The following is a 72,089-nucleotide window of genomic DNA, read 5'->3' as shown; positions in this document are numbered from 1 at the left end:
TAAATGGTGTCAGGCATAATTTTCTAAAACTTGATTAGAGAGAATGCTGCTGCTCTATTACACAATGTTCCATTAGAGGCAGTAAGTTATCTAAGAAACTACCAGGAAGGCTGAGGAGGAGGAGAACTTGGTAGTCATTTGAAAGATTAAATCTGTCTGATGAATTAAAAGCAGCTCTCGGGCTCCATAGAAAGGTTATATAGTCTGTAACAAACTCTAGTAGTACAGAAGCTTTATCATGATTTGATCAAAGGTATTTTGAAAAACAGCATTAGAAAGTAGTCCTGTTCGTTCCTTTTCTGCTCTGGTATTATTTGGCTGTGGTGTTTGTATCGTGCTACCTGAACAAATAGCTTCAGCTGTGCTGAGGATGGATCCTCCCAAATGGGCAATCGCGTAACTCAGTAGTTATGAAAGTAAGAATTTATTTATTGGGGGTAACAGATTTGTATCAACTATGTGAGCTTAATTATTTTGCAAGAAATAGTGGGCAACCATATGCTAGGAATAGTAAGGATACCCTCAAGCAACTCTGATTACACAAGTCTGTTTTTCCCCAAACTGTTGTTCTGTCGGGTTTTTTTCATCGCGGTAAGAACTGCGTCTCTCATGCTTGTTTTGAGACAAGACTTTCACTTTGGGGCAAAAGAGAACGTCTACGCCCCCTCCCCATCTTCACATATCCTGATGCTTTACTGCTTGCTGTCTATATTCACTTTGCTATTATATGCGTCTAGATGAATATGGAAAGTTTTTCTTGGATTGAGTGCAGCACAGACATTATAATCCTGCAACTATATCCTCGCGTTCTTTTGCTGGGTAAATGTTTGATACCAGAAGTCCACTTTGACTGTACAGCAGGTTCAGGAGGAAAAGAGCATCTTACAGAATACTTTTTACAAACATCTTGAATAAGCAGCCAAAGGGGCAAGGGAAACCGTGCAAACCACAAAAGTTACTAAGCCACTGGTGTACAGCAAGTGGCTCCTCCTTGCATAGCCCACGTGCAAGCTGTTGGTTGACTAGGAACCCTCGCAGTTGCCTGCAGCTTGCTAGCTGGTCCTTGTTCACATCAACATCCCTTTATTGAACTTGGTAAAACAAGGGTATGGTAATATTTCCACAGGACAGAATCTACTCAGGAAAGTCAGGCAGCACTTGACAGCCTTTTGTCTCTCTTGCTTATGATGATTCAATTATTTTTTTTTTTCATGCGCTATAGAGATTCATCCTTCCATGCTTTAAGGATACAATAAAACAGGTCTTTAATTTATTAATTTTTTTTAAGTTTGTTTATAAGGTGTGAAGAGGTCTTTTATTGAAAAGAACCACAGAGCACCCCACGAAGCCACAGGACCTAGTTTTAGAAGGCCAGACTAAGACTATATCTCATGTGTTACTAGGCTGTAGGTTGTAACAGGCACCAATGACTCAGAACCATGGTAGAAGGGCCAGCAGGCTTTACTGGACTGCTCATGTTGAATGTTAGGACTACTATAGCTGTTACTTACCAGCTTAAACTGCCACCTTTTGTATTTTTAATTAGTGAAGAATGACAATTCCTTTCTTCACCACAGGACAATGAAATATATTTTATAAGGCAAACAGCAGCTGCAGGGTGTGGGCATGGTTATTATAAAATAATCATGCCCGCAGGGATCAGGGAGGCATTTGGTTCTGCCTCGTGCCTCACAAGAACCGTAGGGTGCAATTGCTGTGCGATGGTAACATCCCTGTCATTTTATGTTATTTAACGAATTCCACTACGTTGTCTCCAAGCTCTGCCTTGCGGTTATTGTAAAGAAACTCAAATATCTGCCATACTGACTGCATCAGCAGTTCACCTCCTATTTGAGTTTACTGCTGCCATCAAAATAGCGTGGGACTGTAGTCCGTGATGCAGGAGGGGAAAAGATTATGTAGTTGTGTAATTTAATGTCCAGATCCTGTTAGGAGCGCAGTCCTACCTTTCAAGAGGCACATAAATTGGGTAGATCATAGACTAATTCATTAGCACCTTAACCTGAAGGACTGTCAGTTGTCTGATTCACACAATACCTATCCTACACAGGAAGTGATTACAGTGGTCCTTTCTAGTATTACATTACAATCTCACCTCTTGTATTTCACAGACCATTGTGCTTTACATGGTTAAGAGTAGTCAGCTTAATAATGTGTTTACTTTAACTTGTACTTGAGCAGTATGTCTGTTCAAGAAAGGCTTCCTGTCTTCATTTGAACATATCAAGTAAGACTTTTTTGGCCATGATACTTTGTTCCAATGGTAAATCTTCACCAGTGGTCAAGTTTTTTGACTTTTAGCCAACTAAATATTGGCATCTCCATCTTCTAGCTCTGTAAAGCCTTTTCTTTGCATTTACAAAGCCTTTGCAATGAGTCCACTCTTCAGTCATCTTTTGAAAACTCTGATTAGATGGAGCCTGCTGCTTTTGCTTTTCCCTGTTCCCCCACCTTGAATCACTTTCTTGTTCTTTTCATGTCTTTGGCCTTAGACCTATTATTCTCATCTCAAGTTAGTTATTTCATTTTGATTTTGTAGCATCTGTCAAACACTCTAGGCATTTTCCATAAATTAAATCTGCAAGCTTCAACTGAAAGCTTAGCATAAACAGTGTAGAAAAATCCCATCAAATAATCATCAGGCTCAAAACTGCATATCACTATTTCTTGCCTCAATATATCAGCTAGCATAATGGAGCTTATGTTAATGGCTATTTTCCTCTACATGTGGTAAGAAAAGGAAAAATAATGTGAATAAAAGCTCTTCCTTGTATTGTGCTGATTCTTCTGAAGTTTGGGAGTCTTCCTATTGACTTCAGTCATTTTTATATTAGATAAAATCCTTACAAACCTATTTGAGAGTAAAATTTCAACTATTAGTAGTGAAGTTGGGTTTTCTGTGGAATAAGAAGAGTGAGTGTCCTAGAAGTTGCATTATCTATCTGTCCATAAAGGTGATGAAGTACTGACAATGCAAACTTCATATTACATCACGAATTTACCTTAACCCTATTAAATAACGATTTAGGAAAATACTTATGCTGCCATAATGAATTTAGTGAATTTCCGTGTGTTGGTAGATGAATCAGAACTAGAAAATCTCTCTGAATTAAATAAAGAAGTGCCTAATAAATAGTCTGACCAGTTTGTGTACCTTAGTATTGTTGAGTTATTGCAAATCTGATTTATGGTTTATTGAGGTAGGGTATGATTATCTATAACCTTTAGTATGGTAGTCAACACTACAGGATCTGAACGCTTCTCAGATGTTGGTGACTGTTCTACTCAAAGAAGAAACAGCAGAACACTATCCTGATTTCATAGGACTTGAGGTGATTTACAGAGAAATTACAGCATTGGCAGGAACAGAACTTCTGGGTCATCAAGTCCACTCTGCTGCTATTACAGCAGCAGCAGCATAAAACCCTGTTCGCAGACTTAGATTTCATAGGACTTGAGGTGATTTACAGAGAAATTACAGCATTGGCAGGAACAGAACTTCTGGGTCATCAAGTCCGCTCTGCTGCTATTACAGCAGCAGCAGCAGCAGCATAAAACCCTGTTTGCAGACTTATCAAACTCCATCTTTAAACCCGCTCTTTTGCTGCATTAGAAAACTTCATTTCCCTAGCGACTGAAACATCTAAGTTTCTGCCAATGCTCTTCTGTCCAGTTTACTACTGCTTGTTCTTATACCATCTTTGTACTTAAGCACTGATAGCTCTGCTGTTGACCAGTTTGACTCCTTTGATAAGTTTAAAGATCACAATCATAGCTGTTAATTTTCCAAGAAATAAACAAGCCAAGCTCTCTTCAACTTCCTTGGAAGACAGGAGCTTCCAAGTCATTTCCTAGTCATGCTAAAACCTTTCTGCATACTCTTTGCATGTGGATTAATCTTTGTTGAACATGGATGATGGAGCAAAGCAGAGTAAGTTGTACCTATACTTTATACTTTGCATGATGCAATTTATACTTCCCCACTTCTGCTGGAAATGCTGAGACTAATATATCCCAGACACATTTACCTTTTTCATAAAAACGTAGCATTAAGTGGTTCCCAGTTACTCTGAGACCTATTTAAAATATACAGTGTCTTTCTACTCTTCATGTTCCAGTTCGGAAAACTTCAGCTTATAATGGTAATTAATATCAGTCCTTAAACATGTGAGTTTGTGACTTGTTTATTTTCACATGTGAATAGTATGATATAGCTTGGGATAAGATCTTGAGCTCCATAACTTACATCTTGTACTTGGACCAGAGGACTCATCTTCTACTTGCTGCAATCTATAAATGAGATATTTTGCCTGAGGTCAAGAAAATTTTACATCTGAAATGATAGATAGCTAGAAGGACTCAATTTCTTAAATAGTAAAAGTCATTCTGCATTATCATTCTCTTATTGCAAATTTACATTATGTAAACTTATTAGGGAATGGATTTTGCCCCAAAAGAAATGTTCACTACGTGGAAATGACAACAAACTAAAATAAACCCCGAAGCTAAGTAAGAAAGTAGGTTCTAATTTTCAGAAGATTTATTTTTATGCTGTTTACACTAGCATTTAGTCCAGTTTGACTTGATTCATTAAGTACTTTGTAGTCGCTTCCTCTCACATTTTAATCCATGTTTTACCCATTAAAGTAATGAACTTTCAGTGGTACATAATAATAGATCATAGCTATGATCTGAGACTCATTTGTGGTACAGAGACTGCCATTAAAAAGCAGATCTAAGCATAGAGCTTTTATTTACTTTCCCCAAGCTAAACTAGTCCTTTTCTTTAAAAAAAAAAAGAAGGGAATAAATTGCTGAAGATACTAATTTGCAAAAAAAAAGAGGTTCTTTGGAAAAAATGCATTAAATTATCGTATGTCCTCTTTCAAAAAAAAAAAAGAGAGAGAGAAAATGAGGAGAAAACTGCATTCCAGACTTAATCTCAGGTCTAAAATATGGACATACTGACTACATATTTCTAATATCTGTATCCATAACTCATCGCCTAAATTGAGGTATTTCAGGTCCTATTTGTTCCACTACTGATTTGTTACATTGCCTTGAACAAATCCTCTAACTCTCAAGATCTGTTTACCTATTACTTGTCTTTCTTTAGAGAAGGGCCTCTTTAGAGATCAGGGTAGGAGGGCCTTGATCTGTACTGAATGCTCCATCATGTACTAAAAAATAAAAAATATGTTGTGAGAAAGGAATGAAAACTTTGCTTTCTGAAGGAAAGCAATGCTCCTGAAATATGAGGTGAACAGAGACTTCAGAAGAAAACTGCTGCAAAAGGGTCTGCAGAACTCATGCATTTGTTTTCTTTTAGAGAAAAGAATACGTTTAAATAATTGTTTCCATCTCCAAGGATTGTGTGTTACTGCCGACCTTTCTGGGGAAGTCACCTGTCTCTGAAGCGCAGCTGGAACAGTGGAAAAATATAAGCAAGCAGAATTAACTAAGGACTTGAAATTTTAGTCTGTTTACCATGGTAGATAGATTAAGTTCTTATTAAAAAAGAACAGCTAAAATACGAAGAAAGATCTCAGCTTTCATGCTGTATCTGAGAGTCAGATGGTCCAATTACTACCCTATTGTGAATACTCTCTAGAGGTTGCTGTAGTCCTACTTAATTTTATTCCTTTAACTGCCTTAGGAGTTTCTCTGAACATCGCACCCTGGCTCATGAAGGAGCATAGTACAAAACCCCTTCTCCTCTGCTCTCTTCCCTCCCATGTTTTTGGCCTACATTGTAAGAAACTCCGTGTGGCTTCTTAACTCAAACACAACATCACACCAGCTAAATCTCATGTTTCACTACAAAGGTAAATGGAAGATCCTGTAATTAGGGCATTGAATGAGACTCAGGAGACTTGGTTAAATTGGTGTATGACTTTGGCAAGTCCTTTAGTCTCTCTATGCCTCGCTTTCTAAACTGTAGGATCTAGTATTACCTATCTACTCACTGAGGAATTTGAAGCATAGGTGCAGTACATGGTTATGGCTGAAGAGTAAAATACCATGGTCTAAAGCATTTCACTGATACAGTTTGACATGTACCACTGCACCCTGAACTCTGAAGATGATAAAAATCAAAACTTTCACTCTGTAAATTTTGCTCTCATGTTAATAAAGTGATTTGTTTGCTTGTGGTAAGGCAAATCTTTCTCCCCTCTGCATTTTCCAAGGCAGAACTTCCATTTCCTTGGGCTGGTCTGCCGTAAAAAGCATTGCTATTAATCTGACAAGTTGTTTCCAACTGCTGCGTGCATGTCATTAAAAGGATCTTCCTAACCCACGCGTCAGTCTTCTTGACATCTGTCATACAGCTTAGATCATGTATACCTTTTTCTTCCGTATGAGAAAGAATCATACTGTAAACATTTTTTCATTACTTTTAGATCTCATGTCAGAAAGAGTCATACACTTATTTTTGGCATGTCCAGCTTCCCCCTACTAATGGTAACTACAGATCTACAAACACACTCCCTGATTATCCTTTCTTTGCATCCCTTTCCTGGTTACTGACAAGCTTCAGAAAGACAGATGTAGACTTTGCATGGAATCAGCTGTACATATTGCTAACAGATTGCTGGACAATCCGATAATGAAGCCAGTTAGCTCTTATCACTCTATTTCTATTCTTTGCTCACACTGATAGATGGGACTCTCTTACACTGTCCCTAGCTGGGCTCTTCAAACTGCTGCTGCTATTTATTCTTACTCCTTTTTCTCTTCTGGTCTTTTTCTTGCAAAACCTCTATTTATGTAACTAATTACACTATTCCCTTCTTTTGGTTGTCCTCACCTTTGATGCCATTTCTGTATTGTGAAGAGTTATTTGTGTTTTCTACTTTTACGTGTGCATTTTCATGTTAACAACTAAAATCTGGCATCACGCTTGACTGTAATTCAGATGTCAGTTTGGATTGAAGCCATGCCTTGGAGGATGTGCATTTGAAGTGGCAGGGAGTAAGTGACTGATAATGAAAATAAGCGTTTATTTTGTCAGAACCTCAGCAGATCATTTATTGGAGAGCATATTCTAATGAGTGCCACCCACACCTACCAGATGTGTCACTGGGGATTAGGCCAGATCCCTAACAAGTGTATTGTTTGACACCCAAAGCAACCTGAAGGAGGGAAAGAAGGGGAAAATTGCAGAACTTTAATCAATAAGACAGTGGGCTGCAGATTTGCGAAATGGGTCAGAGACCTATGGCACCTATAGTAAAATGTCAGAGAGTTTGTGATCCGAGTCGTATAAATCAACAGTAGCTCGTTAGCTAGACTGCATCCTCTGCTTCACTTTTTGGCTGCGTTTGTCTTTATATGCGTAATGTAATTGGTAGAATGTCATGATCTGATTGAGAGATGTGGGCTACATGTTGTCATATCCTCTGAAATCCTTGGCCCCCAGGATTACTGCTGACTTGTCATTTCCATATTCCTCAGCAGCATAACGTGTATTTTCCTAAAGCTCCAAATGTGGAGGCAGCCTTGTCTTCAGTTCATATGCGTAGCTGGGCTTTGCAAAGGTTTTCTATCAAAATTATTTTAATATACATAGGCAGACACTAAACAATAAAGTGTTATCTTTTTTCTCGCCTCAACTTACTGATTGGTTTTTAATATTATTTGGGCAAATGTTAGGCCCTTTTAAGGAATTCAGGGTTTCCCCCTCTCTACTTTCTTACTTCCAGAATATGGAATTTCTTCCTGCTGCCATTTTTCATGGTCTCTTCTCCTCACTGCGATAACTCCGAAGTGATATTGTCCTTTAAAATTGCTTTCCCCCTCTGGCAGGGGCTTACTGATCATCTTTTGTAAGTGTGAAAATTCCCCATCCAATGACCAGCTGAACATTCTTGTTCTTCCAAGTGCTGTCCAGCTATGGAAAGGACTTGATCCTAGATGGTTTTTTCTGTCATACATGGTATTATCAAGTTATAGTAATTCTCCACTGTTGGCCTTCTCTCTCTACCTCTCAGAAACAAAGCCTGACTTGGAATTAAAAGACAAAAAATAAAAAAAAAAAACTCTGAATGAATTTAGAATTTAAAAATAAGTAGTATGAGTGCATTCTTGCCAAGTGGAATTTGGAATCCATACATAAAATATTTCTTGTTAAACATGGAACAGAAACAGCAATGAAACTTCACTTAGACCATAATAAAATGTAGGAATGACAATTCTTTAGGGTTTACTAAAAAGTTTTTCTTTTTTTTTTTTCATTATTCTGTTTTTTTACTGTGACTTGTGAATTTCAGGAAATTAATGAGTATAAGGTCATAATTTCCATTATATTCTGTGTTGAATATATGCAAACTTAACTCCACATGAGATTGAGTCAATAGATGGTGTTGTAATTGGTTGCCCAAAAGCTCACTTGTATTCTTAAGTTTTCCAGTGTTTCATAAAAATTAGTAAAGCTTCCAGTGAAATCAGTGAGAAATTCAAGCCAGGATTGAAGCTTTGGAAGCATGTTATGTTTTTTCTTATTTTGTATTTCAGTAATAGTGAGGCATAAGATGCAAATTAAATTAGATGTTTACATCATATTCTGTACACTGGGGCAGTCAAACGTCCTCTGGAATCCTGTCAGAGTTCCCAGTTGTGGGATTCTTCAGCTTGTCATCCATGGCAACAAAAGCATCCTATTCCCTGGGTTTCCTCATATGTACGGCATGCGGCAGCAAGGTGGCGTGTCATGACTTTTCCAGCAATGAGGGAAAGAAAAATAATGTTAAGGATTATGAGGATAATGTTAACCTTGGTGATTATGAAGGATTAATGTCTTTAGGAATCAAAGATGTGAGAGAACGTCTAGAAGAACTGAGTTTAAAAAGTTACAGTATTGCCAGATGTCCTCTAGTGAAAAATGTCAACCACCCCAGACTGATCATCTTGTTTTTACATTGGATCTACCCTCCAACCTCTTAATCAAATTTGCATGTTTAGGTTGGAAACATTTTGGGACAGACTCCGGTCTCTTTACTTGCCTGTGAGGCACCTAATGCACTTCAGGCACCCAGTAAAAACAGTAACACTGAGATTCAATATCCTTCTCTTTACATTTCCAGAAACAAGTGAGCCAGAATTAGAAATCTGAGCCTATTGAAATTTATAGGGTGACGTTTGGATAAGGATTTTTGAACACTGACTAAATAATTCCATGAAGTAACACTCTATTCTGACTGAAATCTCATTTACTCAATATTGTCATTAGTGACACCTGGTAAAAAAAGTAGTAAGTCGATTGTGTTTGAGTTTACATATTTTGATGAAGAATATACAGATATTTTAATTTATACACATATGTTAATTCTTTCCAAGCATAGCATTACTGTCACCTTTTGTCTCCGTCCTTACCAGATGCTGTACGTGCATAATACATTCTATATTTTACATGCAATCGAAAAAAAAAGAAGCAGAGAAAGAAAACCAGAAACATTATTTTGCTGAGGTAAAAATGTATGAACAGAATACTGTCTGCAGTTACAGTTTCTCTGTTTTTGACGAGGTTTTAGGAGAACTAGAGAAGTAGAGGTGTGTGAAAGAATGATCAAAGGTCTGGAAGAGCTTTCAAAAAAAAGATTAAATAGACCAGGATTCTTCAGTTTGGAAAAGAAATCAATGAGGAGGGAGATGACAGAGGTCTATTAAGTCCCAACCAGTGTGGAGAAGTGACTGGAAAATTATCCTTTACTGTCTCTTCTAATACAAGAACTAACTGGCCTCAGTAATGGCAGGGTCAAAACAGCAAAAGACGATGTTTCTTGCTGTAAGGGATATGACAGAGAGGCTTCACCGTAGGGTACTTTGGACGTTAAAAGTTTACATCATTTTAAAAAGTCACGTAGATACATTACTGGAAGAAAACTCTGTTTTGTATTATTTAAACGCAGACATGTTTCCTCTAGCTCAGGAAGTCCCTAAACTGCAGAAATTGCTGAATGCCAAGAGATTCTATCACAGAGATTTCACTGGGTGTTTACCCTGCAAATTGGCCACTATGGCAGGCAGGACAGTGGGCTCAGTGGATGGTATGGTATGTCTCAGAGACTGATGGAGTGACAGAGAGAGGTGGACTCCTGCCCCTCTCACTTAAACTAGTGTAATGCAACGGAGTAAATGAAACCATGAAGAGGTAAAGTCTGTGTGAGAGGAAGCAGGAGCCTTGTCACAGATTAACTCCGCAAAACAGCAGATCTCCACAACGTTGTCCACCTCAGTTAATGATCTCCATCATTACAAGGCGACGTGAAAAGTATAGTAGGGAAACGCTCTGCTTATGAGTGGTATTGGTTTTTATATAGAAGATAAATGTGTGTGTGCCAGTTTATTATAATCTGCCTAAATGAAACTCTGCATTGACCAATAGTTTTATTTTCTGCAGTGATACTCTTCACTGGTGCATATGTAAAAAAATTGGATTAGATGATCCCTGCTTCACATTTATCTTCCTGTGCATTTTATGGTTATAACAGTCAAGGGCAATAGCACCAGAGATTGTGTAATATTTTGAGGGAGTAGGGAGAAAAATAGAAAATATATTAGGATTTGGAGTGGAGCTCCTGCAGAGAGCAATGACTAAGATCCCACAAATATTTCCTGTTGGTCCAGCAGCTGCAGGAATTAGTAAGGTTTTCCCCACCCATTTATTTTAAGCCTTCACGGTGCCATCCCTTCCCCATGAACTGTATTTAAAATGTAAATAAAAAGAAGGCTTTTAGGACATTTAACTATTTCCCTTGGTATTTAAATTATTCAATTATAACTAAAGCTATTAAAATACAGTTAATTAAAATGGTTAGATTGTTTTCCTTTGCACTGATCACAGCATTGCCCTACTTCTCCCTCTAGCTGTTTAATTCCTATTAAAAATGATAATGCTTTGCTTTATTCATAAATGCAGTAACCTTACGTACATTCTTCAAGTGATCTCTTTGGTACAAACTGTGCTGGTTTTCTTCTTTTCTAGCAGTGAAGCGGAAATTCTGCTGTAGTCTTTGGAGGTTTAATCAGCAGTAAGAGGACTCAGAATTTAAACATTAGTATTACCAAGTCGCAAGAAATAGCACAGCTCCTAGTAAAAAGCATTGGTTTTATTTTGATGCGATTTAATGTCATTAGGGACAGTAGGAGAACCCTGGAGGTTAATAAAAGGTAGAACCTAAACAAAGGTTTCATAACTCACAGTATAAAATTACCAGATCTACACTTTTAAATATTTTATCTGAATAGTTTCACAACACTCTTTTTGGAATAGCAATCCAGCTGAAGTGCGGAGGGGTAAGTGCTTTAAAAAATATAAAAGATGCCAAGGCAAGTTCATCTCATCTCATCTCATCTTCATCTTCACAGATAAGAAGGAGACAAATCTAGCCCTCTGGTTTTTAGCATTACAGTTAGAACATTACAACCCTTCATTCTCCCCCAAGGTCACAGAGACCTTTCTTGTAAGGCACTTCTTGTCTCCTTTGGGAGGCAAAGTTAAGTTATAGTGACGTGAGGAGATCTTGGTAGCCTCACACTCTCACCGAGTAACAGGGTTTTCTGAGGTAAAGTCCCAGAGAAGCTCCTTTCAGCTGTTTACATAGCTTTGCATGGATTTGCGTAGTACAAGACAAATGTCTGTGGAGGCACAAAGGATGTTATGTGGCTATCGGAACAATAGGGACATCAAGTCAAGAGGAGTGTGATGGGCCAGGAAGGTCAGACCTTGATGTATCTTTGATCATCAAAGCACTGAGGAGCTATACATATAAGGCCACATCCACAACATTGATTTTTTTCCCTACCTTGTTGGGGAAGGCTCACAGGGAGGTGTGTGGGTATGTTTGTTAAAGAAGGAAGAGCCCTAAGTAATTTAGCATTGTTTCATCTCCACCATGAGTGTCTGCAGAGAGGGAGAGCATACAGCCTGGGAATATAACAGTTTATATGATTTACATTCGTAGGCCATCCGCTGGAGCAGATGGCAGAACTCCTTTGGATTTCAAATTGGCCACTCTTGCTTATTTTCATGTAATACCACTTTCACAAGAAGACACTTTCTCTTCCATGTTTCTCAAGGGCATTGAAGGCTTTAGATATTGCTTCAACCCACAAGCCTAATAAACACCATTTGCCGTACGCAGGGCTGCCTGAAATAACAATGCTGTTGGGGAACTATGCAACAATTCAGTCGGTCTCCTGCTGTGTGACAGAGAACATGTAACGCGTGGGGCAATGGTAATGAGAGAGCTACAGGCTGCTCAGCATATGTATGAATTGGATGGGAGGGCTAAAAGGCTAATTTGAGGCTTCCTGATGTAGCACATTGGTAGGAAAAGAGTGCACATAATATAGTCGGTTTAGTTTCAGCCCTGAACAAACTTAGGACCAGCTCAATTTGTTACAGTTGATGGGAGGGTGATGAAAATTCAGGGGTTGTTGCTGATTATTTTAGTTCTGTTATCTACAGTCAGTATTACCTGATTATGAACCATCATTGACCATGACAGGAGTGTAAGTGGAGAAACGTGGTCAGTAACCTAGAGAACAAGCAGGAGGTTTGACTAGAATTAAAAAACCTCTGGTATTTCAGCCCATGCTAAACTTTTAAGTTTTAACCTAAGAAAGAAATGTTTGTTTCCTACAACCCTAGCTGTTTTTCTGTTGTATGACTTTTTTCCAAACTAAGAGAGCGATCTCAGTGGAATTTAGTAAGGATGGGGGCATTTACTTAGCCTAAATCTGTATCTCTCTCTCTCTCTCTGACTTAGACTTTCGCACAGTGAAACTATTCACCTGCCATTTGTATGAGGGCTTCAGAGACTTTTCCTAGGTACCCTTGCATGCGTCTGAGTCTTTGGGGAGTCTTAAAAAACAATTGTTAGTGGGACTGCTTCCAAGACTTACTCCAAGTGTCCAGGTCCAGTGTTCAAGACTTAGCAACACTGGGATTTTCTACCATGAAATGAAAAACATTCTTGACAAATTTAATGGACATTTTTTTCTTAGTTGAAAATTGAGTTTTCAGTAAAAGATATTAGAGGCTTTTCTGCTCTGTAATGTTACATTATACTAAATAGTTTAACTAGGTACCTCCGGTTCCATTTCCATTTTGTCCTCCTTGTAATTGAAGTTCTCAACCAAGGACTCTAAATTTGTCTAAGGGTTCAATGAGTACTATAAAACAAACCAGTGATTCAGAAATATACTACAGAATATTGCTGTTCACTTATTCATTCAGTGGAGCCTCCTACAGAGGCAACATCTGCTTATTGACTTCTGATGAGGTGTGTGGATGGAAAAGTAGATATTGCTTCTAAAGTGGTTTTTTTATTCATGCAATCCTTTTCTGAGAGACTTCATAAAGGATTTCCTCTCCTTCCTTAGCTAGACCATTACAGTTACAGTTGTTATCAGCGCTCAAGTTTTCTATCCCCTGATTTAGTTAGCATGACTGATTCTGCTGGGCCTGTGCTGGTGGTAATCCTTCATCCTACAAATATGCCTAGCTCTTTCTTGTATTAGGTATTCCATAGCACATCTCCTTTACCAAAAGGAATAGCAGAAGCAATTTAAATACGTTTTTTTCCAGACAAGAAATTATAATTGTTATGCTGAGAACATTGATTGATTCACTTTGTTATCACAGATTCAATATTGTTGTCACAGAACTTTGTTTATGGACTTTTTATATGATTATGATCTCATTTGTCAAGCAGAGGGTTGGGTTGATACCGTTCTCGAGAAATGAGTTTTGCACTGGCATAAATCCATGTATTTAAAATGGTAGATTCCTGTTTTGTACTAAGATTGGGCTCCTCATAGTTCTCTGCTTGTTCTGTTATTATTATTATATGTCTGTTACTAGACGTGGGACAGAGTCCACATGGAATTCAAATAAGGAAATTTTAGTTACTGCTCTATTTTGTGAGCTGTTTAAATGGCATAAGTAAATCAAGTCTACCTTTTCTTGCAAAGCTAAAAAGCCCATAACACTTCATTTGTGAAATGCAACATTAAAGTAAAAAAGACAGAGGCTGACTGATACGACATGAAATAGTAAAAGTATTAGACCAAGCCAAGTTTCAAAATTCATATTGCATTCACACCTTCTGCATTCTTTTAGGTACTCCTACTACAAGCAGCCAGTCCTTTGCTGCTCTATTGCCACACTGTCTCTTCTTATTTGTTCCTGTTATGAATGAGAAAAATTTGCTCCACAAAGAATTCTGGGTGGTAGTGCAGGTTAAATCACTGGCCAATGCAAAAGACCGGCCCGTTCTTTTTGAAGTTATTGTTTCTTGATCGATCTACTATTGACAGAGGGTAAAAGCAAGATAGAGCTTCAAATTCTGTCTTGAAACTGAGTCAATATTAATTATAATCTCATCCACAAATCTTATATTTGGGACGGGTTTAGGAAATACCGTAATTTTGTGTAAGCTATAAAACAATCCTAATTTGTAAAAGATTTTCAAGCATTTCTCATGATATAGGACATAATTCCTAGGATCTTGTCTGTATCAGTACTTTTTTATGGTCCCACGTTCATCAGGTTTTTTTGGATTTTTAGAATACTGATGGGAAGCTATGCAGGTGCAGAATAACTGCTTCCTGGAGATGGCAATATTTTATTGCAGGTGACTGATTCCCTGTTTCATTGGTGTTTTGTGGTAAAAACAATCAAAGTGAATCAATCAAAAAAAGATCTTAGAATCTGGAATGGAGAACAATTTTCCTCCAGTTGAAAGTACACGCAGTAAGAGCTCCAGTGTTAAATTGCATGAAAGGAGAATAAAGATCAGAGAGCCCATTCGAATGTACGCTGCAGCAACTGAGCACACCCTGCAACTCGTCTTATTTAATCCTGGGAAGCATAGGGACTGCACGTCAGTTATAACTGCAGCTTATCCTGACTCTTAGGATGCATTCGCCCCATGTATGCTCTTTGACATCTGTCATACGGTTGCGTAAAAGTTTCCGATGACACGCCTGGCTGCTAATCTTGGATCAGGGTCAATTCCAGCCATCGTTCCATGCAGCGAGAGTAGGGTTGCTGTTCTCTTTGTGCATCACCAAGCCTAGTATCATTCATGTACGCGGTGCCATCGTTCTCTTCTTGAATACTGCTCTGTAATATCTTTTTTTTGTCTCGTGTGGCACACATATTTATTTAACATCTTTTTTTTATCATGTAGCTCTGTGACCTGATTATTTGCATTACAAATCAAATAAAGTATGTGATAAGATGTCCAAAGTGAATGAGCCATTAGAAAGTCTTTACAAGTAAAAAATCATGTCAAAATCTTAAAAACTACCACTCAGTAATCAAATCAAATTTTTCAAAGTTCAGCATGTCATATAAAAGTTTGTGACACACCATTTAGTACTTGTCACATTTCAGGTATTTTCATGAGTCCAGCTGATACTCATTTTTCTCCTAAATCTTATTTTATATAGGAAAACCTGTTCAGAATCTGGTATTATTTGGTTAGTGGTTAGAATTCTGAACTCTGGACAAATACTTATATCATAAGCACAACAGCAGTCTGGACACAGTGCTGTAGGAATACTTCAGTTTTTTCCTTGGCTATTTGTTTGTTTGAATATTAGAAACTTTGACTTTTAAGCGTTCCCTGGTATTCATTTGCAGGAACAAGTGCCTTTGTTGTTCCTACAGTTTTAAAAGAAATATCACAGAAGAGTCACGGAGGGTGAATTCCTAATTCAGAATCATGTTTATTCCAAGTAGCCGATACTAAATGACATGGTTACTTACTCAAGGATGCTTGTGACCCGTATGTCCAGTCAAAATGAACAGTGACTGAGACACCAAAAATTGTTCACGGAAATTATGTAATGAATAATTAATACAGCCTAGAATATGGAAATCCATACAAAAGCAATTCAGTGACAGAGGTAGCAAAGAAAAAAGCTTGACCCACACATCATACCGCATTTCTAGAGAGCCTTGATGATGCCACATTAAGAAAAGCTTGTAGTGTTAACAGTTGTTCACTCTCATTCCAAATCCAAGTTAGAAGGAAGCCTGCAGCAGGTGTAATTTTTCTCCTCCCTTGCTACAAGTCCAGGTCTAACCGCTGGCATTTGACATGAATTCAAACTAGGGACCTGCAAAGTTAAAAGTATGAACATATACACGAGCCGAGCTGAAACAGCCAGCACTCTTTGCAGGGAGTTGTATAAACCTTATATTCGTGTGGACAGTCGGTGACTGTACCATTCAGTTGCTGTGTCATTCTTTGATAAATGGAAGTGTAAAGCTGACCAAAACATCAGGATTTTATTCTACAAGAAACATCGCCATTTTAAAGTTTCAATTTGGATAAAAAAGTAGAAATTTTCAGAAAAATATAATTTGACATTTGATATTTTAATGTTAATTTTCACTTTACAGTACAAATTAAACTGATTATTAAGTAAATGCCAAACTAATTAAAAAAAAAACAACCCAAACAAAAACCCTGGAGTCTAGAAAAAACATAATTGTTTCACTCAGTATGAAATAGCAATTTTCCAACTCTTCTTTCATTGTAATGACAGTAATAATGCATTTTGTGACATTATTACATTGTGAAATGATGTAAAAATAATAACAAGTATAGAGAAGTAAGAATGCATGACCTATTATGTTTTGCCCACAGGAATTAAAAATGAACATCGTCTCACCATACTTTTATGAAAGTGGGGTTCAAAAAAATTCTTAGTGCCGCAGTGAGGAGCAGCTGAAAATGGTTAATGATCAGGTCACTGAGTACTCTGGTATCTCCCCACAAAGAAATTCTAATTTGTAGATCTGACTGGTTTGTGATTGTGGGTTTTTTTTGGCTAAAAATATTTATGCAACGAAGAGGATAGCTTTTCTACACAAAATAGAAATTCTCTGTGGTATTGCTTTAAAAAAAAAAAAGATAAATGAGAAAGTATAATTTTTTATCAACTTGAACCTGACCTGTGTACAACTGTACCTGCATCTACATAGGTATGTCCAAAGAGGATAGCGGGGCACAGGACCGAAACCTCCTTGTAGGCATGCACCAGTCAGAGTTAATATCCCACGGAGCTGTTCCGGGCCAGAGTGAACAGCTATGTCACTCCCAAAAAAGCCTGGAGAGAGAGGGAGGCACACCATGTCCTTATATCTGACAGCCTGTGGTGTCAAACAGTGACATATTACAAGCATATTCTCCAAGGATGTAGCAAGCTGCTGCTAGATGTGCTGTTCTAGTAATGCGGGAGGTGTTCTGAGCCCACACAGCTACCACCGGGCTATCCTACTGAATTGCTACCCCCTAATTTTCTCTCTTCAGTACCACTAAAGGACCATAGGTTAGTCCCCGTGTGACTTTGAAATTTTGTATTATCTTTCCACTCCAATACTGTGCAATAAAAGCTTTCGTTTGACTTCTAGCTGCACTGGGTTTGCTTCTGTATTTGCAAGCTATTTTCAAGTCTCTCTCACTTACTCTTCCTTTTGGGCCAGAATGCAAATCCACGTTGTGTAACTGCTCTGTGACTCATTCTCCCACTTGCAAAATCTCTCTTTGGGTGGGCCCTGCTGGCTCTCGGTTAACTGTCTCTGCTACACTGGCACGTTCTCATGCTCTTCTTTGGGTAGCCCTTGTGTTCACAGGCGTGATTTTTTCCAGTGAACAGGTGTCACATTTAATTATAACAGCCATTTCGGTTTTCGAGGCCTATAGCGCAGACACCATGCAATGTAGTATCTGTGATTGTATCGTGTTTTAGTAAATCTGATTATTTCCCAGCCTCAGTAGCAAAACCAGATCTCTTAATATTTATTTCTTTACTTAAACAATGTTTACTTGTCAAAACTGTAAAATGACAGACACAAAGAAAACAAGACTTGTTATGTTGATTTCGCTAATGGAACGCATCAATCTAGTGTAAGGCTGAGAGAACATGCTCCTTTTATATCAATTACTAACGTTTCGTTGCGTTTGTTTATTTAAATCATGCTATTTTATTTCAAGAGAGCAAATCTGAAGTCTGCTTGTTAGAAACCCAGTAATTATACCGTAATCATATTGCTTGTGATTGGTTAGTGCTTGCCCTCTGCCTCATGATTATCATTATAAGTGGAATGAAAACACTAGAAACCTTGCTTATTTGCCATGCAAGAGGTAGAGTCCTTGAGGAAAGGTGTATAAATCAAGTGGACATTAAAGCCACAGTGTGTTTGAACGTTGCTGCCTGCGACTGATCTGAGTATGCAACAGCTATTCCTTTTTGAAAATACTACTTGTCACAGATTTTTTTTAAACAAAAGCTTTGCAAAAGAAATCCGAGCATAAGAGGCATTAGAGTGCTATGGAGTATTTTGGGAAAAAAGCTGAGCAGTTCTCTATTAACTCTTCGGTGTGCAACGCAAATACGCCGCTCTTGATTATTCAGGACAAGGGCTTATTATCAAGGGGTAGAGAAATAGAAAGCATTTGTGCATTTGTCCTTCATGAATTCAGCTATGGACTCCTTTGAGCCTGTGTCATCCATGGAGTTTCTAAAAGACAGGTTTCATAAATAACTGTATCAGGCCAGCGTCCAGAATTATGTTTAGCAAGAAAATAAAATTTATTTGTGACAAATAGAATAAGTTGCGAGTGAAAGCAGAAAGTGGGGGCCATTCAATTAAGGAACAGAGAATATGTCCCAGTTCTGAATCTCATACAGAATCTATGAAGAGTTTGCAAACAAATGATGTTTAGATGAAGTATTCATTGAATGATCTTAAATAATAATCTCTGAAAATTATGCTTTATCCAGAGACAATGGATAGAAATAGAGACACCATCTTCAATTTAGAGAAATCTGTTCTTCAGATTCCTTGGAAAAGAGCATCAGCTGCACTTGGCACAGCTGGGGAGAGGGTAGAAAATGCGCCTGTCAATCATACATGTAATTTCTGGTATTCAAGCTGTTCCAGGGCCACTTTGGATCCCAAAGTACTTTAGACGAGCATCAGAACTGCTCTAGCTCGTGTCTAGCCATAAGACTTCATTTCAGCCCCCAGGGGTCTTTGTAACTTTTCTGCCACATTACTTTTTCCAGGCCATCTATGCAAACCACAAACTTGCCACATTCTGGAAGACTCTCCAGAAGACCAAATCCACCCATCAACAAAACACAAAGCAATTGGAAAATGACCAAGAAATTTGCATTCTAAAGGAAAAAAAGAGCTAAGGCATTTCCAAGTAACAGGACCATCAGTTCCAGAGAAAGCACTGCCATCTTTTGTAAAACATTCAAATCCTTGAACTAAGGCAGAAAACTAGTGAAGAACGGAGGTTTGAGATCAATATATAGGAGATAACTTTCATGATTAATAAGACATGAAAATCAATTATAAACAATTAAAATATGTTAAAAGCTATGACTCAAGTTAATCAGGGCTGAGCAATGTGATTACTGGGGACAAATGATGGAGAATGAGACAGTACAAATTGACTAGAAAATGCAGTAGTCTCCAAAAAATAGATTTTTTTAATTTTATATGAACAATAATGGCATTTCAAAAAGGAATATGGGCATTCACTATTCATGATGGTATTTGAAGGAAATCAGTAAGTACTAAAATATATTCTTCACAACTGACTAAGTAGAACAAATTTTTAAAGTATGAGAAATCTTTGATATTGTAAACTCTCAGCAATGAGAGGGAGAGATTTGCTCTGAGGAAGTGAAAAGTAGAATAAAGAACTAAGAAGGTGAGATTTTTAAAGGTATAGGAGAACTTTAGGCATCTAACTTAAAATGTGGAAAATATCGGTGATTAGAGAGTATGCAGTATGGGACTTCAGCATTAATAAGGGCAAATGATGTTTTAGTGGACCTATTTGATCTGTTTTCCAGGCACCTGTGCCTGGGCCAATAGAATTAATCACGAAATTTTCCTCCTGCATCGCGCTGAACTCAGCCATCTGTGATTAAAGTTTTACTCTTTCTGTTGGGTTGGAAACTGTCTCTGAAACCTAATGATAGAGAGTAACATGTTCTTACAAATTGCTAACAATTCCTTTATGTTGATCCAAGTATGTAAATAAGGATCGCGGTCAACAAAGGGTTGGTTTACTTCATTACTGTATGTTTTTTCTGCTACAACAGTACTTTATTTTAAATTCTTTGTCTCTCAGTGAGTTTTGACTTCACTAGGGGATTGTATTGAAGAGGCAGTTTCAGTTTCCTCATTCCTCTGATTTTAATGAAGGCCAAAAAGCTAACCTCAATGACTAATACATGCCACTGCCCCTCTCCTCTCTGATGCTATCCTGGCACATTGCATTGTATTCATATTTTTTTCTTTAGTATTAATAAAACCATGGGATTTAGACAGTTAATGTTATAACAGATAGGTTGCTCCACAGCACTGATATTTTTTTTTCCTTTCAGACCCTAAAGGTTTACTGTGGGGATATATGTAGTTAGCATTTGCGCGGTACGAAGTACTGACTTACAAAGGTGATAAACATTAATGGCATGTCAAGACCTTCCCTTCAGTTGGATTTTGCCATTATTCTCATCACCAATGTAGCAGCAAGGTAAAAATCACTAATTGACAGCACTAATACCAATATTAGCAATGGTGAAGTCTGAAAGCCACTTGAAAGTGGGTAGAGGCTGGGGAATGACATTGGAAAACCAGCGTGAATTGGCAGCCACCCCCCCCACGGAACTTTTCTTTTTACAGAATTTTACAAATTCTTTATTTTCCTTTTGTTGTATCATGTAGTAAAAGCTTTTCTCCCGGACCCTCTCAGGGATTAAAGAGTCATCAAAGGGTGTGGTGAGCTTTGTAAATGATGGATAAGATTTCTTGAAATGGCTGCTTAAAGTTACACACGTAGGTCTATATGGGCGAAAATGAAAGCAGGTCGGAATGTAAATATCTAGCCCTTAACCAACTCTTGCTAAAAGTCAGTTGCCATACCTTTTTTGATAACCTTGTCTGCATAAGTATAGTATAAATTTTAGCTATATAGTGTGACTATAAATGCATTACAATTATCCATCTGCATTTTAAAAAGTTATTAGTGGTTTTGAGAAACATTCTCTTTGCGAATACTAAGATGCTCAAACCCGTTTGTCACCTCTTAAAATATGAGCTGCTCTTAATGGCTGACTATGCAGTTACAGTTATTAATATGTCCGTGACCTACACAATTACCATAGCTGCTGTACCGGGAACCTCTCCAGATTAGAGGACTGTTCACATAACACCAAAAAGAAATGGATATAAGGTTTTGAATCTGTTTCACATTTGCCGTTTGAACGACTTATGATTAAGGTGTTTTGTTTTGATTTTTTCCTCCTTATTGAGACCCTAGAATGAATCATTATAACCCTCTATGAGATTTGGGTATTAAGATGTTTGAAATCAGAGTTATTGCTACCATCCTTTAGGTGATCTTCTATTGAAAAGTCCAGTGCCAACACTGGAAATTTTCTTTCCACAGGCATATATTCTAGCAAGAACTAGGGTATCATACTTTGAGATTAACGTTCAACAAGAAGTAAAAATTAATTTCATCAGCAGGTCTCCAGTTTTGCCTGTAATAATTATGCCTGTTTTGACACAACACCACAAAGATTAAACCGTCACTAAATTTTTAACTTAGAGCTGTTTTCTACTTATAATATGAACGTTATCTCTCAAATTTACTACAAATTAGCCTTCAGGGAGCTATAACAGATTACATTTGAATCTACCCCAACTTGAAAAATCAGTTAGGCACATGCTTAAGTTTGTCCCTCTTCAGCAAAGTGTTTCAGCACATCCTTAGGGCTCGGTCAGGACAGTGAGACATTAGTTTTGTGCTAACGGCTAGATGTGAAAGTTATGTTTGTGCCTGCGTACCTTGCAGAATAGAGGTGGACTTCTGAAGTGAATGAAGTAGAATGAAATGCGTCTGTCATTCCCCTGGGTTGAAAACTGCATTTCCAGCTTGTGCAAGTTCCACAAAGGAAAAGGAAGCCACAGAATAGAATCCTATTCTCAGTAACCCATACGAACAAAACAGAAGTCCTCTAGTTTCCTGCTGGAGTACACTACATCTTTGAAATTACATTTCCCTTCAGCCCAGTCTTCTTGCTAATTTCCATGTACAGTTTATGTTCAGTAACTGAAATCAAAAGATATACTTTATATTTAATGCTCTTTGAAGTTGGTATTTAAAACAACAACAAGAAGAATTGAGGCAACATAGGCTCTGTTTTTAAATTTAACGAAATAACTTACAAAAGGACAACTTTGTTTTGACTGGAGAGTTTCTCCGCACGATTTAATCCTTCCAAATACTTTACTTATTTTTCTTGTTTTAAGATAATGTCTTGTTCTTTTTATCTGCTGGGCAAGCTCCTCTTTTTCTTGGGGAAGAATGTCTCATCTCTGTTGCAATGGAGTGGTACAAGAATACATTTGCATTAAAAATACAATTTCTGCTGACATGTTTTTATCTGAAACAAACAAAAAAGCGCAGACCATTGTATGTGCCCTTTTTTCCCATGTTAATTGTAATGACTGACCTACTAAAATCTTCACAGAGCAGAACAGAATTTCATATAACTTGAAATGACAAAAAAATGCAAACTTCAAACTCAGTCACAAACAGACTGAAAAATCCATTCTTCTCTATTCTCAGTGACTTTCATGGATAGTTTTGCTAATTCAAAGCAAGGCAAATGAAAATTTTGAAATGCTTCTTCCATCAGCGTGCCTTGGTTTGGGCACAGGACAGACATCTGAGTAGTTCAGGTTCTGTCCCTGGCTCTTCTACAGACTTGCTAGCCGTGTCATTCTGTCTTACTGTCTGAGTGTCTTTTTTTTTTCCTTGAAGTTAGTTTAAAATAAAACAACCTACCGATTCTAATAGTCTCCTTTTGTACCCTCTCCGGAAGACAGCAGTGTGATATAATTATAGCCTACTTTGTAATACACTCCAAAAAGTACATCGCAATGGCAGTAAGACACTGTCTGGCCAGCCCAGCCCGGGCTAGTTCACCAAAAGATTCAGGAGTGAGAGCCCAAGAGAGTAGCAAACTACTCTGAGAATGAGAGGTATTAACATTATGTCCATTTCTTCGCTCTGCAGTAGTGTCAAGGCTTGGAAAGCCCTTATGAAACTCGTGTCAGTAATTTATGTTAATTATGTTTTAAAGCCAAACTCATTACTAGTAAAATGTCATGCAACTCCTTTTCCTTCGGTGGTTTTTCATTCGTAGGAACAGAGATTATGGCCCACGATGTTCTTGAAACATGCTAAAATGGGAGTTCATGGATATCTAAAAACAGTTTCTTGATCCAAAAATCCAAGATTACTTTTCTGCCCCGGAGACTGCCGATTCATTATTGTCCTAATCAGAGCATGTGTAAGTCAAAACTTGACTTGGATTCAGACATAGCCTTTGTTTCGAACCTGCTGCACCACTAACATCTGTTCCGTTCAGTAGGATTTTTCCATTTGGATCCTGAACAGCTCGGCCATCAGCTGTCTCTGGATCTTCTCCAGACTAATGCTGCCAGTAGCACGCGGTGTCCACCTCTCTGCACCTGTCTGCTCCTGCAGCCCAAAGTGGCAGCGCCTATTAGTGCAGAGCAGGGCACGGGGCACAGGCCCGAACGAGGTTTGCATCGCCCTGCGCTAGCAGGCGTTCACCGGGAGGGAGATGCAGCTCCTCTGAAGCCATTCGTTGCTAACAGTCCCAGCTGGTGATAAATCCCCGTGCAAGCTGTGGTCCAGTTTCTCTCCTGATTTGTATTACGATGTTGATAACCTCCGTACCTTAAAGTATACTAATATGATTATTTTGCCAGTGGTATCTACACAGCCTATTTGGAAAACAGGGAGTAAAACAAGATAAGATAAAGCCATCTTGGGGGGAAAAAACCTACTTGCTTCAGAGCATGGAATTGGAAACCTCTAAAACAGCAGCTAAGTAACTAACTAAGAGCAGGTAGTTTTTAACAAATATTGTAAATAAAGTCTGGTAATTGCTGTCAGTTGGACCAATGACCTAAAAGTTTGCCCAACCTGACTCAGTTTCCCTTGCACTAGTGCACTTGCACTATCATCTTTCCTGAATTATTCACTTGCATGATGATAGTGTTCAAAAGCCCAGCTCATGATTGTACCTGTATTGTGCTGTCTACTGTACGAACACAATGTAGGGAGAAAATCTGGTTTTAGAGTAACCACTAACATCAACATTTTCAATATATAGAATATGGTTGACTTTCTAAAAGTCTTTTACTAAGTGAATCTGTTGCAAATTCTTTAAGCATCAAGTAACTAGTAAATTTGCAGCAACAATTTGATGTTAATTCTTTAGCTTTAGAGTTCCTAATCCTTTTTTGCCATGTGCCCTTTAATTTCCCTTTGCAGCAGCTCATCTCTCATTTTAAAAGTCTCCTTTAAGAGCTAATGTTAAATACATTCATGAACTGATGAACAGTTCTACATAATGCTGCTAATGATTACTTTTATATTATGCTTATTATTCACTTGTCAAAGGCCTGAAATCATAGCCCAGATAAGAATATTAAACATCCAAAGTGTAATGATATATTTTCTCACTTCTTGTTTGTTATAAACTACTGTGCAGTTCTCAGAAGTGGGGAGGAGTATTGGTGCCAACGTGCATTGGAAATACACTGAATAGGTCAGGATACGTTTCTTAGTGTAGATGCACTTTTTCTTTGTAAATAACAAGTTATGTTAGTGCAGAAACATCTGAGGTAAAACAAACCAAAAAATTTCTAAAGCATACAGAGGACATATAGGCCTGAGTCTCTATGACCTTAATGAAAACAGAAAGAATATAAAATAGATGTGAGGGGTTCCAATTCTAATCTAATATCATTTACCTTCGTTTAAAGGATTCATCAAAGCCCACGGCAGCAGTGAGTGGTTTCTACTGTATTTGTTTAGAAACTTGTTTGGGAACAAAACAGAACGTTTTGTGAGGTTTTGAGAATTAGGAAAGAGAAATTCTAAATTTTGCTCTAAGACCCTGAGCGCAAGGTGATTCAAAGTTTGATTAATCTATTTACTAAAAAACAATCTATGCTTTTAATTAATGCCACTGTTCAGACTCTTGGCAGAAATCGTTTGGAGTAGACAGACACTCCTTATAGACATGTCCTTAATTTTAGTCTTTTTCAAGTTACTTCAACGTATCAGGTGTGTTAACTCCTGTTTCCATGTCTTTTCTTTTTAAGCAATAAATGGCAGAATAATCTGGAAAGTGTGTATTACGACTAGCCTATAGTAGCCTCTAGTGGCCTGAGGCAACTGGTTGTGTGCAAAATACAAAGGCTGCTAGCACCCATGGCTTTTCTTTTTTAGCTACACATAGGTTAAAGATGTATTTATATCTGCTGTATTTGAGATAATACTTGGTCTGGGGCCAGTGTAATGCAAGAGATAATAAAGTCACATGTACATTTTCGGCAGAGCAGGAAAACAAGTCGGAATTTGAATTTCTGTTTGTCATGCTTGAGCATTAGCTACAAGGCCTGTCCTGAAGATGTAGTCAGCACAGCAGAATGGATGTTAATTCTGCATGAGAGTCCACGCTTGGTCATGGCTTTCAGGTCAACTGGATTATGTCTAGCTAGAGCCTGAAAGATCCCTGAAACACATTACACATGGAAAGAAAAACAAACTCCTTTTTATCCATTTATTAAAAGTATTTGAAAAATTAACACTAAGAAAATGCTGTCACAAGTGCTAGGCTATTGATCATAACAGCAAAATAAACATTTTCTACAACAATACAAATCAGACCATAAGGAAATCAACAAGCAGGTCTTAATACTAATTTGGAATTCAATATTGGATTAGTACCAGTGAGTCTTATAAACTCTGAAGAGCGACTTACGAGCATGGCTGTTCACAGAGTTAGAAACCCTCAAAAAATCACTGTAACTGGGTCAACCAAATGTAAATTGAGGATGACTGTGTATTTTTCTGCTGAAATCAAACCACTGTCTTATTTTTGAACCACAGAATCAGAGCCAAATAGAAAGCTTCCACTCTTGAATTTATATTGTGATGGCTAACCCTTTCCTTCATTTTCCCCTTGGTAGAGATATTACATTATGGGTCTTAAAAGAACACTCTGATTAGTAGAAATACAATAGTTGGCAGCTTTATATTTTTTAGAAATGTTAAACCCAGAATACGGGACCCATTTTACTGAGTATTTTTATGAGATTGTTTCAAGAATACTTAAACCTTTGTCTGACGTCTTCCTTGTGTAGAAGTTATAGGATCATTCAGACATACATGCATACAACACGCTTTCACACTCTATAACCAAAGGATAAAAGCCTTGTCCATTTCTCAGCTAATAAAAAAACACAAGGCAAAAATAATAAAAGTAAGAAAGATACAAAGCATAACCAGGTGTTGGCCAGCTTTCAAGATCATCATCTCAGAATTCCTGACGACCTAGAATAATATTCAAGAAGCCAGAAAGTACTGGTACAATGCTCTTAGCTAGTGGTCTTCTTTCAACAGAGAGAGACACTGGTCAAAGGCTAGGGAAGAATCTTTCTCAATAAAATGATTACTTTGTTCCAAGGTGATTTGGTCTTGGATTTCTGGAAATTCCATTTTCCTTCATATAGCTTGTTGAATTGAAAAGCAAAGCTTCTCCTTCTTATCCTTAATTCCTGTGATTTAAGAGTATCATTCTCTCTGTCTTATTGCATTTTCATCCAATCCCTTCAAACAAATCAAGTGTGAAACCTGGGATTATGCAACTCTTTCCACTAAGGTCTAAGATACATCATTCGTTATTTTTATTGACATGATAAAGTCAAGCTTTAAACTTTTTTCCTTTAAGTCAAGTCTCTGTAGAGCCACAAGCAAAAGTGAGAGATTCCTTTGGTCATTTACAGTACCCTCATTAAGCACCTGCTTTGACTTGAACTCTAGAGAAGCTTCTCTCCCTCTACCGACTCTATAGGGATCTAGAAAGTCATTTCTCACTTCATCACCTAAGTTAGGAGCCTAAAGTAAAGTGCTATGAATGCTCCCTGTCTGCCACAATTTTATGGAAATGCAACCTCAAGTTGTATTAAAATAACTGACTAAGAAGACCTGACAACAGCCAGCCACTCAGTAGGTGTCCATCGGTAAATTAAAACGATTAGCATTATGTAACCCAGCTGTCATCATTCGTCTTGCAAACAACAACATTAAATAATCCACATTTTAGAACTAAGGCATAAATCAAAGTTTTTGCATTTTGTAAAAATTCATCTTGGTAGCAAAAAGTTACTACCCATCGGAACAAAAAAGAAAAAGTTACCTGAATTCTATGTTCCTATATAACTTGCTTGGTTTTTAATTGTGAATTCCCCAGGTTTTATGTTATAATTTTAAAAGAAAAGCAGGTCTCAAGGGAAAAGGAAAGGGAAAATATACCAGGGTGCACTTTCATGGTTACTTTCAACCAATATAAATTCACACAGATACCGATGGAGTATCCCCACTCTCATTGCACGTGCAATGTCTTTTCTTCTGTCAGCGCTCATCTTACAGAGCTTTGTGGGCAGCCAGATCAGGTATTGATCCTGATGAAAACTATCCCTTTTTCATTTCTTGGTTTAATTTTCATTCTTTCTTTTGGATCCCTGGGCAATCATAAAAAAGCAAGTGTTTCCAGAAGAAAAGCAGCAGGCTTATGCAACTGAAGGACAAGAAGGGACTGTCCCTTTTGACAGAAGCATGGACTCGGGTCAACTTTAATTGAGAATGAAAATATTCCCTTGGTTAAGAGAAGTATAAATAGGATTTAATCGTCTGATGAGTATCACCAATGTCTATGTTTACATGAGGAAACACACCAGTATAGCTACTGCAAAATAAACCATTCTGGAAGAGTTAACTGCGTGGCCTTCCTGTTCCAAAGTAGAAGTCACTGTCATTGCTCCAGAATATTATAAATTTTTAATATAGCACCTCCGTGGGAAATTATTCCAGTACAATTGTGTTAGCCACTTTCCTCAGAAGACAAGAAATAAAAATATTGTTTGGCTCATAAGGAGTACTAAGAACGTACTCAGCATTGATTCCCTTCTTGGACTGTTTGCAAAAATCAGGCTGTTTACATAGTGTAGAGAGAGTGTACAGGCATTTTCCTGCTTAAGACCTGATAACTCGCCTTTGCTCTTTTGTGTTCTGCTGAACTGTAGATGCTCAGTCTAATTGTTTGAGAGGGGAATCAAATGCAGTCCGATACTTAAGAATCCCAGGAACAGGTCTAGTGATGTAGTATTACATCTAAAACCATTAATGCAGCTCCACACCTCAGTAGAGCTGTAGTTCCCAATTCGTAATCCTTCTTAAGACTGGAATAGACTAACCCAAACGCGTGCACACCTCAGTGCTCAGATTTTCAAGTTGCTCTGTTACTCATTAGCATTATGTGCAGTAAAGGGCAAAGCAGTCTGGATAGTATAAAACACACACTTCACCACTGGAACATTGCCCAGTGCTTCAATCAAATTCAGTCAAGCTGTTTTGAGTTAAAAATAGTTCAGCTTGTTTTCTTTTTGTATACTTCTTGGGTCTTCTCAGAACCAAAAATAAAAGCGATGAAAACGCTAGGACGGATCTTTGTCTGATGGCATACAGGAATTTGTAGAAATTAACTTTTTTTGACACAAGAAAGGCTGGAATGTGTGGTCCCTGGATCCCCTTGGAGTTGGGTGTAACTCAGACTTAGCTGCTAGATAGCACGTCTGGTTTAATTGGGAGGAAAACTGTATGTTCGAAATGGTAAAAAATACAGTATTTCCACCTCCTTTGATTTTCTAGCAAGTCTTGAGGCAGCTGCTGTTTTTTCAGAAGTAACTTAGCTTTCATTTGAAAACTTACAAAGATTCTAACTCCTACACTTGGAAGATGGAAGATTGGAAAGCTTGGAAAATGTGATTACCCATCGATAAAAACTAATAGGTCCTTAAGATAATTCAAAAAGAACAACTGAAGAAAAAACCACAATTTTGAGGCCTGGCTCACATCTTTATTATTTTTAATATTTGGGATTGGCAGAAGTAGGAAGACAAGTCTACAAAGAGGATGGGATTAAATATGTCCCAGGTGTCCTCAGCCCCGAACGGTTGACGAGTTTATCTAAATGTATCTCTGATATTCACAAGGAGCGACAGGATGATCCTGTTGTAAAAGCACGACTGTGTCCCATAGCACTGAGAAGCTGGAGCACTGGATTTTATTCTGCTTCTCATCTTTTAAAAATCAAGCCAGGCATTTTCCACAGTGGTGTACAATCTGCAGGTGAAGACAATGATCTCAGGAAAAGTTAGTCCTTTATCTTTGCGTGTCTCAGTTCCATATGCATAAAAGAGAGATAATCATCATCATTTCCATTTCTGGGCTGGTACCGCCTGTCTATTTTTAATGCATAATATATAAGTTGTGTGGGTACTTAATAACCAAATGAGACAGTGACGCTTTAATCAGGATTGTGAATTTATTTCACAAAAGCTAAGTGTCATGGGACTCTTCTGTGACAAATAGATGTGTATAATGTGTATAACTGTAACAAGGGTAGAAGGAATCCTGACAGCGACTGAACTGTGTAACTCAAGATTATAGTATATAGTATATTATATACTGTAGTATATAATATACTATTATATACTATTAGTATATTACTAATATACTAATTATATTAGTAAAATATAATAATATTTTACCGTATTATATAAGGTAATACTATACCTTAGTATTTTTAAGGTAGAACCTTAACTCTAGGTAGTAGTTATGGACCTGTATTTTCATAAGGTCCATAACTTCTGATTTTGTTTTATTTGTTTTATAATCGTGTAAGTTGAATGTTCTGAGAAATGACAGTGTCAGCAGTGGAACCAAGAGTTCCATTTACAGTGTGTGAAAAGTTAATAAATGATTAGTGGATGTTTTAATAAATAATTATAGGTTGTTTATAGAAGGGTCAAATGTGACTTATAACCATCTTCATCACTTACTACTGACGTACATGGAACTGTCTGCAACCATCTATAATCACCACAAAACCTTCAAGGGCTTGCAATATGCATTAAAGAATCTATTAACCACTTGTTAACCCTCTATAAACCATTTCAAATGGATTCTCAGCGTGAATTGTGACTAACTTCAGCTCTGATTTTAAGCTCTAGGCTGTGGACTGTCTTATGTTGACAGTGTGTCTTTAAGACCAGTATGTCACCCTGGATATAGAGCTGTGACTTTTTCTTTGTGATTTTGTGCCTTAACATCATTATTTGTGTACTGCCTGTCTTTCCCTCTTCCAGCTATATGGGAAGTGATGCTTCAACAAATAATGGACAACATTCACAGCAGGAGACTTTATGGTTTTATTACAAGCCCTTGGTTACATCTGTAACATGTCAAGAGCAGTGGTTAACCACCAGCTCCACCATTATTTCTTCAAAACAACTGAAATGCACTAAAATGAACTATTGAACATATTTGCCCACATTTTTTACTTTTGTTACTGACAGCTGATTATATATAAACATATGCCGGTCAGATATTTTGTGTATAAATGCCTGCTATGTCTCCATTTCTGCTCTTTAGAATTTCTTCCTTATTGGCACGTTTGCAGCCCAGCAAGTGCAGTGGTACTCACGGCAGTCTAGGGCTCAACACCAGCCAAGTCCTTTAGTGTGAAATGTGTGTACGTGAGTGGAGGGAGTGGTGAGAAATCCCTGGACCAGCGCGTTGTGTGCCAAATTCATCCAGGGAGGAGAAGCTTGTGAATGCATGATCAGCTCCAATACAGGGTTAAGCAACTGTGCTGTAACTCCTTAACAGAGACATTTGAATCTCAAGCTGTTTGTCTCGGTTTGAAGTGAACACACAGAAATATTCAAACATTTAAGGAATGCAGAGTTGGCTCAGGACTCGGCACTGTTACTTTTGGTATTACACTGGTGGTTAGTAGTAATTTGGGACAACTTACGGGTTATTTTACCACTCCAGTGATCACTCCCAGGCAGACCAGTTTCAAACCAACTGTGCCTGCACTCACGGCCTCGTGGGACCACTGCTGTAATTAAACAAAACCTCTTTTATCTTATGCAGCAGTGTGTGTTAGTAGTTTTGACTTCAGAGTTATCTGAGGGAGGCACTCTTTGTGGGAACTGCATTTCATCAGTGCTGTTGATCGGTGCTGCCTTCTCTGAGATGCGCTGCTTTAAGTGTCAAAGCTGTATTCTCTGGTCTCTTGTCTTGCCAGGGCAGGCACTATAAATTTGACAATAGTGGTTTTCTCAGTGTGATACTTGTTTAATCCTGCAGCTTGTTCTTTTACTTCACTGCCTATAGACTAAGGATACTATTTGAGTTATTTTAAATACTCTCATTCCTAATATATTTCAGTAGCAGCCGGAGGAGGGAAAATGAAGTTATTTTAAAATCTCTAGTATAGTTAAGGTTATCGTGACTGAAACACCTTCTGTGTGTTTACATAGGCGAACTGAGTTGATGTGTTGATTGAATTCCTGCTATACAGATATCAACATTATAAAAATTGTGATGGTGACTGACAGCAGCTAATGTGCTTTTGATTGTCAGCTGTTGGAAAAAAGTGGTTGGTAATCAAATGGATGGGAAAATTTTATACTTAACTCTTTGCGTTTTCTTCTTGGTTCAGATTTGCAGCATGCAAGAGAACCAAATTTTACAAGACTATTTGTTCTATGCACAGGACTTTCTCACTGAAACATTGGGACCAGGGGTAGACAGATGGCTGATGTTTGAGAGACTGCACAACCCTAAATTTCTTTTACCAGCAGGGAAATGAGCTCCTGGGTATTAACATGCTTTTTTTTCCCCTTGTTGCCTATAGAACAGATGCAAAGTGGTGAAAGGTACCAGCAGTGTTGGCATCATTGGTGTTTTTCTTATTCCACTACTGTCATGCGTTATTTTTGCATTCTGCTTCCACTACACAAATGTCAAAGTCAGTGTTGACTGACGGTTGTACATTAATACTAGCAGCTTACCGTTTCAGTGTTGTTATATTGCTATAATACCGTCACTAACACCACTTGAGCTTAAAATTACTAACTGTACTCGTAAAATATATGTCTGCTGATACATATGGCTGGGTGCAAATTTGAAAAGATTGTGCAAATTTGAGAAGATCTTGCAAATTTAGAGCTAAAATTTCTTCAAGGCAGAATTATAACTAACTAGACTTGTGCCTCAGTAGCTTTAAAGATTTTTCCGGATTTGAAGCTTTTGATTTTAAATCAGAGAATTCTTTCATCGCTGTGCAAAACACCTAGCCTAGCCACTTGAAAACAATGAACTCCCACCATAAAAGAATGTGCCTGCTTTTCTGACGTGCTGAGCACCTTCCCCTCTCACCGTCTTTTGGGAACCGAGTAGAGACAAGATTCACAGAACCTGAGTGGGGCTTGAATGACACATTGGTCTGTGCAGTCTCTCTGCACAGGTGTGAATTTTGACCAACGTGCTGAGAATTTGCTCAAATTGCTTTGCAGTTAAGACAGACAGTCATCTGGAATCTACTTCAAGAGAAGCAAAATTGTACACACACCTAGTCCATTGAGATAATTTTACTTTTAAAATTATAGTCACAGCTTACATATTTGAGATAACAGATGCAGCATTGCCCTGCAGCAAAGCCTTGTTCTGCATAGAATGTGATTGTTCTATTAGGAATATACCCTGCTTAAAAATAAAAATGGCTGCTGCACCACTTTTGGTAGTAAAGAAGGAAAAGTCATTATTAATATGAATGTTTATCATACAATTTTCAGTTGATTAATCTTCACTAATCAAATCCACATGACTTGAACCCACATACCACACCCCTTTAAGCAGTGAGTATTAGCATATTCAAAGAACCAAAAATCCTGATGAGTATTTGCACTGCGTTTGCACAGGAATGAAGCGGAAAGCGGGTGAAAGAGCAAGAAAGAGGGAGACTGCTCGAAAGGATGGCTGTGTTTGGGCAGCTGCAAATGTGTAGCTGTCTTTAAAATTCCCATGGAACTTCAGAGAAATGAAAGGTGCTAGTCTCACTGTCCTGGCAAAACTGCGGTTGGGTGAATTTTGTCCTACCTGTTTAAATTTCTCTTGAAATGGGTCTCGGGAGTGAATGTATGCTTAGCGACATCATTTTTATGAAAACAAGACTGACACTAGGAAACATCCAAAATTTTCATAAAGTAAGTAATTTTCATTCTGAGTAACCTTTGTTCAGATATTTGTCTGTTCCAGAGGCAAACCTAGTGTAGGATGAACTGGCGTTAAAACAGAAATCATGGTGTACTATGGGACATAGAAAGCACTGCACTGTCTTCAAAGCTGCGTCTCTGCCACTGGTTGCACTACTGGTTGCACTACCAGCTGTGGGATTTCAGCACTGCGCCTGCTCTAATAGTATTGACACACTTCTACATCTCTGAAGCAACACAAAGAGGTGTAGTGGAAATTGTGATTTTCTTGTTTTGGTCCTTCTTGACTCTCAAAACCAAATGGAATCTTTTGTCCTACCTGGATCATTTCATTCCCCATTTTATTTCGACGCTAGTGCCTGAAAGTCAACAAAAAGCCCTTAAGTGCATTGCAGACAGGTCCTGGGTAGTGGAATACAGAATTATGTCCAAATTGGAAAAAAAAACCCCCAACCACCACCAACAAAAAACCCCACTTCTTAAAAAGTAGAAACAAAATAGGAGAATGTATCAATTGCCATGATTTTTTGGCCTAATAATTGTTCTAAAACATACTTGTGACTTTACGCCTGGACTGAGACACCCGTGCAGCTCAACAAAAGATATTGGTCGCTACTGCTATTGCTAGAGAAAATTTGAAAATACTGTGAATTGATTTCAGTATAAGAGCAGAAAAAAAAAAATCTATTGCCCTTATCGCATTTTTCTAAACTTAGTTTCTTGTTAATAATCTCCAAATATTCCAGTGCTATAATTGAGCAGAGTGCAAAGGATTTTAGGTGAGAGAAACTAAAGCTAAGTAACAGGCCACAGCAAAACACTTGTATCTGGTGCGACTGCAGTTCGTGTGGAACCTGAACAACTTTGGTTCTCTGCTAATAATGCAGCAGGACAGAGAGGCTAACAGGGAACGTGTTCTTTCTGAGCTTCCTTAGAGGCACTCTGCTTCCCAAACAGGTCACTAAAAACTAAGCAAAGCCAGGTCAATTAACGCATAATTGTGGGCAGTACTTCTTCTTCTTACCACGCCCTTTGCTGACGTAAATTCAATTTATTTAGCGAGCTGATACTGTAACATGCTATCAGAAGCTATGCTGAATGACAGCTTCTGGAAGTTATTGGTCACCTGACAAAAGAAAACTGAAGGAATTCAAGAGTCTTGAAAAACAGATTTCTACCACCAAGAGAACATTTTTTTCTTTCTTTTGCTGTCTTCCGTTTTACCCCGGTACCTCCCTCATCCTAGTGCAGCTGTGACTGAGAAAATGATAACTGTTTGCCAAGATGCACACTGTAGGATTTGTTTTCCAGCTTCTGACCCCTCACTCCTCCTGGAACAGGCAGACTTTGGACAGGAGCATTGCTCCTGAAACCCCAGGCCACCACAGGTGGGCAGCAGGCAGTCAAAATAACCAGTGTCGGGATATAGAGGCCAGAGAAAGGCAAATGGGACAAAACTTAACGAAGAACTCCAGTCAACCCTAAGGTCTCTTTCAGTTTAGCATCTGATCCAAAATCCACCTGTGTCACAGAAGTCTTCCAATTATAAGGGGATGTGAGTAAGGTTCGGGAGAATAAATACAGCTGAGAGAAGATATAGCTAGGTGCCCTGGTAGAGCTGCTGGCGTACAGTCTGTCTAGCGACAACGAATTTAGTTGCAAGATGAACGGACCTAATTTCAGGATGAGGGACAAGCTGCACTCAACCCCAGCCTGGCCAAAGGGTGTGCTTTTTAAACTAGATCAAACAGCTCTTCAGTTCCAGGGAAGCAAATAGATTAAAGGGAACCTGCGTCATTTGGGTGAGGGATGTATACGGAGAGAAAGGGAACTGGAGGGGGGATATTTCCAAGGAAGATATTCTCACTTTCCAAATGTGGTTCAGTGCCTGAGAACAGTATGTTTTCAAGAGCCATTCCACAAATTCCATCTTTTTCCTCTATGAAACTAAAGCTTTAGTATCATTGGTATAATGGTACATACAAAGTAGGTAAACTCACCTGTTGGTGTTCCAGATCGGGACTGAGACCGGGTGAAATCTGTGTTACCTAAATTTGAAGTGGGTAGATGGATATCACATTACTGAGCTGAACCTTCAGCCTAGACTGAACTTTTAAAAGTTTGAGCCAGTTTTTTCTCCCTCAAATTCATGCAGCATTGTCCTTTTGCTTTAGGCCAGAATAGACATGAGAGAAATAAAAAATCGCTGGGGAATGACATTTGAGCATGGTTGGAGGTACAGAAGCTGCCCCAAATCTTCTCTTGTGAACTTGTCTCTGAGATTTCTAGATTTAATTTCAGGCTTTAATTTTCCAGCTCTTTTCTATTAAGTAGCTGAAAATGGAAGTTGCTGATCTGAACTGGACTTGCCCATTGAAAATTTCCTGCTTGGCTTTTCAAAGTCAAGCACGAATCTTCTTAAGATGTCAGGAAAGCAAATAAATTTATTTGTTCACAGACTTCACTTCTCCAGCAAACAGTAGCTACAATAAATTGTTCAATCCAGGATATAATAAAACCTGGTAATTTTTTAAGCAAAAGCCTTTCCTTTTTTCCAGCAGTTAAAGTCCTGGCATGCAGTGCTCATTGTTTAACAAAGGGAAATATCCAGCTCTTCTTTCCTGTTTCTGTGTGGTCTGTCAGATACTTATCTGAAGAAAAGTGAATTGCAACTTGCCGCTCAGCCACAACATGGACATGCTGCACCCCTTGGGAGGGATTATGTGCGTTCAAACCAGAGAGAATCTCCTGCTTTGCTTTTTCCCCTCCCATGTGACAACTCTACTTTCTAAACACAAGAAACTCTTCGAAGCAGGCTAGCTGAGGAGGCCGCTTTGATGTCCTGCCATCACACTGAGCTGTGGAAAGCCTTCTTGTTGTCTTATGTAGGGAGCGGTTGAGGATATCAAAGGGAAGATGGGATGTTAAATTTTTATTGATGAATGTTTAATAGTCTGGGTTGTAAGCTGTCATGGGTAATGCAGTAAAAGGATTCATTCTGAATCTCGCTGTTTGCCATACAGTGCCTGAAAGTGATTAAAGAGTACAAATCTTTATTTTTTTTTCTCCAGCAATTTATTTTCTGCAGCAGATTAAAAGAAATCTATCATCATGCTTAGGAGAGAGTCAAGTGGGCACATTAGGTTAATACACCAGCCTCTCAGCTTAAGACCTGAGTTTGAATCAGGTTTACAGCAAAAAAAAAGCAATGAATTTAGCACTGGTTTCTGAAAGCCCACTAATGTGACAAGTTTGGCCACGTCCCACTGGGCTTAGGGTCATGCACCTCATGAGGTGCAACTTTATACCTCGTAAAACATGAAGTATGATAACTGAGCAATGTGCAGAAGCACTGGGCACAGTCCCAAGGATACAGCCAGAAGATAGCTGAGGAGTGATCTCTTCCCCTTCCTCCCCACAAAAAAAAAAAAAAAAAAAAAAAAAAAACCCAACCCTATTTTCCTACCTCCTGGAACACCAAAGTTTTAAAATAAATGTAAACAAAAATATTTTAAGACCACTGCTCTCTTGTTCCCCACTCCCATTGAAAAAATGCGCTCAATATAACATCTAACACACACTTTGAAAATAAACCTGTGCCAATATAAGGGAAATTCTGGGGAACAGGGTGGGATTCATATTGTTATAGGTTAGTCCTGTAACTAAATGCTTCTAGAGACACAGAGCAATCCAGGCATGCTCCTGAAAGAACAGAGAGCGCACAAGGGCCGAGAGAAAGGGAGTAGAGGGAGAAGGAGAGGTGAAATCAATACAGGAGATTGCATGGCTGGTACATGTTTCACTACCCTGCTAGGTATTTGTGAACAGATAGTATGGGCCTGATAGGTCCGAGTGATGCTCGATAGAGCTTCAGGAAACAGGAAGTTTTCTGTTCTTATACTAAATGTGATTCAGGAACAAGGTTTGGTTACACATGAGCTCTAACCAGCTGTGGCTTAAGACACTTTAATTTACAAAGTTTTAGTGAAGTACAAATGCAATTGTGAGAAACATGCCAGATAAAACAGCCTTAGGTTCAGGGTTGTAGTGTGTTTTGTTGAACTCTGTTAAACATATAAAAAAGCTAGCATTATCCTTTAACTGCTGCCCTGTTCTGTAGAGAGCAGGTTTTTGGATGAGGAAAAAAGATGATTATCCTTTATGATTCCTAATCAACCCTCGATCACAGCTAATTTAGTGACTTTTGACAGCACGAGAAGCATTTGTCTGCTGTGAATCCATATTTATCCACTAAGAAATGGAATGAGATACTCTGCTCATGCCCTCCTAGATTTCTGAGCAACCATCAGATAGATAATGATTTTTGTTCGCTACCATCTAAGCTGGTGATGAAAAGCTTTCAGTTTGAGGTCATGTAAGCAATAGGTTAACCTCCTCACTACCATCACTGTCATGATGTTATTTTGGAAAAATCATTTTTTCTCTCAGTCATCCTAAAAAAAGAACATGAAACAATGATTTTTTTATGAGATATCCCAGAAAAACTCTGGCTTAAACAAACAAAAAAAAATCTAATGGCAATGCAAACCTGTGGACACAAACTGGTGAGGAAGGAGAATTCTGCGTGTGTGTGTCATTTATGAGGTGCGTGGGGATAAACTTATGCACAGAGATACATCTGTACCTGTGTCCTACACACCCTCAATCTCCGGTTTACACATCTGTGCAAAAACACATGGCTGAAAATCTGCACCGTCTCTTTGTTGTCCGTGTACTGATTAAAGGCAGATGGAGTTTCCCTTACTTGGAATAAATACTTCTGTTTTCTGTTTTATTTTCACTTTTTAAGAGAGACTTTGTTTGCATAAAGAAATCTTCAGTAGTGCATGATTTAACAGTCTGCTCTTCAAAAAACAGCGAGCTTTACATGGGCACCTTGAAAGGCAGACTTAGAAGGGTGATAAATACTTAGGTGGACCCAAAGATTAACTGAATACAGTTCTCAGTCTCAATTACAGAAGGCTGTAGTGGGAAGAGACGACAGGTTTTTCCCAAAATATTGTTTGGGATTAGAAGACCCATGGGGATTTTCCCTTGGATGACAGGCTGTTAAAGTCTACTTAGGAAGTGCAAAATTTTCATTACTTTCCAAAATACATGCTTCACTACATCTCTGGGTTTTTTTCATTCTCCGCAGATCCGTGACAAAGTGTCTCACAGTTCAGTGATGAATCAAGGGGAAACAAAGAGCTAATTAAATTATCATGAATTATTTTCTGTAAATTATATATGTTATAGCGGTTCTTTGGTGTAGGCATCAAATCCTATTTTAATATATGTTTATTTAAAGTCAATCTATATAAACAATGGGAATATTATTATTACTATTAATTTAAAAAAAAATGTTTTCATAATAATGTTTTCTGACTCCCTCTCTCCATAACGAGGGCAAGCACTGCCAAGTGGCTTTCTGATCTTTGAGAAGACAACTGGAAATTAGAAAAAGGCCTGAAGAACATTATCTCATTGGGGTCTTTCTCAAGAAGAGCAAGCAAGCTTCAGGCAGAATACTTCCCAACAGAATAATTGAGCTTTTCCAATGCATGTCAGATGAGGATGATCAAAAGTTTTTGTTTCAAAAATTATTTTGGATTGGAAGATATTTAAGCAAATGTTCCAGAAAAAAACGCTTTTTTTCTGGAACTTTCACAAAAATCTATCCATCCTTCCAAAAAAATTGTATTTTGATATTTCTAGCTTGGTTACCTTATTTTGCTGTTCTCCTCTCTGGGTTGGATTCTCTGTCTGAAGTGTATCACCCGTGAATGCCCAAGTCAGCCCAAGACTGACTGTGGTAATGTAGCACAGGGGCTGAGCAAGAGAGGAACCTGTCAGCATCATGGCAGCTTCTGTCACAGAAGCAAGACTTTTCTTTTGCAAGACCTCATTTCTGTGATTCTTAAATTTGCTTTGATTTAGTGCTTGTCTTTTAATTTTCTGGTGTACAGAGCTTAAAAAAAAATGCTCAGAACTTACTAGCTGCTTTCCAAATTATTGGGAAATAACATCCCCTGCATTTTCTTGAATGAGAGCTAGGCTGTTGTGTTATCTTTACCATCCAGGCTTTGTCTAAAGCTATGGTGTTATCATATGCTAATCCAGGTATTCCAATATACTCACACCATCTAGCGTGGAGCAGTCAGTGAATATTTTATCATACATTCAGTTGCCTTAGGCCTTTAAAACATTTTTAGAACATATTTGCTAATGCGTGTCAACCACATTCCTTTGCTCAGCTTTTAAGCAATGCCATACATGGCCATGAAACGGAAGGTGGGTAGGTGCTGAACTCATCTCGGACTCTGATCCCAGATGTTTTTATATGCTGCATATTAGCTACAACTTTCTTCACAGTTTATATTGACTTCATTACGCTTCGCTGCGATCCATTTTAAAAACACAAGCATTCCTTATTTCTCAAGAACTTCTAAGTGACGCACTGAAAAGTAAATGGTTGGATCTAGGTCTGTCAATTATTATACGCTGCTTAGTCTTTTCTTTGCAATAACTATATATTAAACACCATGCAAGATCACGTAAAGTAAGCCTGTAGCTAACCGTGATGAACAAAAACGGTGCCCTTGCAAGCACATCCCAGGAATGATCAGTTGCCTCTGGCACTCCTCTTGTTTCAATGGTAGTGGTTTTGTCACTCCCGAGAACTCCCTATGTTGATGGTGTCAACAATAAAGTCTCCACAAAAGAACTGCTGCAACTTCAAAGTGCAACTCCTTGGCCCCTGCCTTGCTGGAAAATTGTTCCCTTCCTTTCTTCATTTTAACTCTGACCTTGAGTTTAAGTTCTTGGTTACGAGAGTCCACTGAACAACGTTGCCCCTTAACACCTGATTGTCAATGCCTTTATTAGTGAGCGAGTGTTCCTGATGCCTGCAGATCTCCATGGGAGTTACTGAAAATACTCAGCTGCTTAGGAACTAAACAAGCAGGAGTCAGCCCCACGGTCTCCATCCAATTCTGCCAGGAGATAACATTTCTCTCATTCCAGAGAGATCACTTCCCATTTCACCGAACTACAGTTATGGCACAACAGCAGAGAAATGTTTTTCTGGGCACAAGTGGAAGAGAGTATAATTCTGCTGTTTTCTGCTTTTTGTATATTCATTTCCAGACACCAAGGCTCCTCTTCAGGGTGGTCATTTAAATCCCTGTTTGTCTTTAAGGAAAGATGTAAACTTAGTCAGCAAAACTCAAAGGTTTCTGCTGAACAGGACTAAATGTTTTATATCAAAGCCCTTGTTGTTCAGTCTCACTCTCACATCTAGTGGCACTACTCCTGTACAGAAATCAGGCACAAAAATAAATATTTTTTAGGATTAGGACTTATATACATAGTCCTCTCAATAGGACCGTTCACCCACCGGAAAAAAGTAGAAAAAGGTGTCGTAGAAGATAATAATAAGAGGAAAAAGAGCATTTTTCCATTCATGTGCCTGGTTTGCTAATGAAAGGCTATATTTAAAGACAACAGTGTGCTTCAATTAGGTAGGAGCATTGTTTAAACCTTTTTTTTTGCTATGTGTATGTGTGTGCGCCAAGCAAATTTTAACTGCGTGTATAGGAATGCTTTTAAGCAGTTTCTAAAGTTAATGAAATAATTGATTTGAGTCATTAGAGCAAAATGTGATAACATTTTAGACATGTGGGTGAGCCTCGATATTGACTAGAAAAATTACTTTAAATTTGTAAAAAGGAAAACTAAAAGGTGGCAGGTTTTAGGTTACTGCAGGAGGTTTCATTACCTTGTCCGAGTCTATGTCTACAAGCGCAGCATGCAAAGATGAGTAACGTCAAGGGCTGCAGAGGGAGTAATGTCTCTGATACAGCATGCGTCTAAATTATAGTAGTACGCCTGAAGGCTGTACTGTCTGTGGGAAGCACAGGCACGTGAGCTGGTGTGGGGATGTTCCACTGGTTTCAGTGAAGATACAGGTGGTTTTACCAAGCTCAGATTTTCCAGGACAGCTTAGAGGGTGACAGCTAAGATCTAAGGGCCTCTTCAGTCAGCTTCACCTGGTCTTATAATGTTTATGCAGCCTCCCTCGCACACATCCACAGCGCAGCAGAGCCTCGCCTTAGATTTATAACAGGTGAGGAGGTGGTCTGGGCCTCCTAACTACTCACAATCATTTAGTAATTGCATATATAAAAGGAAAATTTAAGGAAGAGAAATGTCAGTGGTTTGAAGTAAGGAATTCTGCTGACACTACAGATTACAGATTCTGAAGGCACAATGTGCGCAGTGAAAGTACTTGAACCTTGAAATAGAAATACAGACCTCTTAATTACTCTCTCTGTTATTCTATAAAGTGCAAAGAAAACTAATACAGAGAATTTTCCTGTTAATTACAAATGGAATCTGTGTGTGTTTGAATGTGTGACGGGGAGGAGAATGTTGGACCAGGGCAACACAATATTACACTTCCTACATAATTATGTAGGAGGGGTAGGTTTATTAGGCTGCAGTAAGCCATTATTTATGCGGGTGGAATCTTTATTAGAAAACTACCTTTTAACATTGCTCTTGTTCAAGTTGTAGCAGAATCTCTTGTCTAAATCTGTTCTTTCATTAATGTATATATAGGCTTGAATTATTTTCCTTAAGGAGAAATTTGCCATACAAAAAAAGTGGCATGCACTTTCTTTAATCTTCGCTGTTATGGAGTTAGTTGTGCTGGATCATTTTTCAATTGCTTAAAATGTTAAAATGGCTTCCTTTTAAAGTGCTACTGTTAAGGCTGGGAAACATAATTAAGGGCATCTCCTTTGTTGAGTTGGTCAACATATGGAGGCATTGTTCACTTTCTTTCTTTTCGTGTTGCCTAGCTGAGTCTTGTAGCACAAAAGGAGGATTTTCTTGCTGCCCTCAAGCCACCTCTTTGTCTTCTCCAAGGTGAAAGTGGTAGGTCAGTGAAAGAGGTCCACTGGCTACCTCTAGTTTGTGGGTCATCGTTTAGTCCTAATTGTCACGCTGACACTGACTGGGGGTCTCCACTAGTGATTGTTCCCTGCACTGCAGCACCCTTGCAAATTCACACTTTAAACTTTTAGGACAACTGCCTACCCAAAGTGAATCCCATCTACATATCACATGGGTAGACAAACCTTTCAGTGGCTAAGTTCTTTAAGCTCCCTCAGCCAGGCCCTTCTAGGATTCACCTCTACTTCACTCATCTGCCTAATACATGCTTTGTGACATCTAAAAGTCCCTGCCCACTTCTATCCTTCATTTTTCTACACTGATTCACCCTCCCAAAAAGGGCACCCAAACAGATGTTTTTCAGGAACATATGGGTGCCCTATGCCACTTGTCACAATCTGTTCTCTCCCTGCTTGATGACTTCTGTGACCCTGCTGCAGTCAACCCAGACCTTCTTGGCAGCTTCTGAAAAGATGTGATTTAGTGAAAAGATGTGACAATATAGTCATCAATTACCATGACAAAGGCTGCATCAAGTGAAAATGTTTTGCCCTGTGCCAAGAGTCTGAATGATGGATGATGCTGCGGTTTGGACCCAAACACAGAGGTCCCTTACTCTACCTGCTTTTCTATAACCAATATTTGGTTCAAAATCAAATCCCATTTCTAATCTTTCCCTTTTTGAGAGCAGAATAACCCAGAAAACTGGCATCCTGTGATGGCATCCAGAAATTACTCCTTATTTGCTACTAAGGTTTTTCCAAGAAGATGGAAGGGGGTTTCCACTAGGAAGATATTACTCAGAGAAGATACAGCAAAGGAGCCTTAATCAAGACTTCCAGCTTACAGCAGCCAGCTGTCACTCAGACACAAGGAAGCGTTGGCATGCCTTCTACAGGGGATGACGTACTTCCACCTGAAGGAGTCCCGGTCATTAAATGGACCAGAGACTGACTGATGAAGTGCCCTATTGGCCAAATACATAGTGCTAAATAGCAGCTCTTACTGGAGTGAGGTCTATGGTCATCCTTGGGAGGACAGACATGCTACAGCGGCTACATAAACTGGGCATGGGCCAGACTATCAAAAGCTTTCTTTGGGCTGGTGGCCATTCTTTGGTTGGAGGAGGCCCACAGCCACATCAATATGCCAGATGTTTCAGTATTCTCTTCCCTGGAAATATCAGGGTCAAAATATAGCATACCTGTCCTCCTCTTTTGGAATCATGTACCACCATAAGCTCTACAGCAACTTCCCCGATAAGGATCTACAGTGGTTGCTCATTCCTGAGGCAGGCATGCATCTCTAAGTAAGAGTGACTATTCATAGCCTTGTTGTAAATTTTACTCTGTTTATAACTCTGATACAAAACTGCTTTTCATCTAAGGCTCTAAACCAAGTTAGTCCATGAATGAAAGTGGCTGTTTCAGAAAAGCTCTCCAAAATATGTTCTCAGGAGTAATATACCTTGTTGAAGAGAAGTACCTACACCACCTCCTGCGTCAAAACTGCCTCCTATCCCCATCTCTTGGACAAGAAGCTGTCACTGGACCTGGATGCTGATGTGACGATAGGTGTGTGAAAAAGATGCATGTTCTGCCTGTGCCATAGAGCCATTGAAAAGGCACTCTGTGATTTGGAGTGGCAGGACATTTTGTGAAGACCTAGTGGTGAGGGCCATGCCACAAAGCCCTGTGGGACAGGGACTGGTGGATTCAGGCAACGCCTCACCAGGGACACTGTGGGATGTGGTTCATCCAACCCCTGGAGCACTGTTTAAAGGCCCTTGGTTACATTTCCTGGATTTTCAGCTAGGAAGCTCACAAGAATCCTGAAGATCATTCCACAGACTAGGTATGGTTAGGGCATTTGGCCTTGAGGATACCACCACAGATGCTATAAAGGGGCCGTTGGGACACAGCCAGAGCCTGGGTTCCCATCTCAGTTGAAGGGCTAAAGCCGGGCAATGTCAGTACTCCCAAGTGACTAGCCAAATATCACAAAGGAAGATCACTGGATGCAGCTGTGACCAGGACAGTGGAAGCTGTAAGAGCTGTACGACTGCCTCAATAGTATATACCCCGGACAGGACAGTATTAATGGAAGGGGAGCTCGGCCCCTTTTTCTCTTCTGGCAAATCTGTGCCTTCCCTTCTTCCCCATCTTCTCAGCAGTGCTTTGTTCCAAATCATGTTGCACAATTTTGCAGTACATCCGACTTCTCGTCTTATCAGAATGTCTCACAGTCACAAATTCTATGATCTGTGTACATTCCTCAGGATAACAATATAAAACAATCAAGGAGGAAAAAAATGGGTAAATGTAACGTGCCTTGTGAATGAAATATTGGCAGAACGGGACGTGTTGAATCTTGCTTTTCTTCTGCCCCACAGGGGACAAACTGAATTAATTCATCATTTTGCTTAAGCATGGAAGAGGGCACCATTAAAGAAAGCTTAGAGGAAAGAGAACTAAAATGATAGGGCACAATCGTTTTAATCACTTGGGCTCAGCTTCATAAAAAGAGGTGAAATTCCTTTTCATGGGTCTTCAGAGTGCATGGATTTCATGCATGATTCCTTATCGACTTGTCTGCTGTACATAATTAAAAACTTTGTGATTTTTTTTTTTTTTTAATATGCCCTATATAACTCAGTGAATGCTGTCTTGAGAAAGACTTGCACTGTTTTGGTATTTGTCTTCTATCATTCACTGTTACCCTCCAAGAAAGTAACATTTATTTAAATAAACACATACATACCAGAGTAAGACAACCTCCTGTGCGGCGATACCAGCTGTTCCTGACCTGGCAAACAGATCTGCTAGAATGAAGAAACACATTCTTATGAAATAGAAAGGGGGTGAGAAGTGGAAGGGATAAAAAAACAACACCCGGAGTTCTATTGAAAAAACCCCATGGGTTGTTTGTAACAAACGAACAGTAGTGGAAGGAGCAGAGACAGATTTCTTTAAACAGGCAATCTCTGAGCCCCGTCAGAGGAGGTGGACCTTGTCCCTGCAGTAGAGCTCAGCTATTTCTAGTCCTCTGGCCTTCTCCTGAAACAAAGTGACAGCTACTGCTTTGTGACGTTGCTTTACCAGCCACTAAACTGGAACACGGAAATAAAAGGATTAGCTATGCAGATGACATAGTTACACAGAAGCTGGCACAGAGGATGCTCCTTATGTAGGATATAATGTCAGAACCGATATGTGAGCATCAGACCTGAACCTGGGTTCGTGCTGGCCTTTGTCTTTTGTTATTTGCCATCACGAATTTTCCTCAGGTACTACACTGTCCTAAGCAGGTCTCTGAAAAGGGATTCTCAATAAGAGGGCTGGACCATATGCAGTAACCACAACTAGGAAAAGAAAGACTATCTTGATGTCCCTCCAAAACAGGGGTAGGGAACAGCAAGCCATCAAACTCATCATCAGCCTCACTTCCCTTCCTGCAAGTCAAAAATGAGCCAGTAACTGCTATATGCGTAAACCGTACCTGTATGAGAGTGTTAAGTATGACCAGCAAGTAGATAAGTTTACGTGAAATCTAAGCGTTCCTGTGTTATAAACAAAAAACCCACTCTGAGATTTGAAAGCCCAATGAGAAGAGGGCCTGCTTAATCATGAAGGACCAAAAATCTATTTAGGGCTTAATGAAGCACCCAGAAATCATTAGATGACTCCTTTTTCTACCTTGGCAAGAGTTAACTTCTAAGTGGCATAGGCAGAGACAAACTAGGCAGGGACAACCACTGGGAGGAGGATTAAAGTTCCTTCCCGTATGAGTTAAGGTGGGTCAGTGTCACCATCCCTGGAGGTATTTAAAAGACGTGTAGATGAGGCGCGTAGGGACATGGTTTAGTGGGCATGGTGGTGTTGGGTTGACGGCTGGACTCGATGATCTTAGAGATCTCTTCCAACCTTAATGATTCTATGATTCTATGATTAGTGGGGTAAGGGAAGACTTGGATCTGGATGGGACCCCATGCAGGCTGCGATCAAGCCCCGCACAGCTGCTCACCCAAGGATCTCTCTTGTCATTGTACCCTGAAGCATAGGGAGCCAGTCCTGAAAATACAATTTGGGTAAGAAAGTCAGTCGGATACAAAGGTTGACAGAAAGGTCTTTACGATTTCACCTCGGTGTAGGGGGATTCACTGTGGGTTTTTTTGCTTTTCTGTAATGTGTGTTGTCAACTAAGTAAACGCTTCAATTATTTTAGGGTAAATAAAGTCTTGTCTTTCCCTTTACCTTCATCCGATTCATAGCACTGCAAACTCAGGGTAAGAGGGGGAAAACCAAGGCACTAAGGTCTTGATCCACAAATCCGTCATTGCCAATAGGAGCCTTCCCATTCACGCAGAATGATTTCAGAATCAGGCCCTAAGCTGTTGTGTCTCTGTATACAAACACATTTCTGTATCTGCGTGAACATGTGCTGACGTGTGGATGTGTATAATGCTTTGTGTATGTGTGCATATATGTGTGTATTTACATACACATTCTCACAAACACAAATATATATTTAAGATTTACAGTTCTGGAAAACCTCGTGAATAATGTAAATGATTAAAGCAGATGCCTCGCAGAAAATATTGTTCAGACCTCCTCATTTAAATTCAGCCTCTTATTCACACTTGGTAATACACTCTGCCATATGAATTATGGATTCCTGTTTTTATCTCTCACACTACACATGAATGTTTGATAAAGATTGTTTCCAATATTATATTTTGTCAAAATGCTCATCTAAAATTCAGTCAGAAATGCTTTCCAGTAATTATGCATTGACTTAGCACTATAACAAAAAGCAAAAGAAAAAAAAGAAAGCCAAGTGATATTATCATTGTTTTTCCTGAATATTTGTGCTAAATAAGACTAAGAGACTGACAGGATTTGCAGCCAAAATTCCTTATTTATACGCCATCCAAATGGAGCCAAGGCAGCGACAGTATGTTTTTCACACTGCTCTACAAATGCTTCAGCCTCAGCGCTTTGTCTTGTGAGGAAAAAGGCTGCTTTTATGCTAAATTATTCGTAATGACTTTGTGAAGTGGATTAATATCCAGAAGGGGTCTGGATTCACACTGGAGAAATACCAAATTTACCTCCTTAGGGAATCAGGATAGTCTTATTATAAGGTTCCTAGGAAAGAAAAAAAAAATAAAAAAAAGATGTGTTAGTGTCCACAATAATTTTTGCATTTATTTTCTTTTGCTGTGTGTGAAATTGCAGCTCCTGATGAAAGATCCAACTAGAGAAAACCAAAACGTATTTTCCCATTTTAGCTGGAAACCTATGTCATGACTTATAATGCTACCCAATCTTCCCCTTCTTTTGTGCAGGGTTCTCTTCAATTTTACCAGGCTGTGCAGGGGTCAGGCGTCCAAGAAGGGAATCTCTGCATTCACAAGGAGGGCAGCACAATCTGCGGCTTGAAAGAGCAGCTGCTAAGGACCTGGTACCTGCAGTGTGTGTGTTTGGGAAAGGAGGGTTGCTTTAGATGAGCTCTAGTCTAGTTTCACGGTCTGACCTTCTTTCATGAACTGGCATGCATAGGTATGCTCCGGGAGCGCATTTCCCATTTAGTTTCATTTGAAAGGAATCCAGTGCTCTCCAAGAGCAAACCAAAGCACAGTAAATGGGGGAAACTGGCAGATGTGTTTTAAAAGGACAAGCCTTATCTCATCTGAAATGCTAACATAAATGCACACGTTGAATTCAGCAGGCTTTGGATTAGTCCTCAGATGAGGCCTTTTCCTTTCAAGAGAGTTGAGTTAGGAGAGGTTGAGGCACCAAGCAAGTGTGGTTACTGGTGTGAACTTTCTGTGGAGGAAGCATTATAAACAAGTGTACGGTGACTGATCTTCTTGATTGCATGTACTCTTGGTTGGGGGAAACCTCCTGGAAGATGATCTATACTGGCAACATAGTAATTTTAATTCTCTCCCTCAATCTGTGGTGCAACAAGTCCAAAAACACTGTGTAACTTTTAAAGGACTAGAGAAACTGGAGACCAGTACAAGGAAGCTGTTTTTCCCCTCTAAAAAATTAGCAGTAATAATGGATTCATTTTTGCCTTTCTATCTGCCACTCGCTGCTGCACGTTTAGCTGGGGAACAGCCTGCACTCCTCAGCGTACAGTCAGCTGTGAGGAGATAAAAGCCAGTTTTCTTTACAGAAAGGCCCCACTTCTTTTCCAAGTGCAATTCTCATTCCTTCATTTCTGTTCACCTGCGTATTCTCCTAGTGTTATTTTAAATCCTTTCATGATTGTGTTGAAAGCCCAAAATGCAGTGAAAAGGAAAAAATGATCCATAATGGAGCAGTCCAATGTTCACAAATTTCAAACATGTTTTATATAATATATCACATAAAGCACGTCACTATTAATCTGTCTTAGATACATATGTGCTCCATATTACCAGAGATATTAGCCATTTTCCAATCTTTCTTCACAGTCTTCACAACATGCTAGTGCTATAAATGCTTTTATCCCTACGTAGCTGGTGGGAAAATGCCATACAAGGAGTGGCTTGTCCAAGTTCACACATGTAGAGACCCCCAAAAAAGTGCCTTTTACAGTGGAATGAAGTCATGAATAACTGAAAACGTTTACAGCTTAGTATCACTTATGACTTGTTCTGAAGAAGACAAAGTAAGAGAAGAGCACGAGCACAAGTGCTCTATTTCTCCAGCAGTACTTTGCAGCATGCTGCATGCATACTTGTGAAACAAAAGAAAAAGATTAAATTTGTATCAGGCTGTGCAACTGCTATTCTGCAAAGCAGAATGAAAAATTTCAGCCGCTCACTTCCATCTGATGTATCCCATTTCTTTCACAACTGCTGCTGTATTTTGCAAAAGTTTTGCAGGTTACATCATGATGTGTCGTCTTCTCTTAAATTCAGATTTGTGAGTAGCTAATAGAGAGCGATCGCCATTTGTTTTTCACAGGTTTAATTTGTCAATGATCATTTTGATGGGGATTTTTGTTGCTGTTTCTTGTTTTTCTTTTGAATTACTCTGTACAGTCTGTAAAGCCTTAGACATCTGCCACAGTAGAAGAGGAATAGTCTTTTACATTGTGATGAAGTATGAAGGATTATCCTAAATGTAAGAGGCATACATTTTGTACCTGATAAGGCCTGCTTACTTAAGAAGAGGGGACAACAACTTCTAGCTGTAGATTTCTCAACTGGGGTATCTCTATCCTACCCGCCAACACTTCTTTCCAGGGCACTTACAAGTCTCAGCCGAATCCAGCTGCTTAGACAGACTTTCCCTCTTGCTTCCCTTGACTTTACATATGGGAAACTCCTGCTGCAAGGCTCCTTTGGGACCAGGAGCGCTGCAAAGATAGCCGGATCGCTCTTCCTTCAGCAGCTGCTGCAATGGGAAGTTCAGAAATTTCTAAGACAAGAACAAGTGCTTAGGTGGTGCAATGGCCCTATTGACTTTCTGGATGCAACTGTTATACTATATGCTTAACTCTTTTTGTATAGCATTTTATTAGAAGCTCCATTATGGAAGCCATTAGCACCTTTCTACATAACAATATGATGACAAGATTTCTGCCTGTGGTTTCCAGAGGCGTGTCCTTCAGGGAGTGCCACAACTAACATAATGTTAGCAGATCTGTGTGTGAGTGTACACGTGTCTATCCATCTGTTTAATAAATGCTACACATCAGTTACTCCAGCTAAGGGAATTATTCTGCCCCATATGGCCATCACTATGACATATTTCAAGACAAAATACTACATATTTGAAGTGTCAAGTCCTTTAAAAAAGACACACTTTGTACTAGTTTTGGATATCCATGGATACAAGCACAGATGCCGTCAGCATCTCTTAGGAAATAATTAAAGCATGAAAATACTTACTGAAGTCAGTACTTTCACCCTGCAACCAAGAGAAATCATCACCTCTACTTCTTAGGCTGGATCTACCCTAGTGATCTTATGGGAAAGCTTCACATTAAACGGCTATTATGTTTGCTGAAGGCATTATTGGCATTAATCAGATGTATACCATCAAAGCGAAGCATCCGGGGGCATGACACGTACTGCCTAGCATGACAACATTTTAAGGTCAATAAATACTTCAGTGACAATGTAGTTGTATGTGGGTCTTATGTATCTGAATGGATGACCTGAATATAGTCTGAAACAGAGTTCACTGATGGGAAAAAAGGTCAGAACATTCTGTCTCTTGCATCTTTTCTTTGTTGTATCACTCCATGTTTTCCTCTTTTATTTTGGAAATGAGTAAAATATTTCTGGTATCAGGCCAGATCCTCAGCTGGAGTCCATCCACACCATTCCAGAGAGCAGTAAAATAGAATTATGGAATATTACACCAAAAAGAATCTTGCCCTGCACACCAGTAATTTATCCGCTGTATTTTTTGCATCAGTAACCATAAGAAATCATTATTGGTTCCTCTTCTACTGCATATTTGTACTGTGGTTAAAGATGAGTTACTGCACAGTTTGGGTTAATGGAGGCATATTCCCCTGAGACAGAAGTACACACTAGCTTTAAGATGGGAATGGGTACTTTATTATGGTCTATGACTGATTTCAATGCTGCTTTATCATCTGCCAGCATGCTCACACAAACTAATAAGCTATTCACTGCTTTTTGCCCCTGAGGGCACCTTTCAATAAGGCAAGTCATTGATTTTTACCATCAGACACACAGACCATAAGCCATTCCCTGTATCATTCTGCAGGGGAAACCGGTCATTTTAGTCACACGCACACTAGCTGGCAATAGTCTAGCTCAGATGCCCAGATATTTACTTTGCCTCCATTGGAAGAACTGTTGATATTAACCTCTTCCCCAATCCTGTCAGCATAATTTTTATTAAAAATACTTTGAAGTAATGCTGAGGCCTTATACAAAGGGCAGAATATACTTTTTTTTCTCCTGACAGCGTGCTTCTAGTACATAAATCAGCAGCTGACCATCACTGCCACTCTTTCAAGCATTCCTAGCAGCAAGCACAAAGACTGAATTGCAGTAATGTATATGATCATAGCCAGTGCCTTTTAGGTTACTTGTATTTCTCCTAGGTCTGAGAGGGTCTCTCTTATGGCATTCTATGGTGCTGCCTTAAAACTTTTTTCTGTTTTATAGAGCAAGAGTACTTGAACTTTATGCCCCAGCCCACCCTATTTAAAATATAAAAGGCACAATGTGGATCATTGTGGTTTTAATCACTGCCACTGTCTTCTACTCTTGCTCCGCTGATGTGCTTTAAATCTGTCAATTTAGCTTCCTAAAGCTGACCAGACCAAAAGAACACAGATGCTTAGCTAGCATCACGCAAAATAATTCAAATTTCAGTGGGAGCATACTGATGTCCTCCAGCTGAGGATCTGGCCATCTTGTAGATATTTCCCACTTCATTTACCCCCTCTTCAGCAAGCTGTCCTTGGGAAAATAGCTGACACACCAGTTAGTGTCCCCTCCCCAGCTACAAAGATGTAAGGAAGAGAGCCAGTGCAGCAGCTCATCTTTCCCTCCCATCCCCTCTTCAGCCATCTGGCCAAAGCAGCAAAGGGAAGGGTTAGGTCAGTACCTGGTACCCCACGATGCTTGAGACGCTGAAAGCATCCTGGCCTGTCTAGAAAAATGACCTGTAATGGCCTTAAGCTATCTTAACTTCATGTGAAATCCTAGTGACAATTTCCTCTGGGCCACTTGGGCACAGAATACATGCTATCCCAGAGGCTTCACTTCCAGTGAAGTAAAGCGGTTTTTAACAGCTTTAGCGGTTCATGAAAAAAAGGCCTTAAAGCCATATGATGTGGATTATACTTTTTTTATCTGCTCTATGTACGATACTTCACAGTATCTATAGCATACCTAAACTTTAAATAATCAGAGGTATCACAGTGTGAAACACTTCAGGCAGAAAGTTTTCCCAGCAGCAAATAAGGATTCCCTAAAAGGAAGTTTTCCATAAGAAAAAGTCAATTATATTTCTGATGAAAATATTGAAACTAAGTATCGCAATGAGGTACTTCGAAACTTCTCATTCGGAGATTTCTGGAATTTTCTTAAAATATTTCTTAACAGCCTTTGAGATTCTACCTTTGCATTAAAAGGCCCACAACAGAAAATAATTCTGAATGTCAACATGACTGCAGGAAGTAAGCTGGTATTTATTTTTCAGCTATCTCTAAGCGTTAATTAACCAGCTTGATGAATTATGTTTCCATGGTATATACAGCCTTGTTTAAAATTCAAAATATACATGTAGCCTCTATTAAAAGCTACAATATTCAATTGATAACTATACTGTCAACTCTTCCATGATAACCCTACATGCATTGAAACAAAGCAACTTCATCCAGTCTGTGGATATACCGTCAACTTTGATCCCTATCCTCCCATAGGGGAAGGGCTCTACTTGTTAAAATGAAGGATCCGAAATACAAAGATTTTTACATAATGAAAATTGTTTTCTACAACAGAGGAAAAGGTGCTTTAAAGTGCATCGGTACATACATCTTTCAAAATGTGTTTGGAAATCTAGGCAGAAAAATGCCTGTGCGGTTAATTGGCATGTAAAGTTGATCATAAGCATCTAAGCAGCTAACTGCACCTCCTGGTGCCGTGAGGTTATAAAATATGGTTCTGATTATTGCGATTGATGTTTACAACGTGGTTTTTATATACAGACCTGACTGTGAATGTCTCCTACAGTGTTGTATTAAGTGATCAAATGGTCATCTCTGACCTCAAGAATTTATGAATTTTGTTGTTTTAGTAAGGAAAATTTCAAGTTCTGCTATCCAAGGTTGGGGAGAAGGAATACCTGTTTGGAGGAGAACTAGAAAATTGAGATATTTATGATAGTGGTGTTGAGAATGAAAAAGAAAAAAAAAAAATCAGAACTATCCCAGCTCATAAAACATCACTAGAAATCTGCTTCTCCAAACTTAATATCAAAGGATCACTATTTCTTCTGACAGTGTCTCTGAGCAAAGCAGCTAAGCCTCTGATTGCTAATTAAACCATTGCAAAAAGCCCTTAAACGAAGCACCCCCATGCCTGACTAACAACTCAAATCTCAAAGGCTTTCATAATTGAAAGTGGAAGAGATTAAATTAAGAAAATATTAGAGAGTTAATGAATGACAAAAAATTTTATTTGGTCTGTTTATAATGGAACAAAAATCAAGAGGTTGTCTCCCCTAGCCGTGGGAGGGCATACATTTACATACGTGTCAGAACGTACATTGTAAAGGCATAACTGCATGGCCTCAGACCCACTGTCCAGCCAGACAAGTAACCTGTATCCTGCAAGGACCAGCCGTACCTTGTTTTCTTCTTCTTTTGTCTGGATTTATAAAAGAGCTGTTTAGTTCTATCCCAAGCTGTCCCTTAAGATCTGTCTCGAGGGCTCTAGGAAAAGAAGCATTTGAAATTCATACATTTGGTCCTTCGGTTAGGACACGTGTTCCAGCTCCCCTTTCTGCCTCTCACGTATGCAGCAGGGTGACAAAGCCTCCCGTGGCTCTGATTAAGGTATTCCTCACTTCCACGCAGGCATGCCACGCACAGCTCCTGCCTGACAGCAGCTCTACAGAGCTCAGTGCTGGGGGAAAGCGAAGATTCATACGTCTCTTCTGAGGAAAACCTTTAGTCAGCTGCCACAATGCAAGTGCTATTCTTTAGGAATATTTCTAGTTGAGGTGATAAATGAGTGGCAAGTAAAATAAACATATCTTATTGGACATGTCCTGCTGTTAGAAAAGTACAATGCAAAGACCACAGATGTCAGTCTCCTTTTTTCCACAGTCGAGTGGAAACATAGTGGTGGAAAAACAATTTACCCAAATACATAAATGTATTGTTATTCCCAAATAGAGGGTGATCCCTTTCTCCTTCGGCAATATCACAGTCTCCTCCGTGATCTCCTCTTTTTACCTTGTCTTCCTTTACTGTCAATTTTGCCGCCTACAAGTAAGCACCATCAGTTAGATCTTCCTAATGGAAAACATTTGTATGGATTTAGAAAGCCCTTTGCTGCTTTGGCAGCATGCTTCACAACGAGCCTTTGTCAGCACACTGCTATGATTTCCTAAACTCCGTGTGTGTGTATGCTTGGAGTTGTGGGGGACGTGGAAGCGTTGATGAAATGCCGTGGGTGAAACGCCTGGCTGAGCTGTCAAGCATGTGCCCAAGCAGGGAAATGGTGAGTGCTCCAGACTCATTTCTCACTTCTCACAGACTAGGTGAAGCGAGGTTTTAAGATGGTGAATCCTGCCCTTGATGATAACAGACTGCAACATACTACTCCCTCCCATTCTGGAGTGACAGAGAGAAGTGAGCCTCCCACCCGGATTTAATCCTCCTGGGGTGCATTTTGTACACAATCTCTTGGTCAGGATGCTTTGTGAGCGAAAGGTAGCCCCCCCGGATAAGCTCTTTTGACTGAAATTGCAATCAGTTTCCAAGGTCTACAGAAAAGGCACTTGGATTGAGCTGGAGAAAGATTGCGTTTTATTCTTTTTTCTTTCTTCCCTTCCCCTTCAAACAGCAACTGAGTACTCAGTGCAGTGGGTTTAACTTCAGTGAGGATAAAACTGCTGGAGAAAATGGTCTCACCTGAACCGTTTACCATCAGTGAGCTTTTGGATCTCAGAGAAGCCCTTTCCCTGCAGGTTGCCAAAGATGAAGGCAAACTCTTTAAGGGTTACTCACTTATCAGGCTTCTGATGTCTAAGCCTGGAAAATGTGATCTATGACCAGTGGAAAAGTGGCAGAAGATTTTCATGGAAGTTCCAGAACTGCCTTTGCTGTAGGCTGTAATTGCCCTGTAATGAGTATCCTAATATCAACTCCTTTTGCACAGAGCTGTCTTTTCTCTTAAAGGGAAAAGACTTCAGCTCACAGGTAGAATACTTTGAAATGGGAAACAACTTTTTTTCTGAAATCTGCTTTGCATTTAAGAAAAGGAATGTTTCAACATGATTTTAAACAACCCTCCTTCTCCTAACTCCATTAAGGACTAGATTGTGTTCTGCCCTCCGCTACTGACATGGAGTTTTCACAGGCATCAGGTCTCTTGCACTGTCATAGAGATATGTCAGTAGGAAATAATCACTTATTCCTATGGCGATTTGAGTTTTCTATTACTATTTTGGAAGTTTTCATGTCACACAATTGCAGAGTCAAAATCCCTATGAGACTTCAGTGGAGGTGCTTTGTAGGTAGACATTAAGCCTCACAGAAATTCAGTGTCAAGCTGTCAGATGTGAGGTAGGATCGCTCTCCTGATTTCAGAGAAGAGATGCTGATATACAGCTGATAGGGAGCTGGCCCCAGATCTGGAAAAGGGCTGGTTTGTCCTACCCACCTGCCGGTGCAGAACTGTTTCAGAAAGTATACATCTGAATGATGTGTCAAATTATTCTTCCATTTTTCATGTGACAAAACTTCATCTGTTTTTCTGGATGATTATTACACAGTTGACCAAGTCTCACCAGTCCTGGTGACACCGATGAAAGGGTCACAATATCAGACTGAAATTTCCCCTTTATCAATTCCATCAAATTATTTCTAGTGATATCTCCCTCACCTGCTCGAAGAGTTCTTCACTTGTCTTGCTGAACATCACCCTCCAAGAACCACAGCCTTTCTCTTGCAGTTTGGCCCGGTTAGGCAGGCTTGGCTGGTTCAGAAGAACCCAGCACCCTTGCCTGCGTCCACAAAGTGCTCGGGCAGCATGCCGTGCCTGCACACGCCAGGTGCAAGTCACGTCCCTGCGGCGTGGCATGGCTATGCCTGTTGCAATTTCTCTATATGGAGGGTTTGCTGCGTGCAAAATGTACCTGCAGGTAATCTCTGGAAGCAGCCCCACATGAGAGGAACACATTAAACAATAGAAAACGATAAAGACAAATCAGTTTAAAGGCACTTCTAGCCTTTGTTTCAAACACGTGACTTCACCCAAACACTGTAAGTGTGGGCTGTCTGCTCACAGAAATGGAGTTAAGAGAGATCAAAAATGCTTGAAAATGAATGAATCCAGGCTTTTCTGGGTAGGTGATAGAAGTGTGTGTGCCTGACTGAAAACTGAAAACAGCTGCTTTGAGCAAACCAACTTTTCTGTTTCGGATTTAACAACAGCATCAAAAAATATTTCAGCCTGTGAAATGGTACATTCAGAGAAGGTTGCATGTCACATCCAAGCTGTGGTTTTTAGAGCAATGATACACATTTCTGCTAGAAACTTTGTGTCAGTGCTGTAGTATACCTCATAACAGTTTGGGTCAATGTGACACGAAGTGCAGTGCCTACTCTTACTAAAGGATCCTACATATAATGTAAAAGAGACAAGCCCATGCATCCGCAACAGGACTTTGTGATATATTGACTCTGAGGTAGCCAGCATGATCCAACTTATAGACGGTTCTGTATAATTGTACTGAACACCCCCCCTCCAGTCCATGAAGACGAGCTTTTTTCTGCTCTGGCCAAGAATTTCCAACTAGTTTTCAAGTGTAACATCAAGTAGACAGCCCAGGAGCAAGAAGGGATTCAAAAGCCTTCCCTTAAGTGAGACACTGGAAAGAAACTTGAAGCATTTTCAAGAAAAGGAAAAAGTCCACCTCCTAAAAACTGATTGCTCTGATTATTTTGATTTTTTTTTCCTGGCTTGTAATGTCTCCAGTGACTTTAATTTGACTTTTCGATATGGTACACTCACTGGGCTCCTTTTTTCTTTTTAAAAATGGGACTGTTCATGAGACAGGTTTTCCCAAAGACTTGCAGCTCTACTTAGTAATTAGCCACCCTCAGCTGAACATTTTTCATTATGAGTATCTGGCTAAATCACAGGCTTATGGAAAAGACATATTAGATCATCTTGTGCAACTCACTGGCAATGCAAGTTCGTTCGTCACAGGACATCTTCTAGTGCTTTGTCCTATCCATCCTAAATTAATAAACCATAGTGGATTCCTTCTCTTCTCTTCAGGGATTGTCATAGGCTAGTAAATCCTGCTGTTGGGATTTTTTTTCTAATATTCATGAACCCAAACAACATCTTAAGTAATTTGAAAATGTTGAATTTTTTTTTCCTATTTTTGTGACGCTATAGAGATGCAGTGGTTCTTGCTAGGATAGTAATTTTTATTGCAATACCACAATACCAAGGTATTATTTCTAACCCACCTGTGCTAACTTTTGGGTTGTTAGAACAAATTAATGCAGGTTTTGAAAACCATTTAGTAAATCTAGGGCCCTCCATGCTGTGGTTCTCTCAGTGCCCTCCCTCAGGCTTGATTTCTCTTTTTGTTTTCTTTTTTAAAGTCCAGTATTACAGTTTCCATTTTAGAAGGCTTAAAAACTTCATCCTACTGGAAGTTTTGACTGACGTTGGTGAGACCGGACTTCATCCACATAGTGGGCACTTTGGGAAATAGTCCCTATCACTTTCCTGATTGCAGTGCAGGAGTGCTTTTCTCCGTGGTACACGGGGCCGCTGTTCTGCAACAGAATAACCCCCTGGGCAGGGTATTCCTTGTCATTCAGTTCAAGGAATTCTCTGTCTGGTAACCTAACCACTGTACTGGAGGCCTTTTTATCTTAGCTTCCGAGTGATTTATTTTTTTTCATTCTCACAAAGGAAAAGCCTTTTTTTTTCCTCATTCACTTGTACTTTCATATTTCTTTTGTCTGTCAACTGAGAGAAAGGGAGAGTTCAAAATAGTTCACTGGCTTGCTAAAAATACTGATAATTTTGATCAAAACCAAAGGATCAGCAAGTTGTTTGTGAATGATGCAACCCATTTCAGAGTAACTTAATTTTAAGTTAGTGACTCTAGCTGCCATTGATTCCAAGTGTTCATTTAATGAACATTAAATTTTCCGTGTGACTGTACTGGCAGGAAAAAAAAAATCCTGCTAAAATGAAGTACCCATTTACGAGGGACTTGGGCTCTTGGGAAGGTGAAGCCTGACCCAGAAGGCATGTATGCTCTTTTTCCTATCCTAATGCCTCAGCCTACTTTCTACATCTTTACTGGATTAGTTTTACTTTCCCTGATGCTTTCTCTGTTTTTTCACTGCTAGTTTTTTGTTTCCCTTTTTTTTCTTTTTCATCTTCATGGCTTGCATAAAAATTGATGCACACATTTTAGCTGATCTCCTGAACTGCAAAGCCCAAATGAGTTCGGAATGACACAAAAAAGTTAAACAGTTTCTAATCAGGAGAAGGGAATAAATGATAGGTGCATGCAAATCTGTGTAGCTTCATGAAATGAAATGAGGTTGTTGTGCTGTTTGTTTTTAAGAATCTTTATTCTAATTTGAGGCTAGGTAGCAATGTTCACCCTGAATTCATCCTTGAATTAAATCCTATGGATTTATACTAAGGGCAGATTTCAGCCTTTATGTTTTTAGAGTAATTGGTTTATCACTTTAGTCGTGAGGAACGCTATGTATTTCCTCCTTTTCCCCTTTATTTTACCTGCTTTAAATTCTAGTGGGACAGTTCACTTGCCATCGCATGGAGTGTTTGACAGAGCAAGATAGAGTTGTGCCAAATTGTTGACGATATAGCACTGTGCCAGATCATACGCTGTTTCTACCACATCTGGCCACATCTGGCACTTTCCCTCAGTGGTTCTGCTGGTAGACTCGACAGCTCTGATTCATTTTCTATTATTTTCTATTACTATCTTTAGGGCAGGATACGTCCTTTCCTGCTCCCTCTTGAAAGTTTCATGCCTGAAAATAATTGCAAAAAGGTTTTAAATTAGAGATTCCTAAATGGGAGTTGATTTTCCAATAGCTTGAACTTTGATTGATTTTATCTTTGAGCTTATTAGATAGCCAGATCAAGGATTGTTCAGTCCTCATTTTTGACTTAATAGCTATATCACAGCTAGAGTCAGGTCCCAGCTGGAAAAAATCTGACTAGCACCATTGAACACTGTACCAAAGCTCAACAGTTTTCTCCATGATACAAATCTATGGGTACAAGTTTCAGTCTTTCCAGTCAACAACAAGTGCCTGGGCTCTTTCTTCTGAAACTCAGTAACTGAACTTCTGCAGGTCCCGCTGGTGGGAGTACAGGAAATATATCCAATGCATTCAGAAAATATAGTTTGTTTGGGTTTTTTTTAATTAGAGGAACTGAGCTTGTAGAATATAGTCAGGATGGGGTCATTGGTAGGCTGACAAACAAGCATTTAACTTTATCTTCAAATTTCTTCTCTTTTCTTTTTCTTCCTCTTTGGAGCTTAACGATTACCTCTGCCTCTTAACATGCCCATTTCCTGAAAAGATTTATGCATTAGTTTCATACTGAATTCAGCCCTGAAATTAAAGAGTCAATGCATCTTCACAAAATTAAGGAAGTCATTGCAGAGAAAGACCAAATAGATTTTTAAAAATGTAAGTAATTTTTTTAATATATTAATATGGGTAAGAGGCACTACTATTAAAAAGGAGCAGCTCTCGCATAACTTAAAAGGATACGAATATTGTGTAGGTCTGAACCTCACATTAGTCTTTCATAGCTGAATAACTGGGTGTAAATTGTAGTTCATTTCTTTGTGCAGTATCTGTAAGAATGGGGTCTGGTATCAGAGGGTTTCCTGGGAATACAATCATGTATGGGTCTGCCATTTGCAGACATTGGTATAAATGTATTGATACAAATGACTACAAAAGGCGCAAGACAATGGGGAATGACATGCTACATGTCACAAACTATTCCAATCTTCTTGCGCTATTCAAGCAATTTCAGTCTGGTTGTGTCCCTTCCTCCTGGGTTAACTCTGCTGACTTAAAAAAAAAAAGCTTCTCTAAAAAAAGACGATGGCAAGTGAATGCAGAATTTGATGTATGGTGTTTGAAGTGTTTCAGTAAAATGTAAAATATTAACAGGTTAATAATTTGTATTGACTTATAGACAGATTACTTTGAAGAAGGTCTTCTGAATTATGTCTGTCCTAGATTAATTAAAATAATACACAAAAGGGTGAATACAATAAGTGCCAACAATATTAAGTAACCTCCTTGCTGCTCCTCTCAAGTGGAAGAGGTACGAAAACAATCTTAGCGGCATAGCTTCTTGATAAATTTCTTACAGAATATGGACCAGAAAAGACTAATCCCAAAGACTGCAAAAGCTCATTTACAGTCTGTGACAGCACTGGACAGCCTTATTCTAGAAATCGTGAGAAAGTGTTAATTTAACATAAATCTAAGCTTTCAAAATAATTTAAGTATAATCAGGAGGCCATAATGTAGAATTCATTGAGGATCATCTATCATCATGTTAAAGGGAGACTAGGCAGAGATCAGCAGCACTAGTTGTCCCAGTGCCCTCCCTTTCACCCCTAGCATCAAGCTCTATTGCACATTAAGCTTCTTACAAGTCTTCTGTATTTTTCAGCTGTTGGTCCTGTTCCAAATCTGTCTCCGCTTTGTAACGTCACAACCAACTCCTCTCGACACAGAAAGCCTGTCAGGCCTTCTCAGCGTTCGTTCTGTGCACTGTGCTAACAGACACAGGGAAGAGCGAGAAAAAGATCTAGTTAACAGCTGTGTGTGAAATACTTACGGCAAGCACATTAGTTGTAATTATTAGTACTCTCATTGTTTTTAAATACAAAGAGATTTAGGAAATCCCCTGTAAATTTGAGTATCTCGGACACCTTGCTCACCAGTTAAAGAATATTTTTACTGTATAGTTAGTGTATGAAATGCTTGCTAGAATGAAAGTTTTGTGAATAAAATGAAAAAAAGTTAGATCCCCTAAGATGGAATAGACCCTTTAAATAGCTCAGTCATTCCCACCACTGAAAAACATCTGCGGCATCCCTCAGATAGCTCGTAAAGTACGAGGGGGAATTGGAGCAGTGGTCACGAGCAATCCGGATTCATGTTTCTCTATGTCCAGCCATGGAAAGCTAAACAATATGAATCTTCAGACGCCTGTTTTTATAAGAATGTTAAATGTAGAAATTTGTGAAGAATTCACTATTAAATAAAGTGCCAGCAGATGGCATTGAAGAATATACGTCATCATTCCTGTTTCTTGTAGAAGTAATAAGGCTTCATGTCACCATGTACCGAAGATTGCTTCCTCCATGCGTACCCTGAACACTGTATGTAGTCCACTAAAGCAGGCCAATTTACAGCAGCTGGGGACCTGGTCTTAGACATAAGAAAAGCTCAAAGGCTCTAAACTTTCTTTATATGCTAAAGTTTTTCTTTATCAGATACCTCTGGACACAGCCACCAGGTGGAAAAATCCTGACTGGATTGCCATCAATAACTGAGAACCATCACAGTGGCACAGGTCTCCCGTTGTTTCTTAGTGTCTGCCATGGTTGTGTGCTGTTGGTCCCACTGCCAGTGAATTAGTTAATGACTCTTCAGCCCCTTTTACTGATTATGTTTTTGCCATTTCTACTTTATGTTTGCAGGGTGAACATGAAGGAAGAAAAGCAAGGGGAAATAGGGATGTATAAGAAAGACAAAAGGTAGACACTGAGAAAAAATAAATAAGGAAACAAAAGGCTGAAAGATAAATAGCAGAGCAAAAGATGCTGAGATCATGAGGATTTAGGCAGAGATCTCACTTTGATTATGAAAAGTGGCTGAGTTTTAATTTGGATTGGTCTTAGTTAGTAAGCCTTAGCAAAGCCTGATCTATGTTGATTCCCTTTTGCAATCAGTTCTGCTCCAGGGATGATGGGTGGAAGAGACTACACGAGAAAATGGAAAATACAGAAAATAATATGGTAACTTATTTAGATGGTTGGAGAGTTGGAAAACGTAGATACTTCAAGAAAATAACACTGAAGATATTTCCTTTTGATTTGTCTTTCTAGACTTATGTCTTTCCCATTCCCTAAATGTACCTTTTTTCTGTCTTGATTCTTTCAGTCTCCATTTTTCCTTTTTTTTTTTTTTTTTTTTTTTGTGTGTGTGGTTTGCATCTCTCTCTCTTTTTCTTTGAAGGTAAATAGATAGGATCTGCGTTTTCCGTTAGGTATGTTTCTCCAGGTTAAAAGGTTTGTACAGCTCCACTTTGAAATCAATATTCATCTCTCAGTAAGGGGAGAAGGTCTTAACAGAACCCTGCAGATGAACCAAAGGCTACTGGTTGTGTTTGCTGGCTGTAACAAAATGAAAATGTCTGCTGGTTACTCTCCATTTTTAATGGTGATGGGTGATTTCTTCCTCCTCGTCTCTTGAATCCAAATGGTTTTGAAATGCCAAATCAAACACCCATGCAGTGAATATGCAAAGATGTGTATGTAGCAGAAGAAGCCACTTGCAGATTGCTTTACTTAAAGTGATTTGGGAGGCGGGGTTGCCCAATGGGGAAACAGGCTACAGACTAATTAAGAAATGGCATGTTTCTTCTTCCTTGACTTAAAATTCTCCATAGAATTTTTTCATTATTAAGCACTTCATAAGATCCCAAGTCTGCTGAACTTTGAAACTTGCAAAAGGCTTTCTTATGGAAGTTTTAATTAGAATATTTTCCATTTCAGCTAATGACAGAAGGAGTGTATGACCTATAATTGGTCTTCATAATCATCTACCTAACTCAAAGATATAAAATTAAAGTTGTGGGGTTTATTTTAAACCTGTACAGTGAGGTTCTACTATTTTTTTTTTCTTGTTTCATTTGGGGAATTTTATAAGAAAGTGAAGGAAATCCCAGTAGTTATACAGCACAGCATCATTCAGCAAGCAAAGGTGTGAAGCGTTGGATTTATTGCGGCTTTTCATACCCACAGAAAACCAAGCTGGCATCTTTAATGCAGACACAGATGTCAGACATCTTGTGAAGAGAACTAACATGCTGTAGTATGATTTACTTGGCAACACAGTGCAGCAAAAAAAAAGGAAAATTGTTTGGCTGTAGGATAGACAGTTGATTTGAATGTACCTCCTAGCTAAACAGTCACACTGGACTGATTATGTTATCACGAGTCCATCTTTCTCCCAGAGAGCACGATGTCCCCCATTCCATTTCACACCGACTCCTTGTTTTCAGCATTGTCACCCAGTGACCTTTCTGGCCAATCTTGTAGTGCCAACAGGGGTGAAATTTTAAAACATGTTTTCAGTGATTAAGGAAAAGGTTAATTAGAACACACACAATATGGGTTTTGACCACATATGGAGGGGTGAGGAGAATTAAAGAAAAAAGGACTGCGAAAGCTTAAATAACATTAGCCACATTTTATAAATGGAAATATTAAGGAATATATATTAGTTTACTCACTTCTAAGTCCCTGAATAAGGAGAGGAACAGAACATAATCATCTATCATGATCATCTTTTATTCATTTTGATAAAATGTTTTCTATGCAGACACTTGGGTCTGCAGCTTCATTTCTCATCCTTCGGACCCAAACCCCACTTCTGCACATGGACAGCAATTCTGTCAAATCTCAGAGCTTCTGTTTCAGTTTCATGTTTGACTGGTCTTGTGTTCCTTTGGTGCTACATTCACATCTCAGGGCATTTGCCAGACAGTTTGTAGCATCTCTACCTTCAAGGGTTCATGTGCTAGATGCAGCTTGGCATCCTGACATCAGGCAAGTGGGATGGAGACCACTGGAAGGATGGGCCGCAGCACTGAACTGCAGCTGAAGGCAGGACTCCGTGCTTGTGCCAAAGGCTTCCTCCCAAGTCAGCAGCAGATAGGACCCATCACCCCTGACTCTAGAGCGGTCAAATGACTTCACATGTTGAAACCTCAGAAGCCGAGACCTGAGAAGAGCTGTGCTGAGCCAGGATACTAGACAGGACTAGACTGGATTTTCAGTTGTCACCCGCAACACCATTAGCGCCCACAGGAGTTCATAAGAACAGGGCAAGCAAATACTGTTCACATACTCTCCCAGCCTTCAGCAATTTGCAGTTCAGCCTTTCTGAGATGAAATGTGTTGCTTTCCTGTTCAATAGCTCTTTATGGATTTTTCTTCTATGAGTTTATCGTTTGTTGAACAAATGTAAATTTTAGCACCTATAGTGCCCTGTTGTTAGGGCTTCCACAACTTAACTATGTTGCATGACAAAGGAATATCTTTTCTTTCTTCTAAACCTTCCACCTGCTAGTCTCATTTGATGCACCGTAGTCCTTGTGTTGGAAAAAAACAATGAATATTTATTCTCTATTTACTCTCTCTGTTCCAGTCATGTTTTAAATATCTTTATCATACACCCACTCAGCTGTCTCTCTTCCAGGTTAAAGAGCTGTAGTTGTTACTTGTATGAAAACCATTCCATCCCTTGAATCATCTTGCTCTCTTTTTCAGTTCTACTCTGTGTCTGATTTTGAGATCGAGACATGAGAATTTGAAAGGTTAGAAAGAGTGACTTGGTTTACATCCAGAGTCATATTACATACAAACTATGTATGTATTGTATATTACAGTCATATTACATACAAACTATAACAACCATAATACAAAATCAGGCATGAAGGTTGCAGTAGGCATGAGTAATCTAGTGTTATGACTTCTGGGATAAACCCACAGACCATTACATCTTGGACTTGTTAATTTGGTTTTTTATGCTATGTTGTGTCATCTATGTAATTCATGCTGTTTAAACTAAGCCTTTTTCTACCCCTCTAATAGCTCATATCTCATTTTAATTGCTCTAGTACCTATTTTTTGATTTTCACATATATTTTGCGCTCCATTTTACCCTACGAGCACAGCTCCAGAGTGCCTCCAGCACTGACAGCTTTGTCCCCTTTCTTCCTAACAGAAGTAGTAAAAGTTCCATCAGCCCATAAAGGCCCCACCACCCCCAGAGCACCTCGCTGTTTTTTCCTACCCTTACTGTCTTCTCTGCAAATAAACCTGTACAATTCAATTGGCTGGAATGAGACAGTTGCGACTGACAGTTCTCCTGTTAGGAAATACTGTGAGATAATTCTGATCTCTCAGAGGATGGACTAGAAGCAACCTTTCTTCCACATATTCTAAAAAGAGCTAAAAATACAAAGCAAAGGGTTTTTTCAAAGTATCTAGGGAATCTGAGAGCAGAAATCCCACTAAGACATCAAAGAGGACTGTCCTTAACTCCCTTGGATGCTTCTGAAACTCCCACCCTCAAAGCTTGTCCTAGCTGCCTGCCCTCTGAGGCAGGATTGTAAGTACGCTCCAGCAGTGGGAGTGTGTTGTTCTGTTTAGTGATCTCTCGCAGGAGAGAACCGCATTTGAACTGTATGTGAGCGGACTCCCTTAAATCACTGCCTGCATCAAAAGATGGGCTCAAGCCCCCTCTTTCTCCTCCCTGTTCCTTCCCAAACTGGCCACGGCACAAAGGAAAACCGATGCTGGATACTTTGAGGAAGGACAGAGCTAAGGAAGGTTTTCACCAGCTGCTTCACATGCATAAAAGCAAGTGGAATTATTTTACATTATGTAGTCAAGCATTGTGACTGTACCTTCCCCACAAAAGGATCAAACCTGGTGAGACATAGTCTACAATCTAAGAGGATTTTTTCCAGATGGGAAATTGAGACACAATGTGATTTAAGTGGTTCACCCAAGGACAGAAAAAAGAAACAATGGCTAGAGCATTAGCTTGAGCCTCGCTGGTTTAATTCAGTGCCTTGTCAGATGCTTCTTGAAAGTCCCTGTGTGCTTTAAATAGAAAATTATATTTTTTCACAGGAGTATGAGGTAATTACATAAAAAGTTTTGAAGTGCTCTAGACTGTTGTGCTGGTGTTCTGGGCACGCAGCTAAGAGGAGAACAAGAGAAGTCAGGCCTGGAAGTTCGTGACTCGCGGATGATTACGGTAGCTACTTAGTTATCCCTCTTCCCTTCCCTCACTGTAATTACTGTTTGTGACCGATCACATGTGATGTAATTACTGTTTTATTGACACGGGGGCTTAAGCTCAGGCACTTTCTGAGGGTGAACTTGAATGTTTGAAAAGGCATTTCTGTTATCTTCCCCTTTTTGATAGGAAAATGAGAGTGTTGGGAACGAAAACACAGCTCCCGTGCAGTGGGACTTACGTTGTCTCAAAAAGGCTGTTTTTATAAGCTGATAAAAAGGCTTCAATAAGGAAAACCATACAAAGGATCTAATAGTTCTTGGCTATTTGGAGGAGAAGAAAGGGGCGGAGGCAGGGGAAAAATAATAATAATGCAGCCTTCCATTTTCTAACATGGACAGTTGGCAACACTGTGTTTTTCCAATTAAGATGATAGCATCTGGACTACTGTAATCCTTAAGGTTGTAAACCGTGTCATGTTGCCCTCTCCAGAGTGGATTCATCAGTCAGCTGGCGATAATTTATCTGATTAAAAAGAAAGGCACTGCCTATAATTTTACTGTAGGGTGGCTTTTTTTTTTTTTTTTTTTTGGTCTCACATGCACTGTGAGAAATAATTTGTCTAAAGCACTGGACTGGAAGAAAAAAAACCTGCAAAAAAAATTAAGGAAACCTCTACCTTTATCCTCCCTTCCCTGTTCAAAAATACCTAATACAAAAGAGTTAAGATGAGGGTTTAACAATTTTAAGCTGAATTTTGCCACCCTCTAGATTAGAGTATTTATTATACGCTGGAGTTTATTCCTACAGTGCTGCTCAGGCTAGGTGCAAAGCGGAGAGAGAAGTGTGCAGCTTTGGAAGGGAAGAGCAGTGTGGCAGATGGGGCTGTGTGACAGCTGCCACCGAGACAGGTAGGGCAGGGGATAGCAGAGGGGAAAAGAAATCAGCAGCACCGAGGGGCTGGGAAATCCTCAGCAGCAGCGAGAAGGTATTAGGAAGGTGCAACTTAAAGGAAACGAAGAGGAACTGAAATGAGTTTCACTGAGTCGATTGCCTCAGTCTTTTTTCTGGCATCCAGCTCAACCTTTGGATTAGAAACCTCCAAGTAATGCTGCTATCCTGCAAAAGCATAATAGTGGCTGCAAAACAAGAACTGTGCTTTTAGGAGGAGATAGTTTGGTAGTGGCTGTTTGAAACACTTGCAGAATTCCTTATTTGAAAAATTAGAAGGAATCTATCAATAATTTTGGCACCTCTGTGAGATTATGAAGTTTCTTTTCATTTCTTCTAAGTCATGTGTGTCAGGAGTTCAGGGCTAGGGTTCTAGTTTGGACAACTCGCCTGCTGAGTCAGATTTTCTGAGATACATCTGAACTACTTAAATCCAAAGAAAGACTGTCTCTAGAAAGAAATCTAGGGCTTTCAGGGAGCTAACAAACCTTCCCTCACACCGGCTCCTTGCTTGAGCCTTGCATAAGTATTCACACCTCTGCTGAAATGGGAACTCTTGACACGTGCTCTGAGCAGGTGCAAGAGGTAATAAAAACAGAGAAAAGGAAAGACAAGTTCTCCATAATTTTCCTCAGGATTCAGGTAAGCAGGGGCTCCTGAAACAATGAGGGAGTAGAGGATGGATGGATAGCTAAACTCTTTCTAAACCTTTGGGGGTTTTTTGTAATGTGGGATAAAAATTCCAAAAAGCTTTCATATTGTCTCCCAAGTAGCTGGCTTGCACCAGTGTCAGGTTGTTCTTTGCTTTCCTTGGTACTTTTTCTTGGTTTGTGTAGTGCCCTCCTCGCATGGCTGGAAACAGGAGTAATCGCACGTGGTGCTGCTGTAACTTAACGTGTTCCAAGAGGCACGAGCCATGGACATAGGTAGAATATCAACAAATATCAGATCATAAGCAAGAACTTTGAATGGAAGCTAAGCTCTAATGTTTTGGAGAAGAAGAAAAGCTTTGATAGGAGGAAATACGATTATTTTCATGATAGGCTATAAGTGTCAGTTGGTGTATTGGTCAGGACTGCTCTGGCAATTTCTCTCTGGCCTGTTCCTACACATCAAAGCAATGGCAATTTGAACCCAGCTTTTTTTTTTTTTTTTTCCTATCAGATGCAGTAGTGATGGCAGACTGGCTGCATGTTATCTTTTACAAATTTTTAGAAAGACACTTTATATATGCCTGTAAAGCAAGAGTGATGTGAACGCACAAAATACCTTTTTTATCCTCACAAACACTGTTCAGACCCCTGGAATTGTGAGTGTGTAGCTTCTCTATAGCAGCAGTGAGAGGGAGAGCTGGGATTTGCTGGGCAGGTGAGGATCTGGGAAGAGAGTTTTGTATCTTTAATCGTGAAAAGCACAATTGTATCTGAACTTTGGCTTGGCTTGCAGAGGTGTGCTGAGATCCTGTAACCTCATATGAGCCCAAAACTCAGAATAAAACATCCTCCTATCAAGACAATTTCCTTGAAGCTTCCCAGGGAGTGGCAAAATTCACTTAACCCCAATGATTTTGAAAAATGCAGTGAACTTTTAACTTCATCCTCAAAAGCAGCCTGAGGAAGTTAAATAAGACCACGATTTAACATCCTTCAATGCAATGGACAAATCTAATGAAAGGGCATAGCCAGCCTTCTCTCCAGTAAGGCAACGCTAGATTTGGTGAATCAACCCTAGCCTTTATAACAATGTTTTTCCGATGGCAGAGGCTAATATTCTCCTCATCGTGTTATACAGGCACAGTAGACTTGCCATGAACTTTGCAGGAGATGTTGGTGACACTGCTGCTTCACTAGAATACAGGTGAAGCTCAACTTTCAGTTTGTGATTCCCACCTAGAAGAGCCACCACACAGAGACCTGTGCAGCATCCAGAAGCTTTTGTGTTTGTGTTTTGGATGAGTGAACTGCAAGTGGCTCTAAGCCCCTGGTTCCATCATGGCTCTTTAAAAAATGTGAATTGACAGCATCAAACTGACTTAGATTAATCTTTGTTATGCATTCCTACCCCAACTTCATTGCTAATCTGAGTACGTTTGCTATCTGAATTAGTTTATTATTAAAAGATGAGCCAAGGCCGGGGCAAACCCCTATTAATCTCTCCTCCCCCATCTCCCTGCCACTGAGAGCAACCCATTTCCCTTTTTTAGGTGATTTTTAGTGAACAACCTGCTGAATTTCATTTTGGTGTAGCTGGGAATGTATAAATAGATGATTACATGAAAATGCTGCTAATTAATTAGTATTTGTAACACTCAAAAAAGCTTAGGCAGACAATCAAACGGTTTGTAAAGGAAAAAACAGGGGCTGGTTAAGAGCAAGGAGCAATCTGTGTTTACGAAATCATAACGTGCAGACTTACTGGCAGGAGTATTTACCTTGCCGGTAGTAAACCTGCAGTTTCCCAGGCAAGCTTATCTAGCAACCCAGGTGCGGGGCACAGTCCTGCTGTGGGAATTGTCTTCTGGGCACAAATAGCAGTAAGTCATAGTTCCCTGAAGGACTGTGTTGCTCTGTAGAGCTAAGCCAGTGTGTTACACGTGCATGGTCTTGCAAGTGACCCCTTGATCTCAGAGAAGAGAAACTGATTCCTGAATAGAGAAAATACAGAGCCTAGTGACCTCACTACTGTGCAACAGGGAAATGGAGGAGAGGAGCTTGTGGTAATGTGTCGGTGAGGTGGGAGACCTCCAAGTGTTTTTTCTAGCTGGAATAAATGGCCCCAGCTACAATAACTTAGGCGTTGGATGGAGAGTCTGCTATTTCTCAGCATGGAGTAGAGGTGGAAGTTGTAGAAAACTGCTGGCTAAGCTCTACTTTGGAAGGCAGACCTATAAACCGCAGGGGCAAATTAGATGGGAGGATAATGTCGTACATTGAGCCATGATTCTTGTTATTAATCAGTGATTAAATAACAGTTTAGCCATATAAATTCCCACCACTTTCAATACACAAAAGAGCTGTGCTCATTTACCCCAGCCAAGAGTTTGATATAATAATTTTGGGAAGCTTTCTGTTTTTTTCATGTACACAAGAGTTCTGTATTATGTAAAGAGACTGTGGCGTGAATGTTACCTGGCCCAATTTCTGCATGTAATTAATTGACTCAGCTTTTTTCTCTGCGTGCAATTCTACACACAAAAGGATGTTTCAAGTTGCAGCCAATTGTTGAGAATGCCTTCCAAGGAATCTTTCATTTAAAAAAAAATCCTAGATACTTCTATTTTCATTTGTTTCCACATTATACTATTGTAAAGTTTTTAAGCAAGCAACTTTGTATTTTTCTACTGAGCCTTGAAATCACAGGCTTTCTGTTTATTGCGGAAATGTCAGAGATCCTACATCATTTGTTCTATAAGAATCTAACCCCTTATACTTGTCTAAAATTTCTGCTTGGGATACTTTTGTCCAACAACTCCACCCCGAAGGCATCTACATAAGGATAGTTGATAAAAAAGAAAGAACACTTGGGGATGAAAGGTACTTTTATAGCCTACATAAAGCATTATGACTAGGGTTTCAAATGTTGCTTGTCTGGGGCTTTGATACCATACCTAGAAATACCATTTTCCTGGAATGACAGTGTCGTGAAGTTGTTCGAGCAGTAATTTGTTTGGAGCAATACCTGTGATTTCTGGCATCTGCTGGAAATTTTAATTCAGACTCACATCTGTTGAGAATAAACACTTAAAATCACTTGGCTGGTAAAATATATAAGCTACTTTTTATGACCTTGAGTTGAGCGAAGTTGTAGTATCAGTGGGAGCATATTTTGAGTTGTAATAAAAAGTGGTCTCTTTAAAGAAAGTCTCAGTTTGTACAGAGAGGAAATTTGCTGGGGGTTCTTTTTTAAATGCTGATTGATAGAACAAGAAGGGTCTTCATCGAAGAGGAAAACCTGAAGAGAAAAGACAAATAGAAAGGAGGGAAAAGAAAGAAGTGAGGTTTGAAGGCTAGATACTGGATCCAGGAGGAAAGAGAAGGATAGAGGGAGGATACAAAAGTGATGCAAACTGCGAGGGGAAAAATGATACAGAAAAGAGCATATGAGAAATGGAGAATAAGATTAAGAAAAAGAGCAAGCAAGAAGGAAAAGCATAAGAAGCAGTGCTGGAATTAGGCCAGTGCTGAGCTGTGGCAGTTCACAAAAGAGCCCTGATAGCTCTCGTAATGATGGTCAGACTAATTGAAATTTGTCTCTCTCCAATTCTGATGGTTAAATTCCAGTACTGATGAGGGAAACACACAGATGAGTGCAGAACGAGGAAAGCACTTATAGTCTTCTCCTTGTATATTTGATATTTAAATAATGTTTCCAAGCTGTAAGTTTTTTCTTTGTTTCCAGCACACAGTGGATTATCACTGAATTATCACTGAATTATCACTGACACTGAACACAAATGGAATTCAATCAAGTTCCAACTTTAAACAGCAGGCCTGAGGAGACTTCTTAAATGTAAGTCATTTGGGTATGAATATACATTATTAAAAAATTCTTTCGGCATTCAAAAAATAAATGTTATGATTTGGGGAGAAAAAAACTGACTTCATTGTACGTAACTAAATAGCTGAATGTACATTTTAAATACAGAGCTTAGTGCGGGCTGAACCACAAGATCAGGACTGATACTTTTTTAAGAAGTAACTTCTTAGAGGGTCTCCTGTAATTAACTTTAACAATAATATAAAAGAGGAAGATATTTATGATGCAAGGTCTGCAGCTAACAGTTTATACCAGGAGAAGATCTGATCCTTCTTGTCTATTTATCCATCATGAAATCATTGAAGGAAGTAGATGAGACAAAGGATCCTTGACTTTTTCCAAAGCCAAGTCTCCTTCTGTGTAAATTAAGTTAATAAATTTTTAAGAGCAAAACAGTTTTAAATACTAGGCTGGAAGAAATTGTTTAAATAACCATTTTTCACAACGAATACCTAGTATTATGGAAAAGTAATTACACAGAGTAAAAGACATGCACAGTATTTTTCATTTAAGGTGGGAAAGACCTGTCAATACACCTAAA

Source organism: Pygoscelis adeliae, unplaced genomic scaffold (assembly GCF_000699105.1).
Source record: "Pygoscelis adeliae isolate BGI_AS28 unplaced genomic scaffold, ASM69910v1 Scaffold16, whole genome shotgun sequence".
In the NCBI taxonomy this organism is placed as follows: Eukaryota; Metazoa; Chordata; class Aves; order Sphenisciformes; family Spheniscidae; genus Pygoscelis; species Pygoscelis adeliae.
The sequence above is the reverse complement of the archived record's forward strand: the minus strand, read 5'-3'. Positions refer to the sequence as shown.